The 72089-nt window shown below is 40.2% G+C and overlaps 1 protein-coding gene across 5 annotated transcripts; it reads right to left on the reverse strand.

Annotated features, from left to right (window-relative positions):
• Window positions 1-11056: 11056 nt before the first annotated feature.
• On the reverse strand, window positions 11057-47026 carry LOC149178732 (uncharacterized). Of its 5 annotated transcripts, none has more exons than XM_089420412.1 (9): window positions 46851-47026; window positions 46594-46684; window positions 46412-46483; window positions 46076-46138; window positions 16963-17073; window positions 16781-16852; window positions 16445-16507; window positions 11551-12424; window positions 11057-11453 (listed from the first exon to the last, which is right to left on the reverse strand). In XM_089420412.1, exons 2-9 carry the CDS (start codon window positions 46672-46674, stop codon window positions 11176-11178), a joined length of 1614 nt encoding a protein of 537 aa, XP_089276538.1. In that variant the 5' UTR covers window positions 46675-46684; window positions 46851-47026; the 3' UTR covers window positions 11057-11175. The 5 variants fall into 5 exon arrangements, with proteins under 5 accessions (XP_089276538.1, XP_089276537.1, XP_089276541.1 ...); XM_089420411.1 differs by having other exon boundaries at window positions 46594-46704; XM_089420415.1 differs by lacking the exons at window positions 46076-46138; window positions 46412-46483; window positions 46594-46684; window positions 46851-47026 and adding an exon at window positions 17226-17404.
• Window positions 47027-72089: the final 25063 nt, after the last annotated feature.

Below are 72089 nucleotides of genomic sequence, written 5' to 3' on the forward strand. Positions count from 1 at the left end.
GGATAGAATCGTACTAGTTCGGGAAGCAAAAATCAAGACCCTGGATCTAGTTTCCACCATCCAGGCTGCGAGGAATTTTGTTATTCATTATACAGTGGACTATTCATAAACAGATGGCTGCGTCCATACTGTGTCTACATATGTCTATACTTATGATGTATTACGAAATCATTCCTATATCAGAACAGTTTAAATAGTTTTCTAGTCAGTTTTGATCTGAATATGGGAATGCTACCTCAGCGATGATATATTCATATATTTTTTGCATTGAATGTTTTTACAGGTTCCAACCGAGGTATCCACAGGAATATCCTTGAAATGATAAAGTACTTCACTCTTATTAGATGACAAAAAACCATCCTCATCTATTATAGACTTCGCACTTTAGGGGGCAATCTGTTGCACAAAAAATTGTCGCTATGACTTTCTGCAATCTGTGTGAGTCTATCATCACTCATACTTACCTCCTTTGCAAGTCTTAAGCCTCAGTTCTTCATATCAAGCCTTGAAAATGAGAGAAAGACCTTAAAAATTTCTAAAACTCTGGTTTCGCACTTTCTCTTAGCATTACCTGCGGTACCGCACCCATTGGTTATGTCCCCTGCGCACCTGACCGCTCTGTCTCTATCTTATAGGATGCGAACCCCTGTAAAAGTTTAAAAGGTGCAAATACATTCTTAAAAACTCACTTTGAGTCATTTCTGGAAGCTTCTAGAGAGAATCTTGCGATTACAAGTTCGCTCCTTAAGGGTTCATGCATCCCATACCTTAGGAGCTAACCCCTTGATGTGAGGAGCTTATCCCCTCGAAGGAGGACTCTATCCCTTCAATGGTGGACCTGTAACCTCCTTCCTTTGCACTATAAAATAAAGCATTGGGTTGGTTACTAAAGAGGTTGAAAGCTGAATATATTTTAAGGTAAACGCTACTAGAACTTAGTCTTCCTAATTGAGCTTTTGAGAGGAAAGATCACATACCTTTTGATCTCATTTGGAAGAGAGTGAGGCTTGTCAAAGTAGAAGAGATTCCTGTTTGGACCCCTTGTTATAGACATTTTTGTGCCTTACAGCATTGAGCATGAAATGCCCATAATCCAAGGGATCCAAAGTCCCTAAACATGTTGTTCCTACCCCTAGAAGAACAAGGCTAACAAACCACAGCAATTCACGGAAGTTCTCCACCAGAAACTACTCAAAAACAAGTCAATTCAGGGTCAATTCAGAGGTTCCACTAGCTGTCTACACTGAAATGCAGAGATTGCACTGGCTAGGTGCACTGCAACGCAGGTAGAAGCACTACCAGGGTGCGCTGAGCGGGAAGTGACAAATGGCAAGTTCATTCAACGAGGTGGAAAGACACTGTAAGCTTCCAGAATCTTCTCCGATGACACTTGCCTCAAGGAATTCGACTAGTGATGAGTAAGAGGCTCTTAGTCTCCAAGTGGAAGCAAGAACTGACAGAGGGAGAGGACACTAGTCAGATCTCAAGCTAACTCATCCTCTCTCCAAACATCTATATATGGATCTCTCCTCCATGAGATCTAGAGGCTGGAATTTTGTTATTGCAAAGAATTGTTGTTGGTTTGAGATTGGAATCATTAGGTGCTTAATGCTTTGAAGGGAGGTGAAGATAGGAATTTCATTTGCTGGGAAGGAGATGCTGGATTGGAGCCCTCTGGGTTGTATCTCTTCCTGAACCTTGTTATTCATCAATAAAGCTATCTTGGTTTCTCCTATATACTGATGTATCTTTGATGTATGATTGCATTAGTATGTTTAGTTTATTTCTAATCATGAACTAGTTATGAATATGAATCTATGTCTTTGTGTAGTGTTTTCTTCTTGTGATCTTGTAGAAACCTATTGAAGCTGGGCGAGCGAGAAGGCAAGTAGCTGGGAACTCTCAAAGAGAAGAGAAACCGGATCGAGGGACAAACGGAAGACACCGGTTAGTCCATCCATCTCTCTTCATTCTTAATTCATAAAGGAAGAATACTAGAATAATTGTTTTTGTTTGTTGCTAAGGCACTGTCACACCTTAGGTGGATAGGATCGTCCTGCATAGGCATTTTTCCCCACAACAAATTGGCGACTCCGCTAGGGAGATCTGTTTAGTCATTTTATTTGTGTCTCTATCATTGTTTGTTTCATAGACTTAACAGCAACAATCGAACTGCATCTGCTACTCTCAGATGCAAAGTAGACAGCTGCTGCTTTGATCCAATCACTGGATTTGTCTATGATCTGAACAATGGACTCACAAATGATTTGATGATCCTTTGTGATAGATCTTAGTCCTCCCTCAAAGCATCCCTTTGATTGTACCTTGCTTGTTGCTTTGATTTGGCCTGAAACTGTAGATTAAATAGCAAACTGTGACCCAGAACCCAGTGAGGAACTCTCGTTTCTCCTTCAGCGCAGACTCTGTGAAGAGGTTCTGCATTTCAACGCAGGTCCCGTGAAGGCTACTTGCGCTGAATGTCAAAACCTCTGTGTTAGGGGTGCGTTGATCCAGTTAGGCCTTGTGCAGCTGGGGTTCTCTGCTCTGTTTTGCCTTGTTTTGATCTCTGATTTTTGCAACTTGTAACCAACATAGGTACCTGTCTGATAACTCCTTTTCTCTGCTTAAATTCCGCCTCCTTTTGTACAAAAAAACTGTGAGTGTTTTTATGTGTTTGTGGCGTCATTTACAGTTTTCCTTTGCAAGAGTGAAATAGTCATCCTGTAGCCCTTGATTCAGATCTGTTGATTGTGATCTTAGGAGAGAGTTCATTGGTTGTTTACAGTTGATTATACATTTACTTTTGCTTTTGGTTTGAGTTTGTCTCTTTTAAGTGTCAAAACAAGTATTCATTTCGAAAATCGTTAAGTGTTGTAATCTCTTCTACCCTTTCTGATTTCGAAAAAGTAAACTTGTTTGTATTTGTCATTTAAAAGCAAATTCAAAGTTGTGCAAAAAGCTTTCTTTTTAGGCATCAATATTAAGAGAGCAGAAAACAAACACCTGCATTGTGCATTTGCATCTTGATAGTTTGCATGCTTGATTTAGGAAAAGTGCATTTTGAGTGTGTTGATTGCTCTTTGAGAAAAGATGGTGTCTTTCTTTTCCCTTTGTAGCTAGGATTTTCATTGTTGAAAAGATATAAAAGCTTGCTTATCATCTTTAGACTGCATTTAGGAATTGTATCATACATCTCGTGGTGATCCAAAAAGGCAAACTTCTAAGAAAGATCAACCTAAAATAAATTGAATGAACTTAACAACGCTTTGTAACTTAACGCACAACATAGAGGTCTAGGCTAGAGACGTGTTCCGGCGTCGTAAAGCCTGGTGACTGTCGATCTCGCTGATGGTGGGTGATTCCTCCTGAGGGACGATAGCGCCAGTACGGATTGTGCTCCCACGTACCGTCGAGTATATATTGGGAGACCCCTATAGGCATAAAACCTTTATCCTTAGGAAGCCGTGTCGGCCGCCCTACTGATCGCAATGCACTGAACACAACATTCAGGAAGATTGACCGCCCGTACCTTAAAAAGTATTCAGCGGTTTTGCGAAAAGTTTGGCACACCCTCTACCTAGAACTCCAGAGCAATTCCTTTTGGCCTTTTTCAGACTCTATAACGGAAAAAGTCCATCCGAGCATTTGTCACTTCGGGCTCGTTAAAACATCGAAGGAGACTAGAGTCATCTTTAGCTTTTTCTCGACTCTTTAAAATTGAAAAAGCAAGTTGTGTCTAAAGCGTCTAAAAAATTCATTTAATTCGGAAACACACTTTCCCACATTTTTGTATTTTGGTTGATCGAGTAATCCGCAATCGTGGAAGAAAGTCAATTGAAACCCCGTCGTTCGCGGAGACTTACGAGTCAACCGTCTTTGTCTCCGGAATCGAAAACAATACGGACAAAGCGAACTCGTTTAACCGGTTCGAAATCTCCTATCAAAGTTAGAACAACTGTTCCAACAACATCTGAGATTCCGATTACTCCAAACATTTCTGGAAACCCTGCCTCTACAGAAGAAGTTCAACAGCCACAGAGGGACAGTGATACTGATCCTAGTCTGAGAACAAACACTTGTGTTACTAAACCAGTTCCATCTGTAACCGGTTCAGAGAGTCTTGTTCTTCAAACATCTGTCGCTGTTGATTCAACCCCTTCTTCGGCACCAGAAATATTTTACGGACCTGACGGTCTTCCCCTTCCACCTGGTTTGATTGCGATAGAGGAAATTGTAGAAGATCCGCAAGCAAGTACTCCAACACACTTTGGAGTCGGGGTCACTCTATATCCTTCTTCAGAAGTCAGTCTACCACCAGCGGAAGTTCCTGTAGAATCGCTAGGGAATCTCTTGGATAGACTCAAAATGTCTGAACAACCGTCAACATCTAGGACTGTGTCGAATGACACAACGACAGCAGAACTCCCTGCCGTCACTCCGACAATGTTTGCCGGCATACCATCTGTCCCGACTAGCTCTCAACCGCTAGAAGGAGTCCACCCAGGGACTATTTCGACAGTGTGGTCCGTTCCAGTTTGTTCCTCCGGAATAATATCCGGCAACTCTTATGTTGAGACTCGCCAGATTGATCCATTTGGAGGTCAATTTGGGCAATCCAATCCCCAAGGACAAACAATCCCCTTGATTGCCACCGTATGGGGGGCAGTATGCCCTTTCATTATCCCCTCCGGGAGGATATCCATACGGGAGTTCACAACAGTATTCAGGTTATACTGGAGTTACATCAAGTGGTTGGGTACCTATGCTACCTCAACAACCAAGGGTTGTGTATTCTATGCAACAATGTGTACCTATGTCGAGCATCCCGACCACACCGGCTATTGTGACAGTGTCGCAAGTTCAAACATTGCCTGTTGTATGTCAACCTCAGATTTCTCAGGTTGCGATGCAACAGCCCCTTGACCCTGTGACTCAACCACAATCGCCTACTGGTGGGGCGACACAGGTCCAAACGGGTACAATTACCCCACACCTTGGTCCAACGGTTAGTATAGCGCAACAGAACATGGCTTCGCAATCGTGGCTGGTGCAATATCAACAACCACAATTCCAACAAGTATACCAAGGTTCTGAGCAGCAAATCTTTGCGAATAGTGGACAACCGTACATTCAAAACGGTCAAAATCAACCATTTTACGGTGGTCATGTCCACCAACCGTATCAGTCATACCAGCATCAATTACATTATGCTGGTATGCAAAGGCCAACTGCTCAGGCAATTCCATCGTATCGTGGGTATGCTTCACCTAACCTGAATCAACAGTTACCATTCGTGGCAACTTTAGAGTTACCCGATTTACACCGATTAACAAACGATCCAATTGCTTACGCCCCTTGGTGGTCGGCGATTCCTCACAAACTTCCTTCAGACATTCCTAAATTTAATGGAAATCCAGGTGAGGACCCATCGAATCACGTGATGACATTTCATCTATGGTGTTCATCAAACACCATGAACGATGATTCGATAAGGCTTCGCCTTTTTCAGAGGACATTAACGGGTCCAGCGGCAAAATGGTATATTGAATTGCCTAGAGCTTCGTTCAACAATTTCAGCACCTTAGCCACGACATTCTTAACCCATTTTCAATTACCGATAAGGTATGAAACGGGAACGGAAATCTTAACCGACTTCAAACAGACGACGGCCACTCACATATCTGATCATATACATGAGTGGCGACGTCGTCGTAGGATGGTGAAAACGTACGTTCCCGATCAGCTATTAGCTGAATGGTTTATAAAGTCATTACTTCCTACCATCACGGAAGATGTGGCAAAGGGGGGAGTCGTAACTGAAGAGCAAGTTATCGCTCGTGCGCAATATCTAGACTTGGTCTATACTCAGTCCGGCACGCTCTACGACAAAATACCTGACGCCCCTAGACCAGAATTCTCAATTCCTCCTCCTCCTAAATCAAACAATGACTCTCACGCCGGCGATGGCGTGATTGGCACGACAAACGCGAAGTCGACAAAGGCCAACTCCAAGAAGGCCCGTAAGACTTCAGATCAAAATGCAAAAGGCGAAATTCTTGCTTCGGAAGTAAATGCCGTATCGACAGATAAGGGCAAAGAAACCAAACAACCAGGAAGCAAGAAGAAACAAAACAAAGGGAAGAAGAAGAAACAGGATGAGCCATCACCTGAAGAACCTTCTTCAAACCCTCCTGGAAATAGGAAATATCCATGCAGTATATGCGATGAGGATCATTGGACGAGGGAGTGTCCATACAAAGCTGAGCTGAAGAAATTCTTTAAGAGTTCGAAAACCTCAGCAGTGTTAACTGATCCGTTTCCAAATCCAGGAACAAATCTGGTTGATAGTGGAGATGCTTCCCCGTCTCAAGTGCTTATGTTGTCAATTTCCAAGCAACAAAATGATGCTTTGATTTCGACAAGGAACAAAGATTACGGGAATCCACAGCTGTCGAACAGTAAGGATAAAGATCAACCAAGCAGTTCGACAACAACTTCGACAGAAGTTGTACCACCCATCATTCTTGAATTAACAATAAAACCGCCAAAGGGAGTAGTACACAAGTTGATATTTAATCCTCGCGCTAGGGCAGCGCAGCATTATAACATAGTGGAAGATTTGGCCCAATCGCCATCCGCTATGTCAACTCTTGAAGTACTACAAAATTGCCCATCCCAAAGGCAGCCTTTGTTATCAGCTATCGGTGGGGTTGACCCAAAGGATTCCAATCTTGTATCCTTCGATCATAAAGGATACGATCCTCAGTTATCAGCTCAACTAGCTTTCCTTGTTCAAGTGAAAGCCCTCAACAAAACTGTTCATCGAACGATTATTGATGAGGGGGCATCCACATGTATTATGTCAATGAGCTGCTGGAAAACATTAGGATCTCCAACCTTGTCGCGATCTTCGACAACATTAAAAGCATTTGATGGACGATCGTATACCCCATATGGTATCCTGAATAACTTGAAAGTTGAACTAGGAGGGAAAACAAGAGAAATAGATGTCGAAGTCATTGATGGGAACCTTGACTACAACATCCTACTAGGAAGACCATGGATCTATGCCATGGCAGCTATCGTGTCAACCTATTTTAGAAAGATTGCATTCCCTTTCCAAGGAGGGATTACAATCGTTGACCAACAAAACTTCCTCCCCAATGATTCTCAAGTTACGAGAAGCATTCCAATGATCCATGGAAGCAACCCTTAGCTTCAAAATATCGGGGTAGGTCTACTGAAAGACCCCACATTAATGGGAACTTTCGCACTTCCACCTCCAATCTATATTGGAGAAGTAGCGTTGGTAGGAACCTGCAACATGATATCTTCCGCACAAAAGATTTCAAAAGACGATATTAACATGGATCATGCAATGGTTTTACCCCCAAGCCCAACGGAAATATTGTAGCAATGAATGTTCCTAGCTTGGGAGGCGAACCCAAACCAACGCTCATCGTGCGTTTGGGTAGATAGGTCTAGAGAATATGGTACCTCCTTGGATCCTTGGTCGAGAGTGCATGGAACCGACGAAGGAATTCTACAATCAATGATGATTGAAGGGGCACCATGGAATGATTGCCACCATTGTTCCCTTCTTCCAGATTATGAAAAAGATACTCAAAACGACCTTTATCACCCTTCAGTTTTTGAATTCCTATCAAATACTGTAAACACGGTGGATTCCGAGCGGAACCTATCCAATATTGAAGAGACTATAGCCATAAATATCTCAACCAAAGCAGATGTTGTAGAGAATATTTATGTTGGAAAATGTTGTTCTCCTTCAGAACTGGAAATATATAACGCTCTTTTCGGCGAATTCAGAGATGTCTTTGCTTGGTCATATGATGAAATGTCAGGCATCGACTCGAGTATCGTTGAACATGAAATTAAGATGTATCCTGATGTCAAACCAGTAAGACAACGGCTTCGGCAGGTGCACCCCAAGAAAGCCGCTGCCATTAAGGCAGAAATTGAAAAACTTCTCCATGCTGGTTTCATCTACCCAGTTCCTCTAACCGATTGGGTATCGAATATTGTCCCTGTTATGAAAAAACAAGGAACAATTAGAGTGTGCGTCGATTATAGGGATGTAAATCAAGCTTGTCCAAAAGACAACTACCCTACACCCTTCATCGACCAGATAATTGATGAATGCGCCGGATGTGAAATCTTTTCATTTATGGATGGATTCTCCGGGTATAATCAAATAAATATCCGCCCACAGGACCAGTCAAAGACTGCTTTCATTTGTCCGTGGGGCACATTCGCATATCGAAAATTACCCTTTGGTTTAAAGAACGTTGGGGCGACGTTTCAGAGGGCAATGAATTATGCCTTCCATGACATCAAGAACATCGTTCAACCATACCTCGACGACCTTCCAGCGCATTCGCAAAAGCGAACTGATCATCCGCAGCATTTAAGAGCGATATTTCTACGTTGCCGACACTACAATATACGACTCAATCCACACAAATGTGTATTTTGCGTCAACTCTGGTCATTTACTTGGCTTTGTAGTCTCCAAGGACGGGATTCGTCTCGACCCCTGTAAGGTTCAGGCAATCATAAATTTGCCTCCACCTTCAAATTTGCTTCAGATTCAGAAACTCCAAGGGAAAGCAAACTTTCTGAGGAAGTTCATTCCAAATTACGCAGAACTTGCTAAAGGGTATACTCGTCTTTTGAAAAAGGATGTACCTTTTGTCTGGGATCAGGTGGCGCAAGCTTCCTTTGACACTCTGAAAGATTCTCTAGTAAAAGCATCATTAATGTATGCTCCGGACTATCAAAGAGATTTTAACCTGTATCTGGCTGCAGCAGATATGACCATTGCGATGGTTTTATTTCAAGAAGTCGATGGAATCGAACACCCTATATATTATTTAAGTAGAAACTTGAATGATACAGAAAGCAAATATTCTTACGTTGAAAAGCTAGCACTTGCTGCTGTTAAAGCGATACAAAGGTTTCGACATTATGTCCTCTTTCGGAAAACTACCATTTTGTCTGATTGCAACCCCATGACTTATATATTGTCGCGACAGTTGCTGGGGGGCAAATATTCAAAATGGATAGCGATCCTTCAAGAGTTTGATCTGGAATTTGTAAAATCCAAATCAAAGAAAGCTTTGGTTTTCGCAGAATTATTATGCGATCTCCCATCGTCGTCCAACAATGAAACATCCCAAGAATCAATCGTGGACGAAAGTTTGTTTCTGATATCCACAAGCGATGAGTGGTATGGAGATATAATCGTTTATCTCCAAACCCAAAAGTTCAGGTCTAACACCTCACACTCAAAACAGAAACGTATACGATACCAAGCAAAAGACTACATGATCGTCGGTAATACGCTTTACCGTCGTGGTATCGATACAGTTCTGAGAAGGTGCCTCACCCATGAGGAGGCCGAAAAAGCCCTGAATGAATGTCATTCAGGCGCGTGTGGGGGGCATCAATCTGGATATGCTACAGCACAAAAAATCTTACGAGCATGACACTTCTGGCCAACCATGTTCAAAGATTGCATAACCACAGTCAGAAGTTGCCATGCTTGTCAAATTTTTGATAGCAAAACCAGAAGACCACCCGCACCTTTACAGCCAATAGTTGCTGTTGGGCCTTTCGCCAAATGGGGCATCAATTTCATGACATGTAACCCCACCTCGACCGGGGGGCATGGGTATATTATAGTCGTCGTTGACTATTTTACCAAATGGGCCAAGGCGATGCCTACATTAGATAATACTGGTGAAACAGCTGCCCTTTTCTTTTTCAATCATGTAGTCGCCAGATTCGACGTACCACAGGCCATAGTTACAAATCATGGATCGCATTTTCGCAATCACATGATGGTCGAATTAGCTGCCAAACTAGGGTTGTCTCACGACAGCTCTACCCCATATTATCCGCAAGCTAACGGGCAAGTTGAAGCGATCAACAAAGTCCTGAAGCGCATGCTGCAAAAGATGTTTGGGGTTCACAAAAGAAGATGGCACCTAATCCTGTACTCAGCTTTGTGGGCCTACCGAACATCGGTAAGAAATGCGACCGGGTTCACACCTTTCCAACTAGTGTATGGCCTGGAAACAGTCCTACCAGTCCAGTGTGAAATCTCGTCTCTTAAACTCGCAATTGATCTCCTCCCCGGAACTTCAGAAGAAGAGTCTCGTTTCTTAGAATTAATCCAATTGGATGAAACTCGTCGTGATGCCACTTTGGCTAACGAAGCCCATAAGAAACGAGTCAAGGCGCAATTCGACAAAAATGTCAAACCCCGTGTCTTCTCAGAAGGTGACTTGGTCTTGCTTTACGACCAAGAATCCGATAAATTGGGAGCAGGTAAATTTAATTCTTTATGGATGGGCCCCTATATTGTTAAACAAGTGTTAGCAAAAGGAGCCTACGAGTTAATGGATTATGACGGAATTCCACTGGCGCAACCCCGTAATGGGTTGTACCTCAAGCGTTACTATGCTTAAATAGTAACCTGGATGCTTTTGTTGTATTTTGTTTTTGCTGAAGTGTTTGTTTTGGTCGAGTAATCCACCTTTTTACATTTATTGCAGATGTCAAACCTTCTGGAGACATGTGTGAGATACGCCGACGGAGCGAGTCGTAGTTCGCGAAACCTATCCTCCGCAGCCTGGGCCATTTTTTATCCAAGCGGCGAGTTAGTAAGTTTCAGAGGTGTATGTATTGGGCAATCAACGAATAACATCGCTGAGTATAGCGCGTTGATAGAACTGCTCTCTGATGCCATCACCCATGGTATACACCGACTAATCGTCAGGCTAGACTCACAACTCGTAATACTACAACTCAATGGTATATATTCCATCCGCAATCCAACTATTTATCGTATGTTTCTAAGGGTTAAGATTTTGGAAAGACAGTTTGATTTAATTCAATACCAGCATATTTCCAGAAACTTAAACACATTAAACGACTCATTAACAAACTATGTGTTAGATAGACATTTGCGACATTTATAAAAAAAATGCATCATCAATATTGTACATGTGGATCACATAACTCAGCCAGAATAAAACCCCGAAAATCAAAATATATATAAGCTTTTTATGGTTTACATATAATGTTCTGTAACCAAGACAAAATCAGTCACATGACCCAAAAACTCAAAAATGCTAGGGGGCACCCTAGTCTAGTGATGCTCATGATAGCATGTCACGGCCTGTGCGATCATGCGTAAGAGACGAGTCCATCGTCTAGGCACACCAGTAGTATGCCGCTGCAACTGTAAAGGTAACTCGTCGATCCTCACATCTGGAATGCCGAGAGTAAGGCTCTCAACCTGCTCCTGCACAGCTGTAAGGGTCTCGGCCACATCAAGGTCACGAAGAATAACCCTCCCAGCAGTCTCCCCTGTTGGGGCAGCGACTGGCGCTCTCGGGCGAACTGCTGGACGAACAGGACCAACATCTGCATGCACACATGAGTTTGATTAAAGTCTTGATATAATAAAGCACAAGGCATTATAAATAAAAACAGTAAACAGTGATATGGTCGAAGATTTTACCAATAGCGCCCCACTGCTCGCCGTCCAGCAGTACCAAATCCGGATCACCCCGGAAGTCCATACCAACATATGGATACTCGGAATAGACCATCTCCTGACGCTCGAACCACCTAAAGAAGGTATCAGTGAAAGAAATCTGAGATTGACCAGCATGCCTAGACATGTGATCAACCCATCTCTGCATGCGTGGTTCAGTAGGAGAAAACAAGTCGAGTGCAATGTACTGCGGCTGCATCAGTGGTATCTTCTCCAAAGCAAAGGCGGTCAAAATGGAACCAAACCCAAAGTTCTTCAGCTTCCCGTCCTTTACCTTGGTTAACTGACTTTTCATCTGAAGAAGTATTGCATCACACCAGTTGAATATTTTCGGTTGGAGACACTCCAAGGCATGTTGTACGTAGGATCTGTTGGCTACGTGAACGGATGCGCTACCGGCCATCCTACCAATAGTATACAAGATAGACCTGAGGGACCTGTCAGCAATCTCACGGATAACGATCTTGCCGTCTCTGCTCGGCTGAGATCCTTCCCTGCAATACTGGCGGACGTAATCTCTCACAGAGTCACTCCCTCGGGCCGAACCAGACAAAGAAATGGGGGCACCCCGCCTCGACAAGCCAGTCAAGAAGTAAATGTCTACCACGGTCAAGGGGATAGATTTGCCCCTAATCTGAAATACTTGGTTGATGGGATCCCAAGCGTCAAGTAAATACTGCAGTAGAGAAATATGTTGTCTCATGCTAGAGATACGGAAGAACTTCAGCAGGCCACAGTTCCGCAGCGCATTCACCGTGACAAGATCATGTAGGGCAATCATGTCCTCTTCTTCATGCTCTCGTTCTCGCCATGTAAGGGTCATTTTACTCAAAAATCCCTACAAAACAAACAAGAGAAGGAGTAAGATCCTGATTTTGATGCAAAACAGGCAAAATTTTCATCGAAAAATGTGCAACAAGTTCCTCTTTTTCGCCCAACGCACGTGCAGGAAGGGTTCACCTGCGTTGAATGTCAAACTACCTTCATACTGGATTCATCCATCCGGGCTGCGATATATATTCAAGAAAGATAAAGACATTGACATGTACATCATTGCAGCAGATAATCATCCTACACAAAGGATGATAATTTCATCAAAATTATCAGTCTACCATCAGACGATTGTCTGTTCTATGTACAGAAAAATGGATTTATAAAGTTGAGCATGGGAATGCCCGCCTCAGCTAGATCATGAAAGCAGTATGAAAAATAATGTATTGTATTATATTTTATTACAGGTCTCCTCCCAGCTGTTAGCGCTTGAAATTTCACCTAGGCTGAGATAGGCAAATCTCAAGGCTACATCAAACCATTCAGCCTCGTAGCTAGCCCTACGAGGCAGGAGAAGGTTCTCTCCGGTCAAACTCGGTAGATCTTTCAATAGGATGAGCTGACCCAATTAGGAACACTGATATTAGGCTAGTAAACTGATAAGGAGGGTTGATTTAAAGTTTTTTGGGGTTTTTGGTGGCAATTGGAGGGAGTGCAATTCAGGGTGCGGGGATTGAGCTCAGTTTTTGCAGGTGGGTCTTTGGGGCAAGGTAGGAGTTTGTGCTGATGCCTTTAGCTGAGATGGATGATCAAGGAGGAAAGAAGAGAAGCTAAAGAGGGCAAACAATGACTTTGAATCCTCTTTAGACAGTGGAAAACATAAACATTAAACAAATTTGAAAGCTGAGCATGACATGCATGAATTCAAACTTTATCACTTCATTTGTTTAATTAGCAGCAATAAAGAAAGGGATGGAACACATAAACACACTTACAATTACAATAAGAGCACACCATCAACACAAGAATCCCAATGATGTCTGCAAAACTCTGGTCTTCTTTTTCCTCAAATTGCAGAGATACAAGTAAAATATACAATAGGAGCTTCTCCCTTAAGAGTCCAACCATGAAAATGAGCAAGAGAAGGCATAATATAGATGATCTAACTCCTTTCCCCACCTCTAGGGGTCGAACTCAGCTTCCTAGGAGCTGTTTCAACTAATTCTAAACTGAACACTAGATAATAGGCAGTCAAAACAACTTGCCTCTAAAACTTAGGAAACCTATCCATGCATTAAATATTTACCATTTACATCAAAGAATCTTCTAGAAGTGATGAAGGAGAGTAAAAGTATCTAAGTGCCATGAAAATTACACAAAAATCCATCATTTACAAGCCTCAAAAGTCAACCAAGATGAAAACAGTGTTTTGCTGACCGAACTGGTCAAAACAGGCAAATTTCCCTGACAGGTCGCGCACATCACTCTGATAGGTCGCGCACATTCACAGCTCTGTTTCAGGGCCTTCCCGGTGTCCAAATCAGGTGCAAGATAGCTCGTTCGAAAGGTCTGCGAGTCTACTTTCCAACCCCACCGGAATTTTTGAATTTGGAGTTGATTTGACCCCTCAAAAGTCATTTCTCCCAAGACAGCTTTCTGCAACTCAAAATAGGGGCAGAAAGTCAAAATTTGCATGTATTTTGAGCTTTTGGAAGCCCAAATCTCCATAAAATCTGAAACTCATCCATAGGCAAGTGTATTTTTGCATGACAATTCCAAAAATGCAAAGTTTTCCCCGTTCTGAGTTGCCCCCATGTAGGCTCGCGCGCGGAGTGAGACCCGTCAAATGGCCAAAACCTGTAAAATTCCCAAAAATGCCGAAAATGCTTCAAAACTCTCAAAATTTCTTGGGTTTGCTGCTAGGAGGATGCTAATGAGTATCATGGTGAGTGAGAGAGGCCTCAGCCAAGATACGGAGCGGGTTGGTCTTCTTCTTCCTCTTGCGAGCCTCGGACAACCTCCTCTGGAATATCTTCATCTTTGCTTTGCAAACATGCATCCTCGCCCAGTAATGATTCTTCATGTTCCGTAGCAGTCTCTTGTCCTGGTTGGCCTTCTCCAACAGCCTCTCCAAGTGTGCATTCACACGGATAAGCATGGATTCCCTCTCCTTGGGCAACAAGTCACCAGGCCTCCTACGGTTGATGACTCGGTCACTTCGAATCCTCCACAGCTCATCCAACTCTTTCTCATCCTCAAGTTGCTTGTTGCGCTGCTCAAGATAGTTTATTGTCCATTGGGCCATGTCGAGCTTCTGCTGTAACAAGCGGTTTTCCGCCTCTCTCTGTCGCATGATCTCATGCAAATCTGAAGTGGGGGAGCGAGCATCAAGATCAATGATGTCAACCTGTGTGTCACCAGCTCTCTCCTCCTCTGTCATGGGCTGTTTGCCCTCCCGTACTGCTGATAGAGAACGTGAAGCCCCTTCCACCTGGTGTGGAGATAACACTCGCTGACCTGTAGATGATGATGGCGAGACCCCTTCCACCTGCTGTGGAGATAGTACTCGCCGAGCTGCTGCAAACAAGGCCCTCGGGCCTTTCTGATAAGTGAGCTGAGGTGAGGAAGCAACATGTCTCGGAACAGTGATCTCAGGCTGGTGTGACGGACCTCCCTCCTCATAAATGGCCTCTGGCTCCGGCTCTGGCTGTGGTGGCACTGTAAAAAACTCATGAGAAATGAAGTCTGCCCATGGAATGCCCTGCTGACTCAACTGATGGGAAACAATGAGTTGGATGAGACCATGATGGCACAAACTCCTATACTGCTGAGCTGGGGACCGCCTCTGAAACACGGACACCATCCTCTGAATGTCCTGGAAGAAGAAAATCGGGATGTTCATCATCCTCACTCGGGTAAAGTGCATCAACAGGCGAATGTGATAAGAAAAGACCTGTGAAAATCTCCCCTCACATGTGAAGTAATGCATGATAAGCCGCATGATCGGAGCATACTCCCCCCGGAGGAATCTGAAAGGAAAGACCCCCGACAAGTGGCTCATGAATGCTGGTCTGACATATGGCTCAAAATAAACATAATCCAGCATTTTGCGCTTGGGCCACACCTCACCCACATTTGGTATCCCGGTAACCTCTGAAATCACCTCCGGAGATAGCACAAAATTCACCCCTGCAAGAGTGACTTGCCCATCATGAAGGTGCAAAACAAATAAGCGGGCCAACTCCCTGTGGTGCTGAATCTGGGCAAGCCTCTCACAGAACTGAAAACATGACATATAACAGAAACAATTCACTGCCATAGGACAGGCCTGCAACTCTGCCAAAGAGGTGGGCTCCTCTCTTTTATGATGACCACCTTTGCCACCCCTACGAGGCCTCCGTTGTACCTCAACCTCTGTGGAAGAAGACCGGTCATCACCTTGCTCATAGGTTTCAGTGGTTGACATGGTGCTTTTGAGCAAAGTGGAGAAAATAGATAAAGTAGACTGCTGCCCTTGCCTGCAAAAATGCTGAGTTGTATGCTGTTTTCAAGGGGAACAAAATCATGAAGGAAATGTTAGGGGAGGGGATTTTTCATAAGGAAAGGGAAACATATAAAAATAAGGAATTTATAAAGGATAATTCACAAACTGTCAAACATACAATCTCATCTTAATCACCGGGAAATCATTTGCAAAGAAATGTTTTTATTAGGGAAACATGGATGATAATAACCAAGGGAAAGGATATACATGCTCAACAGGGGGTAAGGGACAGCATGTATAACAGGGGTATAGGGCAGCATAGATCACTAGCATCAACAACTTGCTCTTTGATTTTGTCCTTTGACTGTACATTATAAGGCATACTCTGTTTTTCAAGGGATTCATGTACATTTGATGCTAAGGGAAACAAGGGATTCTTTCTTTTGTCTCTGAGAGTGTAGTAAAAATTGGAAGACCATGCCCTATTAGCGTCAAAAAGGATTAACTCTAAATTATTCCCTATTGTTATCATTATATCAGTAGGAACAGGGGGCAAAACATTAGTAAATTGAGCATAACTAGAGTCATAATTTTGGGAACTACCTGCTCCATCTGTATGTCCGGATCTCCTCTCGGCATTTGACCAACCCTGCCCATTACATATTCCTGCGATTTCAAATCCAAAACATTCTACGTTTGTCAAAGTGTATTCGTGATCAGATTGTTCCAGTTAACCGTAAAAGGACTGAGATTTAACCATTCGGCTTAAAAAGACAGATTTTACTGTAAAAAAACTACTCTTTTTTTCAAAGCTGGCCAACCCAAATGAATGCAGGAAAACATGATTATCAACGAATTGCCAGTTCAGAATTTTCATGGACCATATATATATCATGTTAATTAATTAAAAAGAAATAGGGAAATAACAAGTCATGAAACCTGATTGCACAATTCACATATAGAATCTCCCTTTTGATGGGACCAACGCTCGATGCATTTCCTGTGAGCATACTGCGGAGCCAAAAAACAAATGTTTCGCATCAACCAGTTAACCCTGGACCTTTCATTCAGCAAAGATGACAACATACAAACCACTCTTATCTATTCCCTAAACCCTGTACCTTCAAGGTGCCAGAACAAGCACAGGGAATCTCCAAATTTCTTTTTGTGTCCTCCTCCTGACAAATACGGCACTCAGCCATTGTGACACCTCTGCAATCCGTTGGTGATTTCTGTTTAAAAGACAAAATAGCAGATGTTACTAGGAACTGGAACTGTTCTTCAAAACTTTTAAAGAGGAAATAATGATCACAAGATAAAAAAAACAAAGAAAGTGCAACTCTGCAAATAATTCTCAAACAGAGAGTCGGTACCAGTATGATACTTGTCAAGAGAGCCAAAATTGCCTCCCCTCTTCACCAGTAGCGTCTGGGGCATCTACGGATTTCCAAGCATCGGCAATGTAGGGCTCCAAGGATAAGCACCGAGCAATAAAAGGCCGCGCAATTTACCCACGGAATGGCGCGATAATTGCCACGGAATGGCGGGATATAAATTTTAAAATAACCAAAAACAATATAGAGGTTAAATAGTGTACAATATAATGCTTGAATTTAAATTGGGGACTCTTTTTTAACATATCTCTTATAATAGTTATTAAATCAAAGATTAAAAAACAAGTAGAGCACTATCTCTTAGTTACTGAATTAAAAATTATAAAAGTTATATGTTAATGATGCTTAAAGGCAAGTGGTGCATTATCTTTTAGTTAATAAGATGGACATTAACTTCAGTCTATTTCTTCATACATCATTTACACTTGTGCATGTAAGCACAAGGATTAATCATAAATCGTGAAAAGATGGAGCTCTATAGAATACGCGGGATTTCACTTTATGTGGTTTTGGCTTGGTCCAAAGCTAAGATCTCACTCGCCCTACTCTACATAAGGCATAACAATATGGTCTTTTCTTGTCATTTTAGGAGACTTGCAACTCTATTTGTTGCTTATAGTTATATGGTTTTCTTTCTTTTTTATATCTATAAAATTGTGTCACTCCTCGTACTTGTTCCCCTTATTTTTGTAATGTGATAATGTAATGTCCTCAAGCATGGGATCACATATCCATGATCTAAGAAGGAAGAGGAAAGATAAACCCAAGTGTAATTAGTTGGCACTTTAAATTAATTTTATGGTGTAAATAATAAATAAATAATAGAGAGAGAAAAGAAAAGGAAGAGTCCAAGAGGAACATGAAGAGAGCCTTGAGGAAATAATAAAAAGGAAAATGCACAGCAATATTGGGGGTTGGACCTCTTCTTAGTGGGGCTCACAAGTAAAGTTGGAAAGAGCTATGAGGTGAGGGAGTGGGATTTCCTTGAAAGAAATAATTGTAACTAGAAGAGTAAGAGGAAATGGGAATGAATGCTTGTTGTGGCCTGATAAACCACTCATGGAGTGCTTCACACAACTAATAAATCACTTAGGGTGCTTGTTAGGGCTAATAAACCACATCCAGAAGGGTGCTTACATGGGATGATAAACCTTAGCATGAATTGTGTTGTGATTGACTGGCTGATAAACCACACATTGTGTCTTGAAGAAGGCTTCCTACTAAGGCTATTGAAAAGGAAATCCCCTTAGATCATGGATCTAGGTTGGGGGTGATTAGTGTAAGTAATTATGGCTACCCTATGGTTGGGTCAAAATCGAAGTCTCAAGTTCAGTCAGTATTTTTCTTTAGTATAATGATATGTCTTAACTTAGAGTAGTGAAGCTAAATATTTCTTGTGAAATTATTGCATGACATTAAATGATGTTGCATTGCTCGGTAACATTGGCACATTAAATTGTAGAATGAAAACCCTTGAATTGTCAATCATTTTCTTTTGAATTTCTGCCATGCATTTATGAGCTAAATGCCTGGGGAAAAAAAAAATATCTATATATATATATATATATACTTTGGTGTTCAATATGTGTATAATGGTCCCAAATTACATTATGTAATGCTTATTATTTTTGTAAAGGAATGAGAGGTTGATTGCTTGACTAGTTACCTAAGGATTGGGTTATTCTTGTGTTGGTCTTGAGCATGCAAATTGTTTATATGCCTATGTATGATAAATAAAATAACCTCTTATAAAATAAATGTAAAGCTTCATATGAAACAATTTGGATCGAAAAGCTAAGGAGGGTATCCCCCTACAAAGGAGTTAAACAATACCTTAAGTTCCCCTTTAGCATAACAACGACATGGGTCGATGGTGGAGTGGAACTAGACCACATCACCCTGGCGTTTTGAGTCTGTGACATAATCTTGGAACCAAGGGTCTTGGAAGTTCGGAAAGGAGACTTTGTCGGTAACCCCTGAGATTAAAAGTTTCGAGATGACGTAGCCTAGAGGGGTTGCCCATTAATATGGCTTCAAATGCATTAATATGTTGTGGACAATGGAAAATGGTGAAAGGGAAAACCCATATATAATATACTTTGCGTGAAATTACATTGGTCGAGACCCCTTTGGATCCTCCATTCTGAGACGGTGAAAGGTGACAAAGTATGTGGTTGTTAAGCGAGAGGAGGAATCTTTGTCTCTTGGAACCCGGACCTCAATAATTTTTATTTGTAATGCTCATAAAAACCTCTAGGATTCAACTTTATGTGTGTGTGTTTGCGCACTCAGTCATAACCCTTTGGAGGGAATGGCCCATCCATTGTTTTATTGCTACCATGAACGAGTCGGCAGTTGAATTTTGTGATCACTTGGTGGGCCATGTGGGGACCACATGGGTGCCAAGTGTCCATCCTTACTAACTTAGCAGATAGCTCTTGGTCGAGCCTTTAAGGGATCTTATCTTCTAATCCAGGGGTCAGATTGGGATGAAATTTATATCATTGGAAAGGTCTAGTCAAGATGAATGCAACAGTGTGATCCATATTAAGTTTTAAAGAGGTTGAAAATATCGAAAAATTAGACCCCATCTCCTTAACTAAGACCTTGGGGGTTGGGTCAGTATAGTAACTACCTTGTTTCTTCCTCAATAGGGGCCAATTTTATAGAAAATTTACCCTTGTTTTGAACCTTAGCATATTTTACATCTGTATTAAATAAATGTTGTGAATATGTTAGTATGGGTCCCTAGTGCAAAGCTCAAGGCCAAGGCCTAAATAGGGAATGGATCAACATGTATGATGTAAATATACATATAGAAACCATGTGATAGGCTTATCATTATAAATTAAATCTATGCAAAAATTAATGATAAATATAATATATGATGTTCCAAAATGGCTATGAAGAGCACAAGTGGCACAAGAGGGGAAGAGGAAAGGAAGCCCATGGTAAAATAAATCCTTTATTTCCAAGTGGCATCCTTATAACTCATCACTTTTTCCATCGTTTGCCTTAAATGAAGCCATATGCCTTCTTTGACTTATCAAAACCAATCATTAAAATCATGTAAGAGGTCAGTGGAAAAGTCATCTCACATAGAAGCCTGGGCTAAGTACAATCATTATGAGAATTGTAAGAGTCATGTAATCATATATTTAGAAGTAATGTTAGGCATCATTTTACTAATTCTCTCATTCAAATGGACTCTAGAACTCATTCCAACACTCTCGTGTTAATGCTCTATATTACTCATGTTGTGTTACACATTTCTATCCAAAAAGAAATCTAGAAATTCACTAAAATCAACATTGTAAGTGGAAAATCGGGGATATTTGATGACGTAGTGATGGTTTTAGTTGAGCGTAGAGTTTGGACAAGTTATGAAACTTTCACCCAATGTGCATTTGTTACTCTATATATGCTTAAGAGCCAAGCATTAACCTTGCGGGAAACTTTTATAAAGCATGTAGCAAATTGGGCTCTTTTTTCCCATAATAAATAGCGTTGGAGGGAAGAATATCTTCCAGGAACTATTGAGAAGAAAAGGGGGAGATCTTCCTTTATGTAGAGCAATGGAAGAGAATTCATTGGTTGTTGATAGCTAGATGAGATGCCTATAATGTTATATAGTGAATAAATTGGCTGAGCATGAGAGAAAATGATTTGCATAGAGGGGGTTGGAAGGGGGAATCCTATAACTTGTTTCATTTTTCTTGGTGGCTTCATAAACTAGCTTGAGGGTGGTATCTACATTAGATACCTAAAGTTGGGTGGAAAATCATTATTACATGGCCAAATTATTGGGCTCTCTTTAATTAAAAGATAAGTATCTTAACATTGTTTATGAACATGCAAGATTTGTTAATTTAATGTCATGAAAATCAGTGTATATTATATATTGTATGTGATTATGCTTGTTATTTCCATTACATTTCAATAGTCACACTTACACATGCATTTTATTAAATTATAGTCCTTCTTAAAAAGCTTGTTGAGATGTTATTGAGGAAATATGGTGTTTAAGGACCAAAATATGGAAGCCAATATTGTGGCTACCCATACTATGACTAGGATTACTGGGGGGAGACACAATAGTGTAATATAAGAGCTTCTTGTTACAACATTGGGGTTATATGTGCTAAATTTGACTATATGAGAATAATATTGCAATTTGTATGTTGAGGTTTGACATAAGGTCTCGATAAGTATATGGGTATGTTTTGGAAGTGCAACTAATATGTAAATTGTCATAGATATTCCACTAGAATATTTTGTCACAACATAACTTACAATTTAGGATTACTAGGGGGAGACACAATAGTGTAATATAAGAGCTTCTTGTTACAACAGTGGGGTCATATGTGCTAAATTTGACTATATGAGAATAATCTTGCTATTTGTATGTTGAGGTTTGACATAAGGTCTCGATAAGTATATGGGTATGATTTGGAAGTGCAACTAATATGTAAATTGTCATGGATATTCCACTAGAATATTTTGTCACAACATAACTTACAATTTTCTAATATATATATATATATATATATTAATATAGTATTAATATTATTATTACCTTAGATCTTAGATTCATAATCACTAGCTTAATGTGCAAATTTATGGAAATAAATGAAATCCAAAAATGTCAAAGAAATGTGCACCCCCTGTGGAGTTTCCTTGAACATTGTGGCTTGAATGGCTACTACAAAATCTTCTACCTCCTCTAATATGCTTCAATAAACCACTCCCATATGCACTATTAAACTATGGAACAATAACAACACTAACATAAGGAACTCCTACTATTCTTAAAGGCCAAATATTTAACATAGCCTAGTAGCCATATTAGGATTAGGTTTTTTGCATATCTCATCATCAACTAGTGTAAGGATTTTGGACCCTCTATATTCCCCTCAAAAGTTCACATGTTGCTATATGACATGTGCAAGTAATGGGAGACAACATAGCATCCACTCAGTGCCATGGTAGTCAATAGGTTAGATCGAATTACGGGAGCCATAACTACATATGAACTATGATTGAGGTGATTTTTGCATCGTAGAAAGATTTCAATCTATAGGATAACATCAAAGGATTGAGATACATATAAATTTTTTATCACGAGAAGCATCTTTTGATGCCTCAAATTGTCTCCAAGACATTTTAAACATTGAATCCCCAAAATATGACCTGCCTTTAAAATGGGCCCTCTAATCTAAGTCATCCAATTACTCCATGCGAAAAGTAATAAGGTATATGAAAAACTATATACTAGTCCATTTTGAATCAACAATTAGTGTAATTCATGGAACACAAAGTTAAACTCCATGGTGAATTAGGCAAATTGTGAAGACAAATTTCAAAAACCCAATATGGTTATGACAGAAGTTTGAATTGTGAATAATGAGTTTGAAATTATATCTAGAGGGTAAAAGAATAAGTTTGTAGGTTGAAGTTGTGGAGGTGTAAAATGGAAATCATATCAACCAAGTTAATATTGGCATGGTCGAAGGGCAAGTGTCAATTTAGAAAAACTCAGGGTTGTGGTTTTCCATGGAAACAATGATTGAATTGGTCACATGGTGATAAGGGTTACGAAGTGATCCTAGGGATATTGCTATGAAAACTCAACAAGTCAGATCAAAGTTACATGTAGAAGCCATGTCGTAGGGATGGAATCCGTGTAGGAAGTGTGGAAGAGTGGTATTGTCGAGCTTCAAAAAGCAGTTTTGGAAACTAACATTTGATCTTTCCAAAGGTCGATAAATAGTGGCATTAGAAGGGTGAAAAGTGGTATTGTGGAGCCCCAAATAATAGTTTTGGAAATCAATATTCAATCTTTGCAATTGTTCAAACATTGCCATGCATATGGTTGATTTACTAGTGCAAAGGGATTGGGGCATGCTAAATTTTGGAAATTTGACCTCCATGAGAGAGCATATTAAAATTATTCCATAAGAGTATAGTAGACATGGGAATCAAGAGACACTTTCAGATATTGCACAGACTAGAGCTTAAGCGTAGAGCTTCAAAAATATAGAGAAATGAAAGAATAATTAAGGCTCAAGTAAAGTATAACTAGTTAGAGGTAACCATGCTCCAAAACTTGATAAACAGATAGAGGAAAATGAACCATATATAAAATACAAATGATGCTAGTAGGAACAAGAATAACTCCAAGAGATATTCTCACAAAATGTCCCAAATCACAAAAATAACCTCCAGAGATAGGACATATACATCATCATAATTCTTTGTTAGTGATTTGTTTGCCTTTGAAGTCTCATTAACCACTTTGAGATATTCTTTTTGCAATAATAGGAGGAAGAGTCCTTTCAAAGACAACCCGCATGAAGAAATTTGAAAGGAAAAACATCCACATTTGTTGGTGAAGTAAAATCTAGAAAACAAGGGTTGGCTTCTTGAGATGATAAAGCATTTCCAAATATGTGTTGCCTCTATAAACTTGAACGCTAGAATGGCTATATTTAATTTAAATGGTAGGGCACCAAATTGGTGTGAGTATCTCAAACAAGTTATGATCTAAAATAAATTATATAATTATCCATTTATTTTGTTACTTTTTCGGGTGGAAATTTGGAGGAGTTAGTAGGTCTCATTTTGGTGATTTGAAGTTTGGAATCTTCCAAATCCAACTTGAGACATCAAACAACACTTTTGGGGGTCAAAATTTTAGAGACACGCCTCTTATCCCTTCAACATTATTATGCACAATAAAAGCTTTCCAATAGTTTGGAAATCACCTCAATTAAAAATTGTGTGTAGAAGCTATGCCTCATTTAAGTTGACCTACTTTGTTGACCATCATGCTACCTAGTTGATGTGACATTAGCCCCCATTACCCACATCTATGGGACTAGTCATGCATCCTCTTTTGAGATTTAGAGGGTCTAAAAGGCCAACACTAATTAAGGGTAGAGACATGAAAAACCCTAACTCTAGACAAACTATGTTAAATATTGGGCCATTAGAAAGAGAAGGGATTCCATTATTTTAGTGTTATTATTTTCCATAGTTGAATAAATCATCTAGGAGTGTAATGCTATAGCATAACAGAGGAGGTAGAAGATTCTATTGTATCCATTTAAGCCATCGTGTTCATAGTAACTCCATAATGAGTGCCCTCTTATTTTTACTTGCATTTCATAACTAAAAAAAGGGAAAACAGTGCACAAGCATCACCTTCTAGCCAAGTTTACTCCCACATTGAGTTCTCTAGGTCATATATTGTATTCATTTGTATGGATGGTGTGTTAATTATTGGAGTTTTAGGTAATTGATCAGGTGCTCAAAATTCAAAATTGCCAGATTGGTGTGGAACCTGAACGATCGCATAGTGCTTGTCATCCTGAATTTGGGGCAACTCGTTTCGCGCGAAACAAATATTGTATGCTCCCGGAATCATGTTCGGTTCATTTTCCCAAACAAGCGAATTTTTTCAAAATGTGACAGCCCAGTCAACAGTTTGTACTATTGACGTGGCACTGACTATGCAGGCTGAGGTGGCAGGGTTGATTGGTCAATGTCCTTTGGCGAATGGTATGGTGCAAAGTGGCAGTTTCTTATTGGTTTGGATTTGGACAAATTCTATTGGTCAGAAGGTGGCCAACCACAGGTTGACACGTGGCCAACCAGAGGCCGCCATGTGGTAGCCCTGGGCCACCAAAAATTTGGTTAAGGGTTTTGGCAGTAGCAGTGGGAGTCGAACCCACGACCTCCAAGCACAAGTCCAAAGCCTTCTACCAACACGCTACACGGTTATGTTTTAACCACTATAGAGTTCAACACATATTTAATGTTGACGTCGTGCGCATTTGGGGAAAAGGGCCAACCCTTGGGCACACACCAACCATGTGACCAACACAAGAGGGGGAGCGAGGGCATGGCCGATCGGGGCGGGCCGTTGGCCTTAGCTCCAAGCACGTGGCCCCCATGTGTCTAGAATTTTTGAATATAAGGCGTTAGAGGCTAATTAAAGCGCCTGACAATTTTCGCCCGAAAATTGGCGAAATTGGCACTTCGTTAGCGTAATTTGGAGCGAATTTGTAGGATGGTGCCATATTTTGGGGAATTTGCAGTGCAATTTTAGAAAAACTTGGGGAATCCATAACTTCTTCAATTTTTTTATCAAATTAGGAGAACAAAGAGGCGACAGAGGCATTTTTGGGGATTCTAGAGCCATTGGAACAGGTTTCAGAGCTATCTGAGCATTGTAAATTGATGTATTCACATTTTTTAGCATAATAGAGAGGGCTAAGCCATTGGAAGCTGGACCAAGGAGACGTAGCCCAGGAGGGGTGAACTCCTTCATCATGTGTTGTTGTGATACTATTTTGGTGATGTTCATGACTATTATATGTTGTTGTTCAATCATTTGTTTATGTTAATACATGCAATTTACATAAAAACTCTCATAAACTCATGTTTTAAACTTGCAATTAACCTCGTGAATCCTTAAGAACTTTAACATATTCTAAAGAGGAATTTAGCACAGAAAAAAACTAATTTTCCCATTCAGATCAAGTTTGGTATTAGAGCTCTTGGTTTTCCTCGTGCAAGAAGGATTTAACTGTTTGCAAGTGAATGTCATGCTTACAAGGTTGAAGCTCAAGAGAGGAGAAGGGAAGTTGGTTTAAACTCCTAAAGTTAGGTCAAGAAGAAGGACGGCAAGGTTTCCACAATCTCCACCACCAGTTCTTACTCAAGTTGCAATTGAAGCTTCGGTGAGCATGCCACATGAAGGAGAGCCTAAAAATATGACAGAATATGAGAAGGTCTTTAGGAAGGATTTCTTTGACATGACAAAGATGGTGAAGGTCCTCTATGAAGAGTGGAATACCACACTGCAATGTGAAAGCCCCAAGCCTCCCAAAGGAGAAGGTTCTTCAGGAGGAGGAGGTAATGGAAATGGAGGTAAACCTCCACCCTCTCCACCATCATCATATTCTTCTTCAACTCCACAGGCATCTTCATCCTCTTCCACTAATACAATCGTTACGCATACTCATCAACATACCTCAAAAGGAACTCGCCAAACACCCTAGTTAAAACTTGATCTTAAATTTGAAATGCCCATGTATAATGGTGAAGTGAATGTAGAGAAGCTTGAAAATTGGGTTTGTCAATTGGAGGTCTATTGCAGAATTCAAAACCTTCAATATGATGACATACAAATTTAGCTAGCTTCCATGAGGATGGAGGGTGCAACACTAGTATCATGGGAATAAAAGACACAAGAAGAGATAAAAAAAAACACAATAAGATCTCAATTTCTTAGTATGATTTCATTGTTGCAATTAAAAGACAGTTTTATCCTCTAGCATATATGCAGAAAGCCATCATGAATTGGCAGAACTTTAGACAACTTAAAGGTCAAAATGTGCAATATTACACCCGAGAATTTAGGAAGAGGTCTCTAATGTTAGGTGTAGATTTGAAATCACAAGACACATTGCTAAAGTATATAGGGGGTTTACATAGTTACCTTAGGCATACTATCCTTATGTTTAATCCCAATAATCTAGATGAGGTGTGTGTGCAAGCCACTCATCTTGAGGCAAGAGGAAAAATTACACCAGAAGAGGGTAGTAAAAATCCATTTAAGAGTAAAGGAAAAGAAAAGAGTTTCAAAGGAAAGAAAAATTCATCCATTAAAAATGAAGGAGATAAAATAATATGCAAACATTGTTCCAAAGAGTGTCACGATGAATCTCATTGTTGGAAGCTTCATCCTAAGAAGAGGCCTAAGAAACTCAACAACAAAGGAAAATAAAAGACAACTGCAATCATTCAAGACGATTTGGGATCCGATTCGGGTGATGAAACTAAAATTACAACATTGGGTATAAAAGGAAAATAATCCATTGCTAGCACTAGTATATAAAATTGTCACACTAGCACTCCAAATGAAGAAACAAGGATTAAATTATTTCATGTGAGGGTAATCTCAAAACATACAAAAATTGACACACTATTTGATAGCGGGTCTCAAGCCAACTTAATATCTAAAGACTTCGTTAAGAAACCTAATCTTGAAACCATTTTACATCCCAAGCCATATCCATTGGGTTGGATATGCAAGGACACAAACTTACTGGTTACAAGCAAATGTATTCTTCGAGTTGCAATCACAGCGAACTTCATTGACGAATTTCAATTAGATGTTGTACCGTTTGATATTTCCGGAATTGCTTTGGGTAGTCCTTACCTCTATGATAGAAAATCAATCTTCTATCGTCATGAAAACGAGTACCACTTGTTCAAAGATGGTGTGGAGTATATTGTGAGAGCTCATCACAAGAAACTAAATCTTTCATTAGTTAATGAAGGGCAAATGAAAGACTAGTGAATTCAAACAAGAATTTAGTGCTTCTTATGATCAAACCCAATATTGACGTTGACTATGAAGCATTTGATGGTTGTAATTCAAAATTGAAAACTGATTTGGTTGATGTAGTTAACCATGATGATGAGATGTTTCAGAAAGCAAAGGGATTTCCTCCCAAGAGGAGAATCCAACATGAAATACCATTGCAGCAAAAGTGTCTTCTTCCTAACATTGACATGCACCGGATGTCAAGAAGGGAAAGTGCAGAAATAACAAAGCAAATCCAAGGGTTGTTGAACAAAAGGATCATCTGACCATCTCCTTCACCATGTGGTGCACCTATTGTTTTGGTGCCTGAGAAGAATAGGAAACATTTCATTAAATGGGACTTAAGGAGTGGTTATGATCAAAGTAGAGTTGTTGAAGAAGACATATGGAAGATGACATTCAAAACCAAAAAGGTTTGTTTGAATGGCTTGTTATGTTTTTTGGCCTTTTCCATGCTCCTTCTACTTTCATGCATGTAAAGAAACATGTATTGAATCCATTTCTAGACATGACAGTCTACTTGGATGACATTTTCATTTTCACAAAATTTCATTATGAACATGTCATATATGAGAAAAAAATACTTGATGTCATAAGTCAAGAACATTTGTTATTGAAGATGTCAAAGTATGAGTTGGGTAAAACTTCTTTGATGTACTTGGGCCATAATATTGGAGAAAGTGAGTTGAAGTTATACCTCTCCAAGATTGATGCCATTATGGATTGGTCAACGCTCAAGATAGTCATTTGGATAAGAGGTTTTTTGGGAGTAGCCCAATGTTGGAGGAAAAATTTTGGTAAATTTTCTTCTAATGTAGCTGATTTGCATTCATTGGCAGTTGTGCAAAAGGTCTTCCGTTGGGGAGGCAAACAACAAGAGCCATTTGATGCTTTGAAACAAAATATGAGTTCAACCCTTATACTTTCTCTTCTAGACTTGAAAAAGTCATTTGAGTTTCAGGTTGATATATGCGACTATGCCATGGGCGCAGTCCTTATGCAACATGGTAAGCCCATTTCATTTCATTCAGAATTCAATGGTGCATTGATTAAGTTGCTGCAAAAAAGACACTTTCATTGGATGGGTTTTCTTCTACTATTCCACTTGGTCAAAAGGAATAAGAAAGGTATAAGCGACAAGTTTTTTGATATGATTTATAGGCCTATTGTTTGTGTAACTACTTTCCTCAAGCATCATTTTGTTTTACATGTAAGTTATGATCAACAAAATACATACTTTCAAGATGTGCATTCAAGCCTGAGCCAAAGGAATCAAGTAGAGGAATTAGTTTACCATTTGCATCATAATGTGTTGTATCATCTTCTTAAGAAGGATGTTGCTATTGATGGTAACATGGACAAAGTCAAGGAGTTCATTTAACGACTCCCAATGGTACATCAAACAATGCAAGATCAGCTAGAAAAGAGCAAAGGCAAGTACAAAACAAGGCACGACAAGCACCGTGTAGATCACAAGTTCCAAGTCAGTGATGAAGTTTGGCTTCACATTAGCAAAGAGAGGCTCCAAGGAGAAGAGGTAAAAAGCTAAAACCAATTAGATATGGTCCATTCAGAATTCTGAAAAAGATTGGTGACAATGCCCTTCAGGTTGGATTTGCCTTCATAAATGCAAATTTATGTTGCTGTTAATGTTGAGAATTTAAGGTTGTATGAGCCTCCTTTGATTGAAGATCAAGGAGAAAATGTCCAAATTCCTTCCATTGAGGATTTTTCTCCTGAATACCTTGATGAACTATAGCAAGACACCATTCTTGACATAAAAACAAGGTCTTTAAAAACGAGGTTATGTGGACTACCTTCGAGTGGGGCTCAAAGGAACAAATCCTTCAAAAGCCAAATGGATTGAGATTGGAAAGGTGAGGGAACTATACCCTCACCTGTTGGACAACAGAAAGTGATCTTTTGGGGTCCAAAAGGCTTCTAGTGGGGAGGAATGATCAGGTACTCAAAAAATAGCTCAAAATTCAAATTTGTCGGATTGGTGTGGAACCTGAACGACCACGTAGTGCACGTCATCTTGAATATGACGCAACTCGTTTCATGTGAAACAAGCACCGTATGCTCCGAGAATAATGTTCTGTTCATTTTCCATAACATGCGAATTTTTGAAAAATGTGATAGCCCAGTCAACAGTCTGTACTGCTGATGTGGTGCTAACTGTGCAGGCTGAGGTGGCAGGGCTGACTAGTCAACATCCTTTGGTGAATGGTATGGTGCCAAGTGGAAATTTGTTATTAGTTCGGATTTGGATGAATTCTATTGGTCGGAAGGTGGCCAACCACAGAGTGACACGTGGACCAGCCAAAGGCCGCCATGTGGCAGCCCGTGGGCCACCAAAATTTTGGTTAAGAGTCCAGGCAGCAGCAGTGGGGGTCGAACCCGCGACCTCCAAGCACAAGTCCAAAGCCTTCTACCAATGCACTACATGATTATGTCTTAACCACTATAGAGTTCGACACATATTTAATGTTGATGTCATGCGCATTCAAGGAAAAGGGCCAATCACGGGGCCAACCCTTGGGCATGCACCAAACATGTGACCACCATCGGAGGGGGAGCGGGGGCCGTTGGCCTTAACCCCAGGCGCGTGGCCCCCATGTGCCCAAAATTTTCGGATATAAGGCGTTAGAGGCTAATTAAATCGTCCGACAATGTTGCTCGAAAATTGGTGAAATTAGTGCTCCGTTAGCGTAATTTGGGGAGAATTTGTAGGATGGTGCCAGATTTTAAGGAATTTGCGATGCAATTAGTAGATGACTTGAGGAAGCCATAACTTCTTCATTTTTTGACCAAATGAGAAGTAGAAAGAGGCTACACAAGCACTTTTTGGCATTCTGGAGCCATTGGAACAAGTTTCAGAGCTATCTGAGTATTGTAAATTGATGTATTCACATTTTTTAGCATAATAGAGAGGGCCAAGCCATTGGTAACTGGATCAAGGAGATGTAGCCCAAGAGGGGTGAACTCCTTCATCATTTGTTGTTGTGATATTGTTTTGGTGATGTTCATGTCTGTTATGTGTTGTTGTTCAGTCATTTGTTTATGTTAATTTTTACATGCAATTTACATAAAAACTCTCAAAAACTCATGTTTTAAACTTGCAAAATTAATGTCATGAATCCTTAAGCACTTTAACATATTCTGAAGAGGAATTTAGCACAACAAGACTAATTTTCTCATTCAGATCAGTAATGATATAAACACTTAGTAGCAAAGATGATAGCTAAACACAACTTTTGTTTATTATTTCACTTTAGTTTTAGTTATTTCCATAAATTTTATTACTAAAATTGTAATAATAAATAGCATATCTAAGGCAATGAGTTGCATAATAGAGTATTTCATAGTATTATAAGATCTATCATAACAAACTATTCTCATGGAATATGTCAATTGGGTTTACCTCAGGTGGTTGAGAAGAATGATTGGGATCCTCCTAACCCAAGTTCAATCCTTGTAAGTGATAATATGAAATTTGATGCAATGGATTTGAGCCTTGTTGTTGAGAAGGAATAATCCCTCGAGGAACAAAACATGTATATTCCTCATTGGTTGTAGGGACCTGGGAGGTCACAAAACAACCCAAGATCACCACTTCTATTTTATTTCACAGCCCCATTCACGATCTTCACGCAGGGATTGTATAAATCAACTCCAAGCACAAGTTTTTTAATTTATTTCAACAACTTTTTATGATGATTACAACACTCTCACAACTCATATTTTCAGGCATACTCTTTTGTTTTTTTCTCTTTATCATAATGTACTTATTTGAACAAGCAATTTTTTTTTCTTGTTTGAGGTGGGTCACAGAACCCATACTATCTATCTTTCTTCTCATGAATGCACCTATAGTGTGCATATGCATAATGTAATTTTATAATTATCTTGATGCATGAAATTATGGTCTTTTTTTTCCTTGGGAAAAAAATGTGTATTCCTCATATGGAATATAAGGGTGTTTTCCACATTAAAAAATAAATAAAATAAATTATTCTCATGGAATATCCAAAGTATTTTACAAATCATGTTGGTATCATAGTAATTTTCTTTAGGGTTTTTATGGATATGTGTCTTGTGACATGGCCCTTGTCATGGCAATTCTAGTGAAGAATTTTCAACCTTTTGGTGAGGTTCATGGCTTGTTACACAGTAATTTGTCACTGTCTCTCTGACAGTCTCCCTACTGTGTCATGAAATTAAATCAGTCATGTTCATGCTCTCTAATCTGGCCAAATGACCCACTTTGCCAAAGTTTTTTCCATCATCGCGACTGTTATTAAAATAACCGCGCTGACGACGCCTGATAGTGCAACTAATGCGCTGCCAGCGCGGAAGCACACGTGTTTTCCGCTCTAGTCGAATTTCACGAGACAGCGCATCCTATGTTTGTATTGAGTCGCGCTGACACAACCCTCTCCGTTATTCAGATGCGATGTCAGCGCTCCAGTGCAGTTATACACTCGCGCTGATCCAGTTTGGGCGAGTTTGTTCTAACAACCAGCCTTCCAGATGACTCCAGACCTGGTTGTTGGCCTTGTAAATGTCGCCCTCCCTTCTATGGCATGTCTGTTCGTCATTTGAGCCACCTTCCTTGGAGATAAGCTCATCCTCCCACCATTCATGGAGACTCCTTCTCCTATTTAAGCCTCTACCATGGCCATGAGCAGCTAGTTTGGATAGTGTGGAATTCATAGTGCTTAGAGTGCTGCTGCTAGTAGGTAGTTGGTGTGACAAGTGTGGATTTGCTAGAGAGCTTAAGGAAGGTTGTGAAGTATTGCTTGTGTGAGAGAGAGTTTTTGTCTTGGGAGATCTACCTCCAAGGGTGAATGCTTAAGAGACTTGCTGGCTGGACCCTCTTGAGAAGGACTCAACGTCAGAACTTTGGTTGTACCTTTCTCTGTTATTGATTAATAATAGATGACTACTATTATGGTTCCATTCTCATTTGTCTTTGTAATGGTTAATGTGAATTACGTCCTTTCTGACTGATGTATAATTGCATTTATTAGATTTCACGCTTGTGTTTGTGTTTCTCTTCGTGTGTGCAGGTATCTATCTACAGGGATCGTGGAAGATCGTGACCGGCCAAAACGAAGGAGCGAGAACGACGTCTCTTCATCAAACAATAGCGTTGGAATCCAAGTAGGTGTTCATTGCCTATCTTTTATTCGCAATTAGGAACCTGCATAGTAGCATTGACTGATTGTTGCTAGACCCATTCTGGGCTAGTAGGGATCGCCTCTATCCGTAGAGGGGATTTACCTCTCCAACAATTTGGCGACTCCACTGGGGAGTTGGCCTTTGTCTCTTTTTGTTCATTCTTGTTTTGAGTTTGATTGTTACTCTCTTTTCAAAAATTGGGGATCAGTTCTCTGCTTTTAGACTTCCTGGTTCAATCTGGGAGGTGTCTTGATTGTTTAAAGAGTTATTGCCTTCGTTTGGGAGCTTTTGGCTTGATTCTGCATGTTTTTTAGCCTCAGCGCGGTTTATATCAAAACAGTCGCTCTGACAGCGCACAGCTGTTTCTTTGACTTCGTGGTCATCGCGCTTGTACGTTAAATAGTCGCGACGGTTCTGGAATCGAACCAGCGCACTTAAGCCGTGTACTTCCGCGCTGACAGCACTTTGTTGCTACGCGTGGTTTCTGGTCAGCGCTTTGCTGCTGCGGGTCACCCGCGCTGATCCTGTAGAATTGAATTTGTCTCAATTTTGCCTCCTGAGCCTGTTGGTTTTACTATCTCCTACTCTTTCCACCTGGTTTATGACCTGATTTCTATTGTTTGAACTGTGAAGCACTTGCTTGCGAAGTCTTGTCGGGCGGATCTTGTTTTGTGTCCTGTGACCTGGTGTTATCGTCCCGTTTTCGCTGGATTGACTTTGTTTTATCACTCGTTCACAAAGATCTGTTACTACTTGCCTTTGCCTTTGCGAAAACCTTCCTCTTTTTGCTTTCTTTGCTTGGTTGTTTAGGTGATTGTCATTGAACCAGTCCTCGGATTGTTTCGATTACTTCTCACTACCCAGACACGGATCACAGCTGCTTGGGTTCAATCGGCTCTTTTCACGCTTGTTGTGTTTTTCATTGAGTGATTTGATTTCTCTTTACTCGGTGTTGCTGTCTCTCAAAATTCATTTTAAGTGCATTGTGCCATTGGAAAAAGAAATCGAACTAATATCTTTTGCATTCAATAGTTAATGGGAAAAAGAGCATTTCATTGATTTGTGTTCTCAAAAGAAAAAGTTTCATTTCTTTGCCATTAGCTGCATTAGATTGTTTGATTGATTGAGTTCATTTTGTTTGATTGAAAACTCTTAACCCTCTCATAGTTAGAATTCATCGAACGAAATGGTATTCTTTGGCATGTAGTTTGCATCTAGGTAATTGTGAGAGATCACACGATAGGGCCTGAAACCGAAACTTAATTCAAGATCAACCATAAAATAAACTGAATAAACCTAAAAACGCATTGGAACTTAACGCAAACATCTAGAGGTCTAGGCTAGAGACGTGTTCCGGCGTCTTTAAACATAGTCACTATTGTTTCACATTACGGTTGGGTGATTCCTCCTTCTGTGACTCGATAGTGGTCTAACACGGATTGTGCTCCCACGTACCGTCGCGTATATAGGGAGGCCCCACTAGGCTTTTATCCTTGATCCATAGGAAGCCGAGTCTGTCGCCTTGCGAACCGTAACGCACCGAACACAGCATTCGGGAAGATTGACTGCAGTACGGAAAGTCCTTGGTTCTCATACGATTGCCAAGGTGTATAAGCAATTTTACGGATTGCTTGGTAAACCCTTTGCCTAGAGTCTCCAGAGTAGTCACTTTTGATCCTTTTCGGACTCCTTAAAAGAAAAGGTGCCAGTGAGCGTCTTGTCACTTCGTGCTCATTAAACATTCGAAGGAGACTAGAGTCATCTTTTCGTCCTTTTCTCGACTCTTGAAACATGAAAAGGTCAAGTTTGGTTCATGTGTCTTAAAAATTTATTCGGCCACGTTAACATCACCTGGTTAGATCTTGTGCGTGTTAGTTTGAGTAAGGTCTTTTATCATTAGATTCCTTTAGGTCTTGTTTGGGGTTTTGTCATCCTAGCTGACCCGTCAACTCTCGTTCCAAGTGATCAAGGTTCTCCATCTTCTGTTGCTCCTGAGGTACCAGTTGTAAGTGATACTCTTCCTGTTATTCCGAGTATCCAACCTATCAACTCTCGTGCCCCGGGCGACGAAGATTACAAAGAAGATTGGAACCCTATCTGGGAGCCTGACGAGGACGATATTCCTGTTACTCCCCCTAGTGTTTCGTCTCCGATGTCTACCTCCCACATGGATGAGACATCTTCTAGCACAGGCGAGACACCTGTGGTGTCGAATGTTGACACTCCCATCCCAGCTACTTCTCCACTCCCCCCGTGTTATTCATCATTGAGGGATAGAGTAGCTGCCAGGACTCCTGCTACAACTATGTGGGATCTTCATGTCACTCCCACCACGGGGCCTTTTGTTTCACAACCCCATACTACACATGTTACCTCAGTTCCTACGAATCCAACTGTTTGTGTAGCATACTCGACTCCGGTCGTTAGTGCCGTAACAGCGTCGTCATCTTCGAACACTGGTGCTGGTTCCCATCACAGTCAAGTGGGTAGTGGCCAGCCGGAACTCTCGCCTAGAGTCATCCACCCTGCACAAAGTGCTCCATTCTCTTCTAGTCCTCTTCCAGGAGGGGGGCCATATGATGCCTATGGACAAGCTGTTCAAGACCCGAACGCGCAAGGTCCACTCTTTTATTACGATTCTACTGGTCAATACCTCCAATATTCTCAAACCTTGCCTCTTCAACCTTTCGTTGAGGTTTCGGTACCATTATCCATTGCTTGGGACTCTAGTACTCACTCTTTTCATGGGGGCCAAGCAATCCCTGCACAGCTTCAAGGACCGCCTAATCAAGGCCAGCCACCTTATGTGCAAGCCCCCCAAGGGCAGCCACTTTATGGCCAGTCTTACCCAGGACAATCTGGGGGCCCACAAGGACAACCCTATCAGGGACAACCTTCGGCCGCTGGTGGTCCATCGTTTACCTATCAGAGTCAACCTTCTGGTTATCCGGGGCAACCCGGTACCCAGCAAGGTTACCCGTCTGGACAACCAGGACAGCCTTACATCCAACAAGGCCAACCTGGTCTCCAGCAGGGTTATCCCTCTGGACAAGCTGGACAAACATCTATTCCGCAAGCTCAACCGGCAGTCCAACAGGGGTATCCTTCTGGGCAAGGGGGGCAGCCTTACGTACAGCAGGGCCAACCCATTGCTCAGTCTAGTCATCCTTCTGGGCAAGGGGGGCAACCCTACGTACAGCAGGGCCAACCCACTGCTCAGTCTATGCATCCTTCCGGGCAAATGGGCCAGCTTTCTACGCAGCAAGGCCAACCCACTGCCCGTCTTAATCATCCTTCTGGACAGGCTGGCCAACCTCAAGGTCAACCAGCCGTCCAGCCTGCTCGACCATCTGTTCCGCAAGGACAACCCTTGGTTGCTCAAGGACAACCTGGCACCCAGCAAGCACATCCTTCTGGGCAAACAGGTCCATCCCAAACCCAACCAGGCCAACCTTCCGGCCAGATGGTCCCAGCCCAACCTGTTCAAGGACATCTTTCTGGGCCCCAAACTCAAATGGGTTATCAGATGCAAGGTGGGCCACGGCCTCAACCTTCTTACCAAGCACAGCCTTCTTATTAGGCTCAGTATGGGGCTCAGCAAATGTATGGCTACCAGCAACCCCAGGGGCAAACTCAGTTTACCCCGTATCAAAATTATCAACAAACGCAGGTCACTCCTTACCAAAATTATCAGTACGTTGCACCTGCAGGTCAAGTTGCTAATCCATGGGGTGCTGGGGGGCAGACCCAGGGTCAATTGTCTGCATATGGACAAAATCCATATGGACAAAATCCATATGGACAAAATCCGTATGGACAGAATACATATGGACAGAACCCCTACGGGCAAAGTCCTTATGGGCCAGGCCCCTTTGGGCCAGGCCCATCTGGATAGAGTCCATGGGGGCAACCGCCACCTGGTTGGAACCTCGGTACTGCCTCTCTTCCACAGCCACAAATGTCCTTTAACCCTCAGTTGCCTTTCTTAGCGACGTTGGAACTTCCAGATGTGTCCAAGTTAACGAATGACCCCATTCTGCATAATCCGTATTGGCCACCAGTTCCAACTAAAATACCCGGTGATTGTCCAAAATTTGATGGCAAAGCTGGTGAAGATCCTCAAGCCCATGTCATGAGCTATCACCTCTGGTGTTCATCGAACTCATGGCTTGATGACTCTATCCGGCTCCGCCTCTTTCAAAGAACTCTCACCGGCTCAGCCGCTAAGTGGTATATTGAGCTGAATCGCGGCACGTTTCAAGATTTCAACTCGCTGGCTATGGCATTCCTAACTCATTTTCAGTTACCCATTCGGTATGAGACAGGGACACATCTCCTCACGTCTCTCAAACAGGACACGGCTACGCATATATCTGATCATATACATGAATGGAGAAGGCGTCGTCGCTTGATCAAGTTCTGGATTCCTGATCAACTCCTGACCGATTGGTTCACAACTTCCTTTGTCCCTGCAATTGCGCGAGACATCGCCATGGGAGCTTGTGTAACTGAAGAGCAAGCTATCGCGCGTGCTCAGTACCTTGACTTAGTGTACTCTCAGTCGGGTACTTTATATGATTATTTGCCAGACGCCCCGAGGCCTGGACAATCCAAGGCTCCGCCAAAACCATCTGTTGACGGAGTCATTGGCTCTGTAAACTCGTCATCAAAGAAATCGGCCGCGAACCCTGGGAAGCAAAAACAGAACGCTTCTAATGGAAATGCTTCTCAGGGCCAATCTAATTCTGGAAGTACCTCCGAGGTAAACGTCGTTCAGTCCACCGCGGCGGATAAATCCTCAAAAGGGAAAAAGAAAGGGAAAGCTAAAGATAAATCCAGACAGCCCAAGCAGGATTCCCCTAAGCCTCCACCCGAGGAAGGAGCTAAACGAAAACCTAAGTATCCTTGTCTTATCTGTGACGAGGATCACTACACTAAGGACTGCCCAAGGCGATCCGAAGTTAGTCGGTTATTGAAAGGTGCTCCTGGGACTCCTGTCGTGCTTAAAGAACCTTTCCCTTCCCAGCAGACTCAAATGGTGGCAGACCCGTCTCAACCCTCTTCCTCGTTCGGCTCTCAAGTGTTCATGGCTGGAACGATTCCCATCCATGTTTCTACTCGAGCAAAAGAATATCCATCTCATGCCGGGAAAGAGCCGGAGGTCCCCTCCAGCGCTCCTCCGTCCAGTTCTGGTCCTCTCCACATCGAAAGGCCCAGCGCTGAGACGATCCCCCGACCCCCTCCAAAAGGTGTACTCCGGAAGTCGTCTTACAACCCTAATGCTCGTGCTGCCCAGCATTATAGCATTGTTGAGGACTTAGCTCAGGCTCCGTCTGCTATGTCCGCTCTAGAAGTCCTCCAGAGCTGCCCCTCCCAGAGGAAGTCCTTGCTATCAGCTATTGGTGGCATCGACCCGGCTGATTCAGATTTGATTTCTTTTGATCTCGAGGGTTTTACACAGAGACTGCCTCACCAAGTCGCTTTCCTTATACAGGTCATCATCAATGGCAAAACGATTCATCGTACGGTCATTGATGAAGGTGCCTCAACTTGCATCATGTCTGTTGCTTGCTGGAAGGCTATTGGTTCTCCTACTTTGAGTCAATCTCCTACCACGTTAGAAGCTTTCGATGGAAGAGAGTCCCGTCCTTACGGTATCCCCCAACGCTTGCCCATCTCTTTGGAAGGGAAGACGGTAGAAGTGGAGGTCGAAGTTGTTGACGCCAATTTTACCTACAACCTCCTCCTCGAACGGAGCTGGACATACGCCATGCAAGCCGTGGCTTCCTCCCTGTTCCGTGTCATTCGTTTCCCTCACCAAGGGAAGATTGTCACAGTGGACCAACTCTCCTTCTTCGCCTCTTCTTCTGAAGGTAATGTGCCATTCGTGGAGCATACCTCTAAGTCATTCGAGAGCGTGGGTGCCGGACTTTTCAAAGATCCCACTTTAATGGGAGTCTTTCCCCTCCCACCTCCGAATCTCGCCCCTATTAACATGATCTCTGTACGCTCTGATCCGTGGGTTCTTCCTCCCGCTAATCAGGAAGACTCTTGGGGTGATATGATGCCGTTGAGTCCTGCCGAGCTCAACTACGTCGAAATCGTCGCTGCATCGGCTCCCCCTGCTGAACCTGCTCTCCCGAGCAGTGTTCCCGATTCATATGTTCATTTCCCTTGGCTAGGAGATGAGGCTACTTCGGATCCATTGAAGGAAATATTTCCTTCCGATGAAGCCATCATAGAGACAATGTCTCTCGAAGAGCTCCCTTGGTCAGATCACCACCACCGCTCTTCGTTTCTCCCTCCCCATCCGGAAATGATCGCATGTCTCGAGCGGTTTGCTTCGTGTGTCCCATCCCCGCCCCTCCAAACACCTATTCAGCTTTATCAAGTGTCTTCTGAGGGCAATATGGGAAACATCACGCAAACCCAACCTATCGACATCTCTGTGAAACCAGGGATTGTCGAGCACATTCATATCGGAGTCACTTGCACTCCAGAGGAAGTTCAACTCTACACTGCTCTATTTCGCGAATTTCGTGATGTCTTCGCATGGTCCTATGAGGAAATGCCCGGCATCGACCCTAGTATAGTGGTGCACGAAATACCTACGTATCCAGGTGCTAAGCCTGTTCGTCAGCGCTTACGCCCTGTGCACCCCCGAAAGGCCGCAGCTATCAAAGCAGAGGTCGAAAAGCTTCTCAAGGCCGATTTTATTTACCTCATCCCACTTACGGATTGGGTTTCTAATATAGTCCCTGTGAATAAAAAGCAGGGTACTATCCAAGTCTGTGTTGATTACCGTGATATCAATCGTGCCTGTCCGAAGGATAACTTCCCTACACCCTTCATCGATCAGCTTATTGATGAGTGTGCAGGAAGCGAAATTTACTCGTTTATGGACGGCTTCTCTGGCTATAACCAGATCAACATTGCACCAACGGATCAACATAAGACGGCTTTTATCTGTCCTTGGGGCACTTTCGCCTATAAGAAGCTCCCTTTCGGTCTAAAGAATGTCGGCGCTACGTTTCAACGTGCAATGTCTTATGCCTTTCATGACATTCGTCACATTGTACAGCCGTATCTGGATGACCTCCCAGCTCATTCAGCCAAGCGTCAGGACCATCCCTCTCATCTTCGCGAAATTTTTCTCCGCTGTCGACACTACCGCATTAGGCTCAATCCTCATAAGTGTGTCTTCTGCGTAGAATCAGGCCGACTACTCGGGTTCATCGTCTCCCGAGAAGGCATCCGTCTGGATCCCCTCAAAGTTGAGGCCATCCTGAATCTTCCTCCCCCTGCCTCTTTGCAGCAATTGCAGAGCTTGCAGGGCAAAGCGAATTTTCTTAGACGATTCATTCCGAATTATGCCGAGGTGGCTAAGGGTTTCACACGGTTATTAAAGCGAGACACACCCTTTCGTTGGGATGCTATCGCTCAGGAGTCTTTCGAGCGACTCAAGGACCTCCTTGTCTCGGCTCCACTCTTAAGACCTCCGAACTACCACCGTGATTATACTCTCTATCTAGCTGCCGCTGACACCACCATCGGCATGGTTCTGGTGCAGGATGATGATGACGGCAATGAGCACGTTATCTATTACCTTAGTCGCAACCTCTTGGATACGGAAACTCGTTACGCTTATGTTGAGAAGTTGGCATTGGTTGCTGTCTGCGTCGTCCAACGTTTTCGGCACTATATCCTGTTGCGCACCACGACTGTGATTTTTGACTGCAACCCAATGACGTACATCTTGTCGCGTCAGTTGCTGGGGGGCAAATACTCAAAATGGATCGTAATCCTCCAAGAGTTTGACTTGGAATTTACTGCTGCCAAGTCTAAGAAGTCTCTGGTCTTTGCAGAATTGCTCTGTTCTTTGCCATCTCCTTCTGCACCATCTCGTTCGGAAGAGCATATCCCAGATGAAACGTTGTTTCTAATCAGTACCCTCGACCCTTGGTATGGGGACATCATCGTATACTTGCAGACGTCTTCCTTCCGTCCCAATGTATCGAAAGACACTCGACGGAGGATTCGTCATCAATCTCAACCCTATCGCATCATTGGCGATACCCTGTACCGCTTCGGCGCTGATTCTGTTCTCCGCCGATGTTTGACTCTCAAGGAGGCTGAGCGGGTGTTAAATGACTGCCACTCCGGTGCTTGTGGCGGCCACATGTCCGGATATGCCACCACCCAGAAAATCCTCCGTGCTGGTTATTTCTGGCCTTCTATCTTCAAGGATTGCATCCTTGCCGTCCGTGCATGCCATGAATGCCAGATCTACCACCGGAAAATGCGTGCACCTCCTACACCACTGCACCCTGTTGTTACCGTAGGTCCGTTTGCCAAATGGGGCATCGATTATACATCCTGTAACCCTCGTTCGACCGAGGGGCATGGGTATATTATCGTTGCCGTGGATTATTTCACCAAATGGGCTGAAGCGATGCCTACATTGAACGAAGACGGTCACACAGCGGCGCAGTTTTTGTTTAATCATGTAATTACTCGATTTGGAGTCCCCCAGGCTATCGTCACGGATCACGGAAAACATTTCCGTAATTACATGATGACGGAACTAACAACCCAACTAGGCTTGCGTCAAGATAGTTCGACGCCGTACTACCCTCAATCCAATGGCCATGTAGAAGCCGTGAACAAAGTTTTGATCACAATGCTCCAACGTACCATTGGTACACACAAGTCTAATTGGCATCTGATGCTGTTCCCCGCCTTGTGGACTTACCGGACCTCTGTGAAGGACGCCACCGGTTTCACTCCTTTTCAGCTAGTTTATGGACTGGAGGCCACCCTTCCTGTTGAATGTGAGATTCCTTCGTTAAATTTAGCTGTCGAGTTGCTTCCCAACACCACTCCGGTGGAGGAGCCCCTTCTTTATTTAGAACAGCTAGACGAGACCCGTCGCTTAGCTTCTCTAGCTATCGAAGCACAAAAGAAGAGAGTTAAGGCTCACTTCAACAATACCATTCAATCTCGTTCCTTTGTTGAGGGAGATCTAGTACTGCTCTATGATCAAGCTAAAGATAAGCTAGGGGCAGGTAAATTCGAATCCATGTGGCTAGGCCCCTATATTGTGAAGAGAGTTTTGCAGAAGGGCGCATATGAGCTGATTGACTACGAAGGAAATCCTCTTAACAAGCCCCGCAACGGGCTTTATTTGAAAAAATACTATGCATGATTTCGTGCACCTAGTTTGTACATACGTGTGTTTTTAGCAAGTGTGTTATGTGTGCATGATTTCACGTTTTGCTTTGGTGTGAAGGCGTGTTTGCCTCTTATTGTGTTTTCTGCTCCTTGTGCAGATGTCCAATGCACCTTATGTTGGTTTCACTAATGGCGCCTGCCGTAGCACTTGCAATTTGTCTTCTGCGGCGTGGGCAATCTATGATCCTCATGGTGAGTTGATAGACCTTCAAGGTGTGTGCTTGGGTCGTACCACTAACAATGTTGCCGAATACAGTGCTGTAATTGAGTTACTAGCCGAAGCAGTTGATCTCGGCATTCATGCAATGGTGGTGAACCTGGACTCTCAACTTGTCGTCCATCAACTCAATGGGCGATATTCCGTCAGAGACCAACGCATTCTAAGGTTGTATTTACGTGTAAAATTGTTAAAAAGGAATTTTGATTACATCACATATCAACACATTCCGAGACGATTAAACACATTAACTAATGCATTGGCAAACCATGTATTAGACAGACATTTGCGTAATAGATAAACATCATACAAGAAGACATAGAAAGCATAATAAGACCATAGAATAAGCATATGTAAATAAATCATTTTCCAAGCATAGTTTGCATGTGTGTTGTGTGTGCTTTTAAGCTTGCATTAAAAAATTAAAATATGTGGGTCGTGTGTTATGCAACTGATACATGAGATTACATTTGTATTAAACATTTGCATAGCATATAAAAAACATCATCATATGTAAAAGATCCATCCAAAATCGGTATATATATATATATATATATCGTGTGGCGCACTAAGGCGCTCAAAAATAAGTGTATATGTCTAGATAAGGCCGATGTCCTCAGTACATCTGAGACGCGTGTCTCTCAAAAAACATCAGTGGAAATAAAACCTAGATGTCTACTGTGGTGGGTTATGCTCTCTGTAGCATACAACTGCCCGTGCCACCCGCCTCAAAAGGCGGTGCATCCTGGGTTCTACCCCCACTGTGTGAATCTGAGATGCTATGGGGACCTCCTCTATCCCCTGGTAATCTGGAACCCCCGCCAGTAAGCCCTCGAGGTTCTGTATCACAGTCTCCGTCGTATTGACTCCTGGGGGAGCCAGGGCCAGGACTCCAGCGCCCTGTCCCTCTCTCCGTGCCTCTGGGGCTAGACCAAGGGGTCTCGTGGGTCCCACATCTGCATACCATAGCATTCATCATAAAGACATGTACATGAAAAATTAAAAAACATTACAAAAGATAAAAAATTAAAAAAGAGATCAAGTGGCTTACCACCATCGTCCCAATGCTCTCCCGCAGGCAGTGGCATGTCTGGATCACCGCGGAAGTCTATGCCAGCATATGGCCAGTCCTCTACAAAAATAACCTGCCGATCCAGCCACTCTCGAAAATATACACCCCATGCCACTGGGCGTCCGCCACCTCCGCGCGGCATGACATGGCCCCATCGACTAGCCCTCGTCTCTCGAGGACCTCTGGGTGGATCCACGACCATGTCCTGCAGCTGTAATGCCGGCACCCGCTCCAGCATGAGCGGGACCAAAATGGACCCGTAGCCAAACTGTTTCGACTCACCGCGTCGACAGTTGCTCAATTGTCTCTTCATGCTGATTGTTACTGCTGCTGCCCAGTTGAATATGGTGGGCTGTAAACACTCGAGAGCTAATAGTAGATGGGTCTTTGAGGCCTCGTGATTGGCCAAACAGCCCGCTGCTCGGGTCACCAGGAAGAGTATGGTTCGAAGGACGATGTCCTCCACTGTGGGAATACTTACCTTCCCACTCCGTGTTTTGCGTGCCTGTGGGCACACCCGAGCCATCAGCATATCAAGGGTTTCACCGCTGGGTCGTTGCCCCTCCAAAATGGGCATCTCACCTCGACGTGATAACCCGGTCAAAAAATAAATATCCGTGGAATCAAACTCGATATCACGACCTCGAATCGTAAACTTTCCATCAACAGGATTCCAGGCTCTGATTAGAAACTCGAGTAGATCAGGTTGTGCTCGCAAGCGTGGAGTGAGGAAAAATTTGAGCAACCCGCATGCCCGCATTGCATTACGACACCCAGCATCGGCATAAGCCGCTATATCCTCGTTATCGTGAGCTCTCTCTTGCCAAACAAATGCCATTTTGTCCTGCATGACCACAAAAAACTATTAGAACCCTAACCATTGAAGTTTATAAGTTCAAATTGATAAAAAATATAATTTCACGGCATCAGCACGACTGTTTTTAAAACAGTCACGCTGATCATGGCGCCCTTTGTTTTTTTCATTGGATCAGCACAGATATTGCATTTGAGACAACAAAAAATAAAGAAGGATTAACTTGGTCCATTGACTGTCTGACACACATGTTTGGCTTCTCTCCTTGGAACTTGATGAATGTTTTAGCCACACTGTGTGTTTACACTGCCATTTGCAAACATGGGGGGTTGTCTTGCAAGTACCGAGGGAATAATATTTCATGGGAATAATTTATGGATGCATCTAATGCAGAATTGATTGCAAAACAAGAAATTTGGGCTGCCACAAATCCTTATCAAAAGAACTAGGCCTTTGATTATGCTAATGGAGACATGTATAAATGGAAATGCCACTAGAGAATACTTGCACGAAAATTTGATCTAAAACCATTACCATATGAGGGTGAAGGGTTCAGTCTGGATGAAGCAATGAAAGACAAAGGTTTGGTCTAAAATGCAATTTTTAATGAAAGTAAGCTCTTGCATTGAGCACTTGGGAAGGAAGTTGCACATGCCTTTGTTTTAAAAAGATTGTTTGATTGTATTACATTTAACATTAAGATTTCTTTTTTTCATTCAAATTTGGCTATAGTTAGATCATCTAACATATCACATTTTTTTCATCTATGCTCTTTTTCCATATGCGCCACTGACTTACGGCGTTTCCTTTGCAACATCTGGTGCAAATGCTAATTTAATTTTTGTGATAAAGAAAAAAAATGAGTATTAATGAACATGGCAAATGGTGCACCATAAATTACTTCAACAATTAAAACTCCAACGAGCTCAACTCATGAACAAGAAAGATTTTTCATCAAATGAAATAAATGAAGAAAAAGACGAGTGAAAATAGGAAATAAATGGAAAAAAGATGAAAAAAATAAGAAACATATAAGACCAATTAGAGATTGTGATAACACACGTATAGTCCTACGCTAGCTCAACGTTCAGACCTGGAGACTTTGCAAGTACATTCTGCAAAATATCCTACCTTTTTTTTCTATCGGCTTTCTTGATTAAGTGAAGATAGTGAGAGATTGAATAAAACAATATCTTCTTTTATTATTATCTGCATTAGCGTTCAAACCATACTACAAGAGTGTTCTGTGGCTTTTCACACAGGCATACTGCTAATAAGCAATACAATCAAAAACCTTTATTTATTCATGTTTTGTGGCCTTGCACACAGGCATACTGCTAATAAGCAATAGAATCAAAAATTTATATTTATTCGGTTTTCTTGATTAAGTGAAGATCGTGAGAGATAGAATGAACCAAGTCCCTTCTTTTATTATTATCTGCCTTAGCGTTCAAAACCATACTATAAGAGTGTTTCGTGGCCTTGCACACAGGCATACCGCTGATAAGCAATACAATCAAAAATATTGGGGAAATTCAGAAAAGGGTGAAAAAAAAATAAAAATGAAACGAAATTTGCTGATTAATTTCGAGGAAGAAATAGCTTGTAATACAATACATGTATTTTCAATCTACCTTCGAAACCGGTAACTAATATCCCATAACTTCACCAATTCATAGAAAGGAATATCAATTTCGACAAGATAAACAGAGATCATCTACAAATTTTCAGAAGGCAAAATACCATATGAGATTAGAATCATAACAATCAAAAAAAATAATCGATGATGGAATGTCGAGAATGTAAACATAGCGTCAAAAAGGATTAACTCTAAATTATTCCCTATTGTTATAATTATATCAGCAGGAACAGGGGCCAAAACATTAGTAAATTGAGCATAACTAGAGTCATAATTTTGGGAACTACCTGCTCCATCTGTATGTCCGGATCTCCTCTCGGCATTTGACCAACCCTCCCCATTATATATTCCTGCGATTTCAAATCCAAAACATTGTACGTTTGTCAAAGTGTATTCGTGATCAGATTGTTCCAGTTAACCGTAAAAGGACTGAGATTTAACCATTCGGCTTAAAAAGACAGATTTTACTGTAAAAAAACTACTCTTTTTTTCAAAGCTGGCCAACCCAAATGAATGCAGGAAAACATGATTATCAACGAATTGCCAGTTCAGAATTTTCATGGACCATATATATATCATGTTAATTAATTAAAAAGAAATAGGGAAATAACAAGTCATGAAACCTGATTGCACAATTCACATATCGAATCTCCCTTTTGATGGGACCAACGCTCGATGCATTTCCTGTGAGCATACTGCGGAGCGAAAAAACAAATGTTTCGCATCAACCAGTTAACCCTGGACCTTTCATTCAGCAAAGATGACAACATACAAACCACTCTTATCTATTCCCTAAACCCTGTACCTTCAAGGTGCCAGAACAAGCACAGGGAATCTCCAAATTTCTTTTTGTGTCCTCCTCTTGACAAATACGGCACTCAGCCATTGTGACACCTCTGCAATTCATTGGTGATTTCTGTTTAAAAGACAAAATAGCAGACGTTACTAGGAACTGGAACTGTTCTTCAAAACTTTTAAAGAGGAAATAATGATCACAATATAATAAAAAAAAACCAAAGAAAGTGCAACTCTGCAAATAATTCTCAGACAGAGAGTCGGTACCAGTATGATACTGGTCAAGAGAGCCAAAATTGCCTCCCCTCTTCACCAGTAGCGTCTGGGGCATCTACGGATTTCCAAGCATCGGCAATGTAGGGCTCCAAGGATAAGCACCGAGCAATAAAAGGCCTCGCAATTTACCCACGGAATGGCGCGATAATTGCCACGGAATGGCGGGATATAAATTTTTAAAACAACCAAAAATAATATAGAGGTTAAATAGTGTACAATATAATGCTTGAATTTAAATTGGGGACTCTTTTTTAATATATCTCTTATAATAGTTATTAAGTCAAAGATTATAGAAGTTAAATGTTAATAAAGTTTAAAAACAAGTAGAGCACTATCTCTTAGTTACTGAATAAAAAATTATAAAAGTTATATGTTAATGATGCTTTAAAGGCGAGTGGTGCATTATCTTTTAGTTAATAAGATGGACATTAACTTCAGTCTATTTCTTCATACATCATTTACAGTTGTGCATGTAAGCACAAGGATTAATCATAAATCGTGAAAAGATGGAGCTCTATAGAATACGCGGGGTTTAGCTTCATGTGGTTTTGGCTTGGTCCAAAGCTAATATCTCACTCACCCTACTCTACATAAGGCATAACAATATGGTCTTTCATGTCATTTTAGGAGACTTGCAATTCTATTTGTGGCTTCTAGTTATATGGTTTTCTTTCTTTTTATATCTCTATAAAATTGTGTCACCCCTCGTATTTGTTTCCCTTATTTTTGTAATGTGATAATGTAATGGCCTCAAGTATGGGACCACATATCCATGATCTAAGAAGGAAGAGGAAAGATAAACCCAAGTGCAATTAGTTGGCACTTTAAATTAATTTTATGGTGTAAATAATAAATAAATAATAGAGAGAGAGAAAAGAAGAGGAAGAGTCCAAGAGGAACATGAAGAGAGCCTTGAGGAAATAATAAAAAGGAAAATGCACAGCAATATTGGGGGTTGGACCTCTTCTTAGTGGGGCTCACAAGTAAAGTTGGAAAGAGCTATGAGGTGAGGGCGTTGGATTTCCTTGAAAGAAATAATTGTAACTAGAAGAGTAAGAGGAAATGGGAATGAATGCTTGTTGTGGCCTGATAAACCACTCATGGAGTGCTTCACACAGCTAATAAATCACTTAGGGTGCTTGTTAGGGCTAATAAACCACATCCAGAAGGGTGCTTACATGGGATGATAAACCTTAGCATGAATTATGTTGTCATTGACTAGCTGATAAACCACACATTGTGTCTTGAAGAAGGCTTCCTACTAAGGCTATTGAAAAGGAAATCCCCTTAGATCATGGATCTAGCTTGGGGGTGATTAGTGTAAGTAATTATGGCTAAAGTAACCCTATGGTTGGGTCAAAATCGAAGTCTCAAGTTCAGTCAGTATTTTTCTTTAGTATAATGATATGTGTTAACTTAGAGTAGTGAAGCTAAATATCTCTTGTGAAATTATTGCATGACATTAAATGATGTTGCATTGCTCGGTAACATTGGCACATTAAATTGTAGAATGAAAACCCTTGAATTGTCAATCATTTTCTTTTGAATTTCTGCCATGCATTTATGAGCTAAATGCCTGGGAAAAAAAAAAAAAAAAAAAAATATATATATATATATATATATATATATATATATATATATACTTTGGTGTTCAATATGTGTATAATGGTCCCAAATTACATTATGTAATGCTTATTATTTTTGTAAAGGAATGAGAGGTTGATTGCTTGACTAGTTACCTAAGGATTGGGTTATTCTTGTGTTGGTCTTGAGCATGCAAATTGTTTATATGCCTATGTATGATAAATAAAATAACCTCTTATAAAATAAATGTAAAGCTTCATATGAAACAATTTGGCTCTTAGGCCTTATTTCCTGATCGAAAAGCTAAGGAGGGTATCCCCCTACAAAGGAGTTAAACAATACCATAAGTTCCCCTTTAGCATAACAACGACATGGGTTGATGGTGGAGTGGAACTAGACCACATCACCCTGGCATTTTGAGTCTGTGACATCATCTCGGAACCAAGGGTCTTGGAAGTTCGGAAAGGAGGCTTTGTCGGTAACCCCTGAGATTAAAAGTTTCGAGATGACGTAGCCTAGAGCGATTGCCCATTAATATGGCTTCAAATGCATTAATATGTTGTGGACAACGGAAAATGGTGAAAGGGAAAACCCATATATAATATACTTTGCGCGAAATTACATTGGTCGAGACCCCTTTGGATCCTCCATTCTGAGACGGTGAAAGGTGACAAAGTATGTGGTTGTTAAGCGAGAGGAGGAATCTTTGTCTCTTGGAACCCGGACCTCAGTAATTTTTGTTTATAATGCTCATAAAAACCTCTAGGATTCAACTTTATGTGTGTGTGTGTGCGCACTCAGTCATAACCCTTTGGAGGGAATGGCCCATCCATTGTTTTATTGCTACCATGAACGAGTCAGCAGTTGAATTTTGTGATCACTTGGTGGGCCATGTGGGGACCACATGGGTGCCAAGTGTCCATCCTTACTAACTTAGCAGATAGCTCTTGGTCGAACCTTTAAGGGATCTTATCTTCTAATCCAGGGGTCAGATTGGGATGAAATTTATATCACTGGAAAGGTCTAGTCAAGATGAATGCAACAGTGTGATCCATATTAAGTTTTAAAGAGGTTGAAAATATCGAAAAATTAGACCCCATCTCCTTAACTAAGACCTTGGGGGTTGGGTCAGTATAGTAACTACCCTGTTTCTTCCTCAATAGGGGCCAATTTTATAGAAATACCCTAGTTTTGAACCCTAGCATATTTTACATCTGTATTAAATAAATGTTGTGAATATGTTAGTATGGGTCCCTAGTGCAAAGCTCAAGGCCAAGGCCTAAATAGGGAATGGATCAACATGTATGATGTAAATATACATATAGAGACCATGTGATAGGCTTATCATTATAAATCAAATCTATGCAAAAATTAATGATAAATATAATATATGATGTTCCAAAATGGCTAAGAAGAGCACAAGTGGCACAAGAGGGGAAGAGGAAAGGAAGCCCATGGTAAAATAAATCCTTTATTTCCAAGTGGCATCCTTATAACTCATCACTTTTTCCATCCTTTGCCTTAAATGAAGCCATATGCCTTCTTTGACTTATCAAAACTAATCATTAAAATCATGTAAGAGGTCAGTGGAAAAGTCATCTCACATAGAAGCCTGGGCTAAGTACAATCATTATGAGAATTCTAAGAGTCATGTAATCATATATTTAGAAGTAATGTTAGGCATCATTTTACTAATTCTCTCATTCAAATGGACTCTAGAATTCATTCCAACACTCTCGTGTTAATGCTCTACATTACTCATGTTGTGTTACACATTTCTATCCAAAAAGCAATCTAGAAATTCACTAAAATCAACATTGTAAGTGGAAAATCGGGGATATTTGATGACGTAGTGATGGTTTTCGTTGAGCGTAGAGTTTGGACAAGTTATGAAACTTTCACCCAATGTGCATTTGTTACTCTATATATGCTTAAGAGCCAAGCATTAACCTTGCGGTAAACTTTTATAAAGCATGTAGCAAATTGGGCTCTTTTTTCCCATAATAAATAGCGTTGGAGGGAAGAATATCTTCCAGGAACTATTGAGAAGAAAAGGGGGAGATCTTCCTTTATGTAGAGCAATGGAAGAGAATTCATTGGTTGTTGATAGCTAGATGAGATGCCTATAATGTTATATAGTGAATAAATTGGCTGAGCATGAGAGAAAATGATTTGCATAGAGGGGGTTGGAAGGGGGAATCCTATAACTTGTTTCCTTTTTCATGGTGGCTTCATAAACTAGCTTGAGGGTGGTATCTACATTAGATACCTAAAGTTGGGTGGAAAATCATTATTACATGGCCAAATTATTGGGCTCTCTTTAATTAAAAGATAAGTATCTTAACATTGTTTGTGAACATGCAAGATTTGTTAATTTAATGTCATGAAAATCAGTGTATATTATATATTGTATGTGATTATGCTTGTTATTTCCATTACATTTCAATAGTCACACTTACACATGCATTTTATTAAATTATAGTCCTTCTTAAAAAGCTTGTTGAGATGTTATTGAGGAAATATGGTGTTTAAGGACCAAAATATGGAAGCCAATATTGTGGCTACCCATACCGTGACTAGGATTACTAGGGGGAGACACAATAGTGTAATATAAGAGCTTCTTGTTACAACATTGGGGTTATATGTGCTAAATTTGGCTATATGAGAATAATCTTGCAATTTTTATGTTGAGGTTTGACATAAGGTCTCGATAAGTATATGGGTATGTTTTGGAAGTGCAACTAATATGTAAATTGTCATAGATATTCCACTAGAATATTTTGTCACAACATAACTTACAATTTAGGATTACTAGGGGGAGACACAATAGTGTAATATAAGAGCTTCTTGTTACAACAATGGGGTCATATGTGCTAAATTTGACTATATGAGAATAATCTTGCAATTTGTATGTTGAGGTTTGACATAAGGTCTCGATAAGTATATGGGTATGATTTGGAAGTGCAACTAATATGTAAATTGTCATGGATATTCCACTAGAATATTTTGTCACAACATAACTTACAATTTTCTAAGATATATATATATATATATATATATATATATATATATATATATATATATTATTATTATTATTATTACCTTAGATCTTAGATTCATAATCACTAGCTTAATGCGCAAATTTATGGAAATAAATGAAATCCAAAAATGTCAAAGAAATGTGCACTCCCTGTGGAGTTTCCTTGAACATTGTGGCTTGAATGGCTACTACAAAATCTTCTACCTCCTCTAATATGCTTCAGTAAACCACTCCCATATGCACTATTAAACTATGGAACAATAACAACACTAACATAAGGAACTCCTACTATTCTTAAAGGCCAAATATTTAACATAGCCTAGTAGCCATATTAGGATTAGATTTTTTGCATATCTCATCTTCAACTAGTGTAAGGATTTTGGACCCTCTATATTCCCCTCAAAAGTTCACATGTTTCTATATGACATGTGCAAGTAATGGGAGACAACATAGCATCCACTCAGTGCCATGGTAGTCAATAGGTTAGATCGACTTACGGGAGCCATAACTACATATGAACTATGATTGAGGTGATTTTTGCATCGTAGAAAGATTTCAATCTATAGGATAACATCAAGGGATTGAGATACATATAAAAAATTTTATCACGAGAAGCATCTTTTGATGCCTCAAATTGTCTCAAAGACATTTTAAACATTGAATCCCCAAAATATGACCTGCCTTTAAAATGGGCCCTCTAAGCTAAGTCATCCAATCACTCCATGCGAAAAGTAATAAGGTATATGAAAAACTATATACTAGTCCATTTTGAATCAAGAATTAGTGTAATTCATGGAACACAAAGTTAAACTCCATGGTGAATTAGGCAAACTGTGAAGACAAATTTCAAAAACCCAATATGGTTATGACAGAAGTTTGAATTGTGAATAATGAGTTTGAAATTATATCTAGAGGGTAAAAGAATAAGTTTGTAGGTTGAAGTTGTGGAGGTGTAAAATGGAAATCATATCAACCAAGTTAATATTAGCATGGTCGAAGGGCAAGTGTCAATTTAGAAAAACTCAAGGTTGTGGTTTTCCATGGAAACAATGATTGAATTGGTCACATGGTGATAAGGGTTACGAAGTGATCCTAGGGCTATTGCTATGAAAACTCAACAAGTCAGATCAAAGTTACATGTAGAAGCCATGTCGTAGGGATGGAATCCGTGTAGGAAGTGTGGAAGAGTGGTATTGTCGAGCTTCAAAAAGTAGTTTTGGAAACTAACATTTGATCTTTCCAAAGGTCGATAAATAGTGGCATTAGAAGGGTGAAAAGTGGTATTGTGGAGCCCCAAATAATAGTTTTGGAAATCAATATTCAATCTTTGCAATTGTTCAAACATTGCCATGCATATGGTTGATTTACTAGTGCAAAGGGATTGGGGCATGCTAAATTTTGGAAATTTGGCCTCCATGACAGAGCATATTAAAGTTATTCCATAAGAGTATAGTAGACATGGGAATCAAGAGACACTTTCAGATATTGCACAGGCTAGAGCTTAAGGGTAGAGCTTCAAAAATATAGAGAAATGAAAGACTAATTAAGGCTCAAGTAAAGTATAACTAGTTAGAGGTAACCATGCTCCAAAACTTGATAAACAGATAGAGGAAAATGAACCATCTATAAAATACAAATGATGCTAGTAGGAACAAGAATAACTCCAAGAGATATTCTCACAAAATGTCCCAAATCACAAAAATAACCTCCAGAGATAGGACATATACATCATCATAATTCTTTGTCAGTGATTTGTTTGCCTTTGAAGTCTCATTAACCACTTTGAGATATTCTTTTTGCAATAATAGGAGGAGGAGTCCTTTCAAAGACAACCCGCATGAAGAAATTTGAAAGGAAAAACATCCACATTTGTTGGTGAAGTAAAATCTAGAAAACAAGGGTTGGCTTCTTGAGATGATAAAGCATTTCCAAATATGTGTTGGCTCTATAAACTTGAACGCTAGAATGGCTATATTTAATTTAAATGGTAGAGCACCAAATTGGTGTGAGTATCTCAAACAAGTTATGATCTAAAATAGATAATTATATAATTATCCATTTATTTTGTTACTTTTTTCGGGTGGAAATTTGGAGGAGTTAGTTTGTAGGTCTCATTTTGGTGATTTGAAGTTTGGAATCTTCCAAATCCAACTTGAGACATCAAACAACACTTTTGGGGGTCAAAATTTTAGAGACACGCCTCTTATCCCTTCAACATTATTAGGCACAATCAAAGCTTTCCAATAGTTTGGAAATCACCTCAATTAAAAATTGTGTGTAGAAGCTATGCCTCATTTAAGTTGACCTACTTTGTTGACCATCATGCTACCTAGTTGATGCGACATTAGCCCCCATTACCCACATCTATGGGACTAGTCATGCATCCTCTTTTGAGATTTAGAGGGTCTAAAAGGTCAACACTAATTAAGGGTAGAGACATGAAAAACCCTAACTCTAGACAAACTATGTTAAATATTGGGCCATTAGAAAGAGAAGGGATTCCATTATTTTAGTGTTATTATTTTCCATAGTTGAATAAATCATCTAGGAGTGTAATGCTATAGCATAACAGAGGAGGAAGAAGATTCTATTGTATCCATTTATGCCATCATGTTCATAGCAACTCCATAATGAGTGCCCTCTTATTTTTACTTGCATTTCATAACTAAAAAAAGGGAAAACAGTGCACAAGCATCACCTTCTAGCCAAGTTTACTCCCACATTGAGTTCTCTTGGTCATATATTGTATTCATTTGTATGGATGGTGTGTTAATTATTGGAGTTTTAGGTAATTGATCAGGTGCTCAAAATTCAAAATTGTCAGATTGGTGTGGAACCTGAACGACCGCATAGTGCTTGTCATCCTGAATTTGGGGCAACTCGTTTCGCGCGAAACAAATATTGTATGCTCCCGGAATCATGTTCGGTTTGTTTTCCCAAACAGGCGAATTTTTGCAAAATGTGACAGCCCAATCAACAGTTTGTACTATTGACGTGGCACTGATTATGCAGGCTGAGGTGGCAGGGTTGACTGGTCAATGTCCTTTGGCGAATGGTATGGTGCAAAGTGGCAGTTTCTTATTGGTTTGGATTTGGACAAATTCTATTGGTCAGAAGGTGGCCAACCACAGGTTGACACGTGGCCAACCAGAGGCCGCCATGTGGTAGCCCAGGGCCACCAAAATTTTGGTTAAGGGTCTTGGCAGTAGCAATGGGAGTTGAACCCACGACCTCCAAGCACAAGTCCAAAGCCTTCTACCAACACGCCACACGGTTATGTTTTAACCACTATAGAGTTCAACACATATTTAATGTTGACGTCGTAAGCATTTGGGGAAAAGGGCCAGCCCTTGGGCACACACCAACCATGTGACCAGCACAAGAGGGGGAGCGAGGGCATGGCCGATCGGGGCGGGCCGTTGGCCTTAGCTCCAAGCACGTGGCCCCATGTGTCCAGAATTTTCGAATATAAGGCGTTAGAGGATAATTAAAGTGCCTGACAAATTTCGCCTAAAAATTGGCGAAATTGGCACTTCGTTAGCATAAATTGGAGCGAATTTGTAGGATGGTGCCATATTTTGGGGAATTTGCGGTGCAATTTTAGAAAAACTTGGGGAATCCATAACTTCTTCAATTTTTTTTATCAAATTAGGAGAACAAAGAGGCGACAGAGGCATTTTTGGGGATTCTGGAGCCATTGGAACAGGTTTTAGAGCTATCTGAGCATTGTAAACTGATGTATTCACATTTTTTAGCATAATAGGGAGGGCTAAGCCATTGGAAGCTGGACCAAGGAGACGTAGCCCAGGAGGGGTGAACTCTTTCATCATGTGTTGTTGTGATACTATTTTGGTGATGTTCATGTCTATTATATGTTGTTGTTCAATCATTTGTTTATGTTAATACATGCAATTTACATAAAAACTAAAAACTCATGTTTTAAACTTGCAATTAACCTCGTGAATCCTTAAGAACTTTAACATATTCTAAAGAGGAATTTAGCACAGAAAAAACTAATTTTCCCATTCAGATCAAGTTTGGTATCAGAGCTCTTAGTTTTCCTTGTGCAAGAATGATTTAACTGTTTGCAAGTGAATGTCATGCTTACAAGGTTGAAGCTCAAGAGAGGAGAAGGTAATTTGGTTGAAACTCCTAAAGTTAGGTCGAGGAGAAGGACTACAAGGTTTCCACAATCTCCACCACCAGTTCTTCCTCAAGTTGCAATTGAAGCTTCGGTGAGCATGCCACAGGAAGGAGAGCCTAAAAATATGACAGAATATGAGAAGGTCTTTAGGAAGGTTTCTTTGACATGACAGAGATGGTGAAGGTCCTCTATGAAGAGTGGAATACCAAACTGCAAGGTGAAAGCTCCAAGCCTCCCAAAGGAGAAGGTTCTTCAGGAGGAGGAGGTAATGGAAATGGAGGTAAACCTCCACCTTCTCCACGATCATCATATTCTTCTTCAACTCCACAGGCATCTTCATCCTCTTCCACTAATACAATCATTACGCATACTCATCAACATACCTCAAAAGGAACTCCTAAAACACCCTAGTTAAAACTTGATGTTAAATTTGAAATGCCCATGTCTAATGGTGAAGTGAATGTAGAGAAGCTTGAAAATTGGGTTTGTCAATTGGAGGTCTATTGCAGAATTCAAAACCTTCAATATGATGACATACAGATTTAGCTAGCTTCCTTGAGGATGGAGGGTGCAACACTAGTATCGTGGGAATAAAAGACACAAGAAGAGATAAAAAAAACACAATAAGATCTCAATTTCTTAGTATGATTTCATTGCTGCAATTAAAAGGTAGCTTTATCCTCTAGCATATATGCAGAAAGCCATCATGAATTGGCAGAACTTTAGACAACTTAAAGGTCAAAATGTGCAATATTACTCCCGAGAATTTAGGAAAAGGTCTCTAATGTTAAGTGTAGATTTGAAATCACAAGACACGTTGCTAAAGTATATAGGGGGTTTACATAGTTACCTTAGGCATACTATCCTTATGTTTAATCCCAATAATCTAGATGAGGTGTGTGTGCAAGCCACTCATCTTGAGGCAAGAGGAAAAATTACACCAGAAGAGGGTAGTAAAAATCCATTTAAGAGTAAAGGAAAAGAAAAGAGTTTCAAAGGAAAGAAAAATTCATCCATTAAAAATGAAGGAGATAAAATAATATGCAAACATTGTTCCAAAGAGTGTCACGATGAATCTCATTGTTGGAAGCTTCATCCTAAGAAGAGGCCTAAGAAACTCAACAACAAAGGAAAATAAAAGACAACTGCAATCATTCAAGACAATTTGGGATCCGATTCGGGTTATGAAACTAAAATTACAACATTGGGTATAAAAGGAAAATAATCCATTGCTAGCACTAGTATATAAAATTGTCACACTAGCACTCCAAATGAAGAAACAAGGATTGAATTATTTCATGTGAGGGTAATCTCAAAACATACAAAAATTGACACACTATTTGATAGCGGGTCTCAAGCCAACTTAATATCTAAAGACTTAGTTAAGAAACCTAATCTTGAAACCATTTTACATCCCAAGCCATATCCATTGGGTTGGATATGCAAGGACACAAACTTACTGGTTACAAGCAAATGTATTCTTCGGGTTGCAATCACAGCGAACTTCATTGACGAATTTCAATTAGATGTTGTACCGTTTGATATTTCCGGAATTGCTTTGGGTAGTCCTTACCTCTATGATAGAAAATCAATCTTCTATCGTCATGAAAACGAGTACCACTTGTTCAAAGATGGTGTGGAGTATATTGTGAGAGCTCATCAAAAGAAACTAAATCTTTCATTAGTTAATGAAGGGAAAATGAAAGGCTAGTGAATTCAAACAAGAATTTAGTAATTCTTATGATCAAACCCAATATTGACGTTGACTATGAAGCATTTGATGGTTGTAATTCAAAATTGAAAACTGATTTGGTTGATGTAGTTAACCATGATGATGAGGTGTTTCAGAAAGCAAAGGGATTTCCTCCCAAGAGGAGAATCCAACATGAAATACCATTGCAGCAAAAGTGTCTTCTTCCTAACAATGACATGCACCGGATGTCAAGAAGGGAAAGCGCTGAAATAACAAAGCAAATCCAAGGGTTGTTGAACAAAAGGATCATCTGACCATCTCCTTCACCATGTGGTGCACCTATTGTTTTGGTGCCCGAGAAGAATAGGAAACATTTCATTAAATGGGACTTAAGGAGTGGTTATGATCAAAGTAGAGTTGTCGAAGAAGACATATGGAAGATGACACTCAAAACCAAAAAGGTTTGTTTGAATGGCTTGTTATGTTTTTTGGCCTTTTCCATGCTCCTTCTACTTTCATGCATGTAAAGAAACATGTATTGAATCCATTTCTAGACATGATAGTCTACTTGGATGACATTTTCATTTTCACAAAATTTCATTATGAACATGTCATATATGAGAAAAAAATACTTGATGCCATAAGTCAAGAACGTTTGTTATTGAAGATGTCAAAGTATGAGTTGGGTAAAACTTCTTTGATGTACTTGGGACATAATATTGGAGAAAGTGAGTTGAAGTTATACCTCTCCAAGATTGATGCCATTATGGATTGGTCAACGCTCAAGATAGTCATTTGGATAAGAGGTTTTGTTGGGAGTAGCCCAATGTTGGAGGAAAAATTTTGGTAAATTTTCTTCTAATGTAGCTGATTTGCATTCATTGGCATTTGTGCAAAAGGTCTTCCGTTGGGGAGGCAAACAACAAGAGCCATTTGATGCTTTGAAACAAAATATCAGTTCAACCCTTATACTTTCTCTTCTAGACTTGAAAAAGTCATTTGAGTTTCAGGTTGATGTATGCGACTATGCCATGGGCGCAGTCCTTATGCAACATGGTAAGCCCATTTCATTTCATTCAGAAATTTTCAATGGTGCAGTGATTAAGTTGCAGCAAAAAAGACACTTTCATTGGATGGGTTTTCTTCTACTATTCCACTTGGTCAAAAGGAATAAGAAAGGTATAAGCGACAAGTTTGTTGATATGATTTATAGGCCTATTGTTTGTGTAACTACTTTCCTCAAGCATCATTTTGTTTTACATGTAAGTTATGATCAACAAAATACATACTTTCAAGATGTGCATTCAAGCCTGAGCCAAAGGAATCAAGTAGAGGAATTTGTTTACCATTTGCATCATAATGTGTTGTATCATCTTCTTAAGAAGGATGTTGCTATTGATGGTAACATGGACAAAGTCAAGGAGTTCATTTAACGACTCCCAATGGTACATCAAACAATGCAAGATCAACTTGAAAAGAGCAAAGGCAAGCACAAAACAAGGCACGACAAGCACCGTGTAGATCACAAGTTCCAAGTCAGTGATGAAGTTTGGCTTCACATTAGCAAAGAGAGGCTCCAAGGAGAAGAGGTAAAAAGCTAAAACCAATTAGATATGGTCCATTCAGAATTCTGAAAAAGATTGGTGACAATGCCCTTTAGGTTGGATTTTCCTTCATATATGCAAATTTATGTTGTTGTTAATGTTGAGAATTTAAGGTTGTATGAGCCTCATTTGATTGAAGATCAAGGAGGAAATGTCCAAATTCCTTCCATTGAGGATTTTTCTCATGAATACCTTGATGAACTATAGCAAGACACCATTCTTGACATAAAAACAAGGTCTTTAAAACGACGTTATGTGGACTACCTTCGAGTGGGGCTCAAAGGAACAAATCCTTCAAAAGCCAAATGGATTGAGATTGGAAAGGTGAGGGAACTATACCCTCACCTTTTGGACAACAGAAAGTGATCTTTTGGGGTCCAAAAGGCTTCTAGTGGGGAGGAATGATCAGGTACTCAAAAAATAGCTCAAAATTCAAACTTGGCGGATTGGTGTGGAACCTGAACGACCACGTAGTGCACGTCATCTTGAATATGATGCAACTCATTTCATGCGAAACAAGCACCGTATGCTCTGAGAATAATGTTCTGTTCATTTTCCCAAACATGCGAATTTTTGAAAAATGTGATAGCCCAGTCAACAGTCTGTACTGCTGATGTGGTGCTAACTGTGCAGGCTGTGATGGCAGGGCTGACTAGTCAACATCCTTCGGTGAATGGTATGGTGCCAAGTGGAAATTTGTTAATAGTTCGGATTTGGATGAATTCTATTGGTCGGAAGGTGGCCAACCACAGAGTGACACGTGGACCAGCCAAAGGTCGCCATGTGGCAGCCCGTGGGGCACCAAAATTTTGGTTAAGAGTCCAGGCAGCAGCGGTGGGGGTAAAACCAACGACCTCCAAGCACAAGTCCAAAGCCTTCTACCAATGCACTACATGATTATGTCTTAACCACTATAGAGTTCGACACATATTTAATGTTGATGTCATGCGCATTCAAGGAAAAGGGCCAATCACGGGGCCAACCCTTGGGCATGCACCAACCATGTGACCACCATCGGAGGGGGAGCGGGGGCCGTTGGCCTTAACCCCAGGCGCGTGGCCCCCATGTGCCCAAAATTTTCGGATATAAGGCGTTAGAGGCTAATTAAATCGTCCGACAATGTTGCTCGAAAATCGGTGAAATTAGTGCTCCATTAGCGTAATTTGGGGAGAATTTGTAGGATGGTGCCAGATTTTGGGGAATTTGCGGTGCAATTAGTAGATGACTTGAGGAAGCCATAAATTCTTCATTTTTTGACCAAATGAGAAGTAGAAAGAGGCTACACAAGCACTTTTTGGCATTCTGGAGCCATTGGAACAAGTTTCAGAGCTATCTGAGTATTGTAAATTGATGTATTCACATTTTTTAGCATAATAGAGAGGGCCAAGCCATTGGCAGTTGGATCAAGGAGATGTAGCCCAGGAGGGGTGAACTCCTTCATCATGTGTTGTTGTGATATTGTTTTGGTGATGTTCATGTCTGTTATGTGTCGTTGTTCAGTCATTTGTTTATGTTAATTTTTACATGCAATTTACATAAAAACTCTCAAAAACTCATGTTTTAAACTTGCAATTAATGTCATGAATCCTTAAGCACTTTAACATATTCTGAAGAGGAATTTAGCACAACAAGACTAATTTTCTCATTCAGATCAGTAATGATATAAACACTTAGTAGCAAAGATGATAGCTAAACACAACTTTTGTTTATTATTTCACTTTAGTTTTAGTTATTTCCATAAATTTTATTATTAAAATTGTAATAATAAATAGCATATCTAAGGCAATGAGTTGCATAATAGAGTATTTCATAGTATTATAAGATCTATCATAACAAACTATTCTCATGGAATATGTCAATTGGGTTTACCTCAGGTGGTTGAGAAGAATGATTGGGATCCTCCTGACCCAAGTTCAATCCTTGTAAGTGATAATATGAAATTTGATGCAATGGATTTGAGCCTTGTTGTTGAGAAGGAATAATCCCTCGAGGAACAAAACATGTATATTCCTCATTGGTTGTAGGGACCTGGGAGGTCACAAAACAACCCGACATCACCACTTCTATTTTATTTCACAACCCCATTCACGATCTTCACACAGGGATTGTATAAATCAACTCCAAGCACAAGTTTTTTAATTTATTTCAACAACTTTTTATGATGATTACAACACTCTCACAACTCATATTTTCAGGCATACTCTTTTGTTTTTTTCTCTTTATCATAATGTACTTATTTGAACAAGAAATTTTGTTTTCTTGTTTGAGGTGGGTCACAAAACCCATACTATCTATCTTTCTTCTCATGAATGCACCTATAGTGTGCATCTGCATAATGTAATTTTATATTTATCTTGATGCATGAAATTATGTTTTTTTTTTTTTCCTTGGAAAAAAAATGTGTATTCCTCATATGGAATATAAGGGTGTTTTCCACATTAAAAAAATAAATAAAATAAATTATTCTCATGGAATATCCAAAGTATTTTACAAATCATGTTGGTATCATAGTAATTTTCTTTAGGGTTTTTATGGATATGTGTCTTGTGACATGGCCCTTGTCATGGCAATTCTAGTGAAGAATTTTCAACCTTTTGGTGAGGTTCATGGCTCTAAATCATAAGTGGGATTGGATGATAAATAGGGATATAATGAAGCCACATAAACAGAAACTGGAAATAGAGTTAGAGAAAGAGCAACCAAGTTCCACTTTCATCACTTCTTCACAATATCTATATAAAATGGAAGTGAAAGTAGACATCAAACCCCACCAAGGTGAGATTGATTGTATTAAGTTGAATCATTGGTTACAAAAATTAGAATTCTATTTTAGTGTCTATAACATATAAAAAGATCGAAAAGTCTCACTTGTTTGACTAAAATTAGAGGTACATGCACTAACCTAGTGGGAAATCTACATACAGACACTTAGGTTGGAGGGTGATCCATTAATAATTAAGTAGGAAGTGTTTAAAGCCCTTATCAAGTCCCATTGTTACCCTATTTGGTAAGTATAGGACCAATGGATGATTGGAATCACCTTAGGCAAAGACAAGGGTAGAGTGAAGCAGAGTACGTTATTCAAAAAAATAATGATTATGTTTGGTATATCTATGAAGAATCCAAATGAATTCCTTGAGTATATGAAGAGCGTACAATTATTTACAAGAGAAAATTATGCTCTTTAACCCACCTTTAACCTAGGATAGTGTGAGGCTCCCTCCTAAGGTTCTCTAACTAAAAACTAAATTTCTCTAATTTTAAACACAATAAGATGGGAAATAACTTATTTATATCTAAACATTTATTTGATGATAACAAACCATTAAAATTGATTTACCACAAAATAAATAAGTAAAAATTTCATTGCAACCATTTACATAAGTAATCAATAAACGGAGGAATACCTGTTCTAATAGCTTAGTTGAGATGCTCCTGAGCTCCTAACTCTGTTGGGATGCTCCTCTTGACTACCCGATTGGATTTGCCTCCCAGCCAACTAAGAAGTATTTCCTAGCCCAGGGAACCTCCACAGGTTCCCTAGCCCTCCGAGCCCAAGTCCAACCAGATGTAGTGTGTCAAAGTTAAATAAACACTCTCCTTCTCTCCCTTCTCTTTTTCTCCACATTCCTCCCAAAACAAAATCCTCCAAAACCACAACCAAAACCAAGACTAAGGATCCCCCTCTCCTCTCATCATCCTTCCCCTTTTATGCCTCTTCCTCCCATCCACCTCAACCACCTATGATTAATGTCATGACTAACTACTCATCCTTTCATTTAGTATCTATTAGCCTCACTCTCTTAAAAATCAATAATAAATCCAATTATTAAATTAAATAAATAAAATCACCATAATTCCTCAAACTAAGGAGTCTAGTTTGGATGAGAGATTCTCTCCAACCAGTGCTCCTAAATTAGTATGTAAGTTGAGAAATTGTCTCAACCAAGTGAGTCTAAGATAGACGCACTATCTTACGACCACTTACTCATGTATTTAAATGTATTATTAAATTTTTTGAATAATGCGAATTACATGAGCATGAGAGACCACATGATGGCTCTCTGCCTCTTCTGCCAGTTTAATTTTTATGTGTTAATTTGCTGTGCATATGGTTATATGGCTTTGTGATATGGCTGTGTGATTCTTCTTCATGTGGTATCAGAGCCAAATAACCTTGGCTCTGGCAAGAAGGAATGTGATCTTGTGAAATTTGTGTTTGTCGTTAAAGTTTGAGCGTTGTAGCTAAGTAGAGGCCTGCATTGGAAATTAGAGAGAGAGATTTCAGCGCAGGATGTGACTAAAAAAGAGATATTTGTTGAGCCATCATGGATATCAATTGAAAGAGTTGAGCTTCATTCCATGATAGATTTGTGTCAGAAACACGTTCGCTTACTGATCTCACTCCCTGCAACATCCTGATTCTAAAGTTGATGTACGTTGTAGTGTGTAAAAGGTGAGAGCGCCATTTCCTATAACGCTGACAAGATTGGGAGTGGTGTTGTGTGGAAGAGCATCTATTGTTCATTTCTAGGGCATGGATTTATGTGTGCATAGACACAATCTTCCTATCTTAAGGAAGGAGTGCTCACGACTTAAGGAAAAATCACTGTGTAGAAATGAGGTGCTCTTGAAGTTAGTGATTGCAGTGGAGACTTGCTTTGCATTTGGCTTGGGAGGGCTATTTCCTAATAATCCTTCCGAAACCGAAGAAAACATTACCTTCATTGGAGCCGCAACTTGACTGCCATTGACGTGACCGTCTGGTTGATCTGTAGAGAAGAAATTAGATGCAGGCGGAGCGGTAGTGATGGATGGTGGCGGCATGATGGCCAGATTTCATTGTCACTGTCGTGGCCCGGAATCTGATCGTCTCTGCTACTTCCGTAGGTGGTTTTCTCAAGAAGCTCCTCTTGCTGCTGGTCTTGGTCTCGAGTCCTATTGAACTTTTCTGAATTAGAATATCTGAGAATCCTCTTCGTGTACAACGCGTCAAATTGGTAGAAATATGGACAAGTATTGTTATTCCCGGGGCGTTCTCTGTTACTTTCTTTGGCCTTTCTGAAATACTTATTGATATTTTCCCACTTTTCTTTGCATATTTTGGCGTTGCGATGATATCCCATAGCTACCATTTCTGCCGAAATTTGGTCCCACAGCTGAGCTTTAGGTCCAGAATCGTGAAACTTAGGTTCCAGTGTGCTCCTCAGTTTGATTAGTCCATGAACTTCCTGCTTAGGCTACTGCTTGCTGTTTGGATCCAAGCTGTCAGTATCATTATTATCTTTATTTATCTCCTCGGGCCACGGATGAATTTGCTAAGGCAACGTGTGGGACCAACCAGAATATGCAAATTTTAGCTACCATCAACTCAATCAGTTGGAATGGGTTCGCAAAAACCACATTTTCTTCGACTACTGCAAAGATACTAAACCAAAACCAAAGGAATGTAAGCTAAATCCATGGTATGAGTGTTGATGTCAAAGATTGAAGCTGCCACTCATTTGCAATTTGGTAAGTGGTTGTTCCTCATGTTCAATACGAGGACTATGGTACTTGCATTTCTCAGGGAGATATGGCAGCGAGGGGCAGTTTGAAATCACTGGTTTTTTATAGAGTCTAAGTTGTCTTTTGATGTGGATTATGAATTGATTTGTGAGTGAAATTGTGAACTATGTCCGCTTCTCCATTTTTTCTTTAAAAAAAAAGAAAAAGAAATTTGAAATGTTATTATTGTAATCCAAAGTAATGTTTTACTTTGAGATGGCTTAAATTCATTTCAAAGTCAAATTCAAAGTTAAATTGTAATTGAGAAGTCACAGTGACAAGTGAGAAAAGTGAGGGTTGATGTGAAAGAGAGGTAAAATAGATATTAACTTTGACGCTAGAGCTTGGCATTATCATTGTTTTAGAGTCAGTTTTTGAAGACAATTTGACACCAAGGAGTTCTCAGTCTGTGCTTGAGACGCCTCACTGAAGACATTGTCATGATGATGTATCTTGAAGGTTAATAAAAACATATCTTTTTGTGGTGATCGTGTCCTAGATCTGCCTAAAATTGAATAAGGGGATCATAGGTACACTCTGTGTCGTGAATGTGTTTGCATGATTTGAGTCGAATTTGTAAAACACTCTCTTTATTATGCTTAAACAAAACAACTACATGCACATAAGAAAGTTTACATATACAAGTCATCGATCAAGCTCCTGAAATCAAAGCTCCCATAATCAATTAAGTTCATAAGCACAAAGTGTCACATCATTGACTTGATAAAATTAATATTCTGCAATAACATTTCACAACAGCTAATTCACACCATCAAGTTAAGGATGCTACAAAATCAAGCATTTCAAGCCAAGACGACATCAACATTTTTTGTATCACTTAGAAATACACATTTTTTAACTGATTGTACAGGTGCATTCTTGGTTGTAACCAACTTCCTAATTTGAATTGTTAAGGTGAATACATTAAGTCAAGTAAGTCTTCAACTGAGTCATCAAGATTAAACTTGTCATTTGTATCTTGGGTGCATTTTCGATAGTATTCAACACCCTTCTTTTGATCAATCAAGAGTGTGAGTTCAAGTAAGTGCAAATCTTACAAGCATTAAGCAAGCGTGAAAGCAATCAAGTGTGAGTTCAAACAATCAATTGTTAAAACAAGTTCAAGTGAGCGTGCAACATTCAACCAAACATCAAGCGAGTGAGTTCTACAAATCCAGCAAGTATTAAAAGCAAGCGAGCGTGAGTTCCAACAAGTTCACATGGCAAAAAGCATTCAATTATTAAAGATTATTAACAATTTAATGTTATCATTGGTTGGTGACATGGTGCACATCAGCAAAACCACTCTTGCTGACATTCAAGTGCATCTTCAACATCCACATGAAACAATTGAGTTCCTTCAACTAGAGTCACATCTGCAGAGAAATGAGTTGCAAGAGAAGCGTGTTACTTCCAAGTCTTTGACCAATCCAGAGACAGTTGATCATTTGACTTCATTCATCCAACCAGCTTCAAGTGTTGAAGTTGTTCCAGTTCAACTTTCTTCCAAACCCATCATCAAGCCATGGGAAGAAATTCAAAGTAATCAAAATCAACGCGGCTTAGGATATGTCAAAGATAATGACAACTTACATATCCTTGATTATTCAAAGCCCATTCAGTTCGTCAGTGTCAGATTACTTGAACAAATCACCTCAACAAGTTCTCAACAACTTGCAGGCCGATGTCAATGCACACAAACTCAAGTTGCAGACAAATTGAAATGTTCTCATTGTCAAAGAACAGGTCATTTGGAAGATCAGTGTTTTGATCTCCATCCTTGTCACCATTGTGGCAAGCAAAATCATTCATCAGAGAAATGTTGCAAACAAGACCAACCTGCGAGATTAAAGATCGATTATTCTTGGATTGATCCATGGGAATGGTGATCCACAGCTAGAAGATTGTACAAATTTTATAATCGGATTCACTCACACATATTGTAGCCAACAGTCAAATGAAGATGGTACTCTCGTGCAGTTGAACGGGGGAGTACATCAGTGAAATACTTCTCCACCTAAAGGGGGGAGTTCATAAATAATTTGAAGAAGATGCCTCTCCTTTCAGCTGACAAAGGGGGGAAAATGTCAATGAAATTGACAAGTGGTTGTCAGACTAAAAGTCTCAACAACATCAGTGAAGCAGCCAGTGGGCATCTCCATCAGCCAGTGGGCGATCATCATCAACAAATACGCCAATGGACGTTCATCAAATTGTGTCAGTAGACACCAAATGTTGTTTTCAAGCAAAGGACAGATGGATCCTTTTGCAGCTTGGCACATGATGGAGTTATCAAGCGACATTCAAAGATGAATCAGTCATGCAGCTAACTCATGGTCTCTTCATATTGTAGTTTCTTCAACATCCAGATTTGGCAGTTTTTTAGGCAAATGTTTTTTTGAGGATCAGCTTGAGAACTTGGAAAATGGTTCCTTACTCGTTTTGGATTTATCATTGAGGGGGGGAATGTTAGCCTCACTCTCTTAAAAATTAATAATAAATCCAATTATTGAATTAAATAAATAAAATCATGAGAATTCCTCAAACTAAGGAGTCTAGTTTGGATGAGAGGCTCTCTCCAACCAACTCTCCTAAATTAGTGTGTAAGTTGAGAAATTGTCTCAACCAAGTGAATCTAAGATAGACACACTATCTTAAGACCACTTACTCATGTATTTAAATGTACTATTAAATTTTTTGAATAATGTGAATGACATGAGCATGAGACCCTTTTCTGCCAGTTTAATATTTATGTGTTAATTTTTTGTGCATATGGTTATATGGCTTTGTGATATGGCTGTGTGATTCTTCTTCAGTATCCTTGACTTTTCCTACAATATCTTCTCCCAAGTAGATTTGAGAAGACATTTTGGGAATAAGATATGAATATTTAATTTGGGAATTAATTGGAGAAGACCATATCTTCTCCCAAGTAGATTTTGAGAAGACATTTTGGGGATAAGATATGAATATTTAATTTTGAAATTAATTGGAGAAGACCATATCTTCTCCCAAGTAGATTTTGAGAAGACATTTTGGGGATGTATATTTAATTTGGAAATTAATTGGAGAAGACCATATCTTCTCCCAATTAGATTTTGAGATGACACCTTGGGATATGGATATTTAAATTGGAATAAATGGAAGGAGACCATATCCTATCCAAAATTAAATTTGAGAAGAAAAGTTGGGAATTGAATAATAACAATAATAAAATTTATATCAGTGAATAAAAATTACAGTTTCACAAATGTAAGTATATACCAATATTTCTTGATAATTATAAGTCAATATTTTCAGGTAAATAAAATTTGCATGATAAGATTAAATAGGGCATTACATACACCCCTCCTTTAGAAAACTTCGTCTCAAAGTTAGAGTGAAAAAGATACAAGGAGTTTGAAATTAGTTTGACAATAAGGCATAACAAAATAGAGAGAGAGCTATAGTAGTAAAATTTAATAAGTCAGGTAATGATACCACTTCCCATCAAGGGTCTCCAACTAATCTATATCCTCCTATCCTTCCTAACCTACTTTCGTTCCCACCCTATCCATCCTTTGCTGTTATATACTTTGGCATCGGCTATACCAATCTAACCAGTGATAAAACCAATATGGCGGAAGTGTCAACTATATTGACCTAACTTCCCCAGCAGGCAACTGGAAATCGTCATCACACGTCTAGGGGAGCGTGTCCATCACTGCCCTCCCATGATTCCAGGTTTGGAGGTTACACGGTGGGAAATACCTCCACCCCTCCTCACAACTAGGGTCAACACCCTAATATGGACCACACTACAACGTTGGTTGGATACTTGTCATCGAATAATCTAGTCAGGTAGTCTTGTCACCTACCATTTACATTTTACCCATGTCATAAGAGTGCATATCAAGTAGATACCAAATGTAATAGAACAATGTACATCATACCATTCCTCATTGGATGTCTCGACCTTCCCCAATGGAAGAGTAGATCTTGGTTATCATATAGTTCTTTCCAATCTGCAAGTTAGTTCTCATCCATGCATATATATAACAACAAAATAGATATAGATACGTGATCTTAAACATCATATTATTAAGTCTAGTATCCACGTGTCAATTTTGTAGTTCATACTGGAAATAAATCTTACATTAGATAAATCATAATTTCACTAAGTCATTCATTAGATAAATCATATCCACTTAAGCCATACATGAAACAACAATAACTCTGATAAGTCATGCACTAGATAAATCATAACCAAGTAAGTCATACATTAGGTCATACATCAAACATTTCAATCATCAATACCTAATCCATCTAATGATTTATATAAGTAGTTTCACCTGTCCAACTAAATGCATCAATATTACATAGCGTTCATAAATAAATAACATGGAATTACAAATAGTGCCTTAGCATAGGTAGCTATATAAGTCAAAATGGGCATCACAGACGCTCAAAAAGTGAGGGGTAGTCATGACGTATAGTCTGCATCCTCCCAGGTAGCAGATCCTGCGCTATACTTGTCCCACTGGACCTTAACCTGGTCCACCATGCGACGTCTGAGCTATCGAACCCTACAGTCCAATATGCGTAATGGTTCGACCACTATGGTTCCCATGTTTGAGACCTACAATTCCCTCCAATCCAGTTTGTGAGATTCATCAGAAACATAATGTCGTAAAATAGATACATGAAAAACATCATGAGTTTTATGCAAATGGGGTGGCAGTACAAGACGATAGGCAACTAGTCCAATCTTCTCCTTGATCCTAAAAGGTCCTACAAACCGAGGTGACAACTTCGTCCCTTTCCCAAACCGAATGGTGCTTTTGTTGGGTCGGATACGAATAAAAACTTGGTCCCCTACTTCATAACTGTGATCAATCCTATGTGAATCAACATAACTCTTCTGTCTATCTTGTGCTTCCTTTAACCTTTGTCGAATTTGTCTTACTTGTTCCTCCATTTCTTGAACTAATTCTGGCCCAACTGTTACTCAGTCCTCCAACTTTTCCCAACTCAATGGTGTCCTACACGGCCTTCCATATAGAGATTGATAAGGAGACATCCCGATTGAATTGTGGTAACTGTTATTATAGGCAATCTCTACCAATGGTAAGTACCTTTCCCATTGAGTCTGATTACCCATGACATACATTCTAAGCATGTCTTCCATAACCTGATTTACTCTTTCAGTCTGCCCATCCGTTTCTGGGTGATATGCAGTCCTCAAGTTCAACTAAGTCCCTAGTGTCGACTGCAAACTTGTTCAGAACCTAGATGTAAATCGAGAGCCTCTATCAGAAATGATCTTTGTGGGCAACCCATGTAGTCGAATAACTTCACTTATAAAAACTCATGCCACATTTGTAACGTCGTAAGTGTTTCTTACTGGAATGAAATGGGCACTTTTGGTCCATTTATCAACTATAACCAATATAGCATTGTGCCTTTGTGACGTGAGTGGAAAACACACAACAAAATCCATAGAAATTACCTCCCATTTAGACATAGGGATGACATGTGGTTGTAGGAGTCCTGCTGGATGGTGATGATCAACCTTCACTTGTTGACATTCAAGACATTTGGCGACAAACTGGACTATGTCATGCTTCATGCCTGCCCAAAAGAAGAGTTTCTTCGTGTCCGCGTACATCTTCTTCACTCCAAGATGTGCACAATAGAGTGATATATGTGACTCTTTGAGGATGGTCCTTATTATACTCCCTTCCTTAGGTATGTACATTCTCCCTTGAAATCTAAATAGTCCATCTGGTTCAAGGACATATCCCTCAAACTTTGGTTCTATCTGCTTCCCACTCTGGAGTGTTGATATAAACTTTAGATACCAACTATCTTCAAAGAGTTTCTCCAACACACGTTCCCTCAAATTTACATTTAAGGCTACTAGGGAGAAAGTCGTGGCCTCCTGCTTAGTGCATCAACCACCACATTCTCCTTTCCCTTAATGTATGAGATCTCAAAATCATACTCACTCATGAATTCGCTCCACCGCCTTTGTCTAGCATTCAAATCCATTTGAGTGAAGAGGTGCTTCAAGCTTTGATGATCTGTTCTTAACTCAAATCTTCTCCCAACAAGGTAGTGTCTCCACAGTTTCAAAGATAACATCACTGCTGCTAACTCTAAGTCATGGGTAGCATACAACTCTTCATGTTTCTTCAATTTTCTAGATGCGTAAGTTGTTACTCCGCCTTCTTGCATCAATACTGCTCCCAATCCTTGCTTCGAAGCATCGGTGCAGACAGTGAAGTATTTTTCCAGTTCCGGTACTCGAAGAATCAGTGCACTAGTTAGTAACCTCTTTAGTTATATGAATGCAGTGGCACATTCATATGTCCATTCATACCTAACCCCCTTTCATTGTAATGTGGTGATGGGTTTTGCAATCCTCGAAAACCCTTCCACAAACCTACGATAATACTTGCTAGCCCCATAAAACTACGCACCTCATGAGCATTTTTTGGTATTGGCCAATCCATTATGGCCTTTACCTTTTCCGGGTCAACTGAAATCCCTTCTCCTGAAATGATGTGCCCAAGGTAATGAACTTTCTTCTGAAAGAAGGAACATTTTGACAATTTTCCATACAATTGATTTTCCCTTAAGCAAGTCAATACAACCCTTAGGTGATTTTCATGCTCCTTTTCATTCTTGGAATACACAAGAATGTCATCCAGAAAGACTTGCACAAATTGGTCCAAATACTTCCTGAACACACCATTCATGAGGCTCATGAATATTGTTGGTGCATTAGTCAAACCAAATGGAACAACTACGAACTCGTAGTGCCCAAACCGAGTTCGAAATGTAGTTTTTGAGATGTCACCTTCCTTAATCCTCAATTGGTGGTATCCAGATCGTAGATCGATCTTTGAGAAAACCGTTTCTCCCTTCATTTGATCAAATAGGTCATCTATTCTAGGTATTGGGTACCTATTCTTTATTGTGGCTCTATTCAAGTCCCTATAATCTAGGCATAACCTTAAGGAACCATCCTTCTTCTTGACAGAAATCATTGGTGCACCTCAAGGTGAAATACTAAGTCTGATAAATCCCAAGTCTAAGAGCTCTTTTAACTACATCTGCAACTCACAAAGTTCTGGAGTTGTCATCCTATAGGGTGTCTTAGATATTGGTTCTGCACTAGGTTTTAGGTCGATTGTGAAATCAATCTCCCTTACAGGAGGTAATCCACACAATTCCTTAGGAAAAGCATCCTTGAATTTGGCAAAATTGGGTGTTGATATAGGGAGGGTCCTTTATGGTCACTTACAACCTCGACCACATATATTTTGAAACATTTTCGGAGATAACGTTTTACCTTCATCATGGATATGAATCATAGCGACACTCCTCTCTTGATTCCACAAATATCAGTTGGCCTACCTTCATCATCTAAACAAATCACCTTCTTCTTGAAACAGTCTACCAAAGCTCGATGAGCTTCTAGACAATCCATTCCAATAATTACATCATATGTCCCCAATGCTGTGACGTATGCCTTCAGCTTAGTTATACACACCCCGAGATTTACCTGACATTGGTCAACACTAGGTCCTACTAACTTTTTTATCCTAGAAGCCATCTCAACTTACTTAAAGTC

Source organism: Pinus tabuliformis, chromosome 4_1, assembly GCF_031772625.1.
Source record: "Pinus tabuliformis cultivar Carrire ecotype Pingquan chromosome 4_1, CPIR1, whole genome shotgun sequence".
Taxonomy (NCBI): Eukaryota; Viridiplantae; Streptophyta; class Pinopsida; order Pinales; family Pinaceae; genus Pinus; species Pinus tabuliformis.

Coding starts and splice junctions, on each gene's coding strand:
- LOC149178732 (XM_089420411.1), bottom strand. CDS start 46,695: ATGAATTGCAGAGGTGTCACAATGGCTGAGTGCCGTATTTGTCAAGAG. Junction 46,484..46,593: donor CTTGTTCTGGCACCTTGAAG/GTACAGGGTTTA, acceptor TTCGCTCCGCAG/TATGCTCACAGGAAATGCAT. Junction 17,074..46,075: donor CGGACATACAGATGGAGCAG/GTAGTTCCCAAA, acceptor TCTTTTAAACAG/AAATCACCAACGGATTGCAG.